The sequence below is a fragment of the Amaranthus tricolor genome, chromosome 17 (assembly GCF_026212465.1).
Source record: "Amaranthus tricolor cultivar Red isolate AtriRed21 chromosome 17, ASM2621246v1, whole genome shotgun sequence".
Taxonomy (NCBI): domain Eukaryota; kingdom Viridiplantae; phylum Streptophyta; class Magnoliopsida; order Caryophyllales; family Amaranthaceae; genus Amaranthus; species Amaranthus tricolor.
In genome coordinates, this window is record NC_080063.1 from 17201946 (window position 1) to 17266824 (window position 64879).

At 29.8% G+C, this 64879-nt stretch overlaps 6 protein-coding genes across 7 annotated transcripts; 2 read left to right on the forward strand and 4 right to left on the reverse strand.

Annotated features, from left to right (window-relative positions):
- Window positions 1–931: 931 nt before the first annotated feature.
- LOC130804273 (ethylene-responsive transcription factor ABI4-like) lies at window positions 932–2462 on the reverse strand. Its single transcript, XM_057668660.1, has one exon. The coding sequence runs from the start codon at window positions 2310–2312 to the stop codon at window positions 1206–1208; it is 1107 nt and encodes a 368-aa protein (XP_057524643.1). The 5' UTR covers window positions 2313–2462; the 3' UTR covers window positions 932–1205.
- A 9759-nt stretch (window positions 2463–12221) lies between these two features.
- LOC130804219 (26S proteasome non-ATPase regulatory subunit 7 homolog A-like) lies at window positions 12222–18952 on the reverse strand. Its single transcript, XM_057668586.1, has 10 exons — window positions 18565–18952; window positions 17056–17148; window positions 16881–16962; window positions 15057–15153; window positions 14822–14897; window positions 14649–14707; window positions 14400–14522; window positions 13603–13660; window positions 13428–13513; window positions 12222–12571 (listed from the first exon to the last, which is right to left on the reverse strand). Exons 1-10 carry the CDS (start codon window positions 18749–18751, stop codon window positions 12500–12502), a joined length of 933 nt encoding a protein of 310 aa, XP_057524569.1. The 5' UTR covers window positions 18752–18952; the 3' UTR covers window positions 12222–12499.
- Window positions 18953–26585: 7633 nt separating this feature from the next.
- On the reverse strand, window positions 26586–29176 carry LOC130804295 (WUSCHEL-related homeobox 5-like). Its single transcript, XM_057668683.1, has 2 exons — window positions 28641–29176; window positions 26586–26819 (listed from the first exon to the last, which is right to left on the reverse strand). Exons 1-2 carry the CDS (start codon window positions 29026–29028, stop codon window positions 26602–26604), a joined length of 606 nt encoding a protein of 201 aa, XP_057524666.1. The 5' UTR covers window positions 29029–29176; the 3' UTR covers window positions 26586–26601.
- Window positions 29177–40293: 11117 nt separating this feature from the next.
- On the reverse strand, window positions 40294–46961 carry LOC130804210 (PHD finger protein ING1). Of its 2 annotated transcripts, XM_057668573.1 has the most exons (8): window positions 46351–46824; window positions 45456–45789; window positions 44208–44279; window positions 43885–44072; window positions 41949–42012; window positions 41758–41857; window positions 41367–41526; window positions 40294–41276 (listed from the first exon to the last, which is right to left on the reverse strand). In XM_057668573.1, the coding sequence occupies exons 4-8, from the start codon at window positions 44065–44067 to the stop codon at window positions 41166–41168; spliced, it is 618 nt and encodes a 205-aa protein (XP_057524556.1). In that variant the 5' UTR covers window positions 44068–44072; window positions 44208–44279; window positions 45456–45789; window positions 46351–46824; the 3' UTR covers window positions 40294–41165. The 2 variants fall into 2 exon arrangements, with proteins under 2 accessions (XP_057524556.1, XP_057524555.1); XM_057668572.1 differs by lacking the exon at window positions 45456–45789 and having other exon boundaries at window positions 40296–41276; window positions 46351–46961.
- A 6999-nt stretch (window positions 46962–53960) lies between these two features.
- LOC130803812 (3,7-dimethylxanthine N-methyltransferase CkTbS-like) lies at window positions 53961–59990 on the forward strand. The gene is made up of 4 exons (XM_057668014.1): window positions 53961–54035; window positions 55109–55513; window positions 58824–59096; window positions 59649–59990. The coding sequence occupies exons 1-4, from the start codon at window positions 53961–53963 to the stop codon at window positions 59988–59990; spliced, it is 1095 nt and encodes a 364-aa protein (XP_057523997.1).
- Window positions 59991–61535: 1545 nt separating this feature from the next.
- On the forward strand, window positions 61536–62339 carry LOC130804000 (oleosin Ara h 10.0102-like). Its single transcript, XM_057668272.1, has one exon. It carries the CDS (start codon window positions 61603–61605, stop codon window positions 62197–62199), a length of 597 nt encoding a protein of 198 aa, XP_057524255.1. The 5' UTR covers window positions 61536–61602; the 3' UTR covers window positions 62200–62339.
- The last annotated feature ends 2540 nt before the right edge of the window (window positions 62340–64879 follow it).

The following is a 64879-nucleotide window of genomic DNA, read 5'->3' on the forward strand; positions in this document are numbered from 1 at the left end:
TATTATGTTGAATATTGTAAGTAAGTATTTTAAGTACTTTTTCAGTGGTCATTAAGTATACTGTAAATAAGCATTAAGGATAATATAAATAAGCATTAAGAATACAATAAGCGAATATTAAGGTTTAATGGGTTAGGCTTGAAAGACGTCTTTCAAAGAGACGGTCTCTCAGAAACCTGACTGAATTGGTTTATGGGCCGGTCTCAAGAGAATTACCTTGAAACCGGCCCCATGCCTTAGAAATGATGTTTGCTTCAGAGATGGTCTATACAAAGGTTCAAACTTCAAACCCACTGTAATGGGTTATGTATGTTAAAGTAGCAAGTAGCAAGTAGCAAGTAGCAAGTGATATTGATAACTAAGCTAATCAAACAATCCTTATAATCAATAACAATTCTTAAAAAAATAGATTCCAAAAAATTAAAAAATGAAAATATAAAAGGTAATGTACACAATATCCCCAAACATTAAATTAAAAATAAAAATAATTAAATATTTTATTAAGAAAATACTGCTTCCTCTTTGCAGACCAACATAATCTCCAACTTATCAAACCCTTAACCCTAATCTATATTTTAGAACACCAATACAAAAATAATTAAAATAAATAATAATTCTAACAATATAAACAAAAATATAGAGTAACTAAATTATATTACTACTAATAATTCATACCTCTCCGATTTCATATTGTTTATTACACTTTGTCCAAAAATATGCAAAGCTTTAATTTTTGATCAAAATTAACAAACAATACAAATTAGAGCAAGAATATAATAATAATAATGATAATAATAATAATAATAATAATAATAATAATAATAATAATAATAATAATTACTATTACTATTACTAAGCTAATACTATACCTTATGAAAATATAATTACTAGAAAACAATTTCCAAAAGCCAAATTAAATTAAAAACCCTTTTATAATTTTCTTTCATAAAATTCTTCTATCAACCCTAATAATTTAATTGCAATTAAAAAAGTCATTAATTGCAATACTTAATCAACCACCTTTGGGAATTCACAAATAAAGACTACCTTTTGGGAGAAGGTGCAATTTTGCATGTAGTTTCTTTTTTTTGAGCAAATATATCTTGAAAAATCCCACTAATTAACTTTCCAATGAAAATTAATTAGCCCCTTAATTGCAATTACATGAATAATTAGCGAACTAATTAATTGCACCAAAACCCTAATCAAATTTGATGATCATCAGTGAAGAACAAGAAAGGATCAGTACTATAATCCCAAATACTATGATGATACTCATCCAAATCACCACCCAATGGTGTGGGCCAAACTAATGGTGATTCGGGTAGGTTTACCAGACCCGGATCCGAATGCCCAATGGGTTGTGACCCTAATGATAAACTTGAATCCACTGACCCAACAAGTGAACTTATCTCATCACAAAAACTTCTATGACGAAACTCAGCTTCTTGATAACAATTTTTTTGTTGTTGTTGATAAAGGATTTGATCCTCTGGTTGATGTTCCACCCCCTTATCCTGTATCTGCACCATTTGATAATGATCATCATGATGATGATTATAATGATCATTATCAATATTTATCAAACTAATTGTATTAATATTTGTATTATTAGTGTTATTGGTATTATTGATTAATCCAATAGTATTACTATTGAAATTCTCAGTAGAAGTTGTGGGTATATTTGTGGGCCATTGAACGGGCCCATGTACGATATTCGGGTAAAACGGGTATTGCAAAACGGATGTAGTAGATGGTGAGGTGGTGGATCCTACCCCAGACCCGAACCCTAACCCACTACCGTAAGGGAAGCTGAACCCAAACCCGGCAGTGGGCTTAGGAAGAATGGGCCGGAGGGAATGGGTCGGTCCAGAAGATGATGACCCGCGAGAGGAGGAAGAAGCGGTAGTGGGCCCAGAAGTAGTAGGAAGAAGAGGAGGAGAAGGTTGTAAATTAAGTTGTGCCCTAGACCCATATAAAATTATAGCTGCTCGGTCGTAAGCCCGAGCAGCATCTTCAGCAGTAGCAAATGTACCCAACCATTTACGGGTACGTTTGCGGGGTTCTCGGATCTCCGCGACCCATTTACCCCAGCTCCGTTGCCGGACACCCCGGTAACGGAACTTATTATTATCAGGCCCACCTTTTCCCCTACCCCTCTTACTACTACTACCATTAGTATTACTATTATTAGTAATAGTATTAGAAATGTTATTACTATTATTAGTAATAGAAGAAGAAGAGCTATTGTTGCTAGTTGGAGAGTCAATGGAAATTTGTTGTTGGGAAGATTTAATCTGTTGTTGTTGCATGATAATAATCTTGGGAAATAAAATTTAAAAAAAAAAAAGAAAATGAAAATAAATGGAGAGAGAAAAGGAAAGAAAGGTGGTGAAAAGAGAAGGTGCCTCGAAGGATGGTGCAGCAGCATGCAGAAGAGAAGGTCTGAATGTGGGTGGTGAAACTGTGTGAAGAAAATATGAATCGTGGACTGTTTGTAAATGGTTGGAAGAGGCGGTGAGATGCTTTATTTTCTTTCTTTCTTCTTTATATGTATGTATTTATATGTATATACAAGTATTAATATAAAAATATATTATATTAGGAGTATTATAATATAGTTACTCCATTTTGAAGTACTAGTTAAATTACGGTTTTTGACACAGTTATCGTTCTAGTTTATTTTATATATTATGGTTAATGAGTAATAAAAATTATAGTCAAATGAAATCTTATTTCAATCGTTTAATCAAATACTTTGATAAGATAATAATTTTTTATAGGTTTTAGATTTGTGTAATTCAAATATAAATAATTAAAATAATACATTGGATTGCATAAAAAGTTAAATGTAATAATTACAGTGGAATAGTGAAAGTATGAAGTAGAAAATACTCTCTCCGTTACAAAATACTTGTAACGTTTGTTTTTTGACGGAGTTTAATGCATTAATTCAATTTTCAATATCTCTAATTATGTATAATAAAAAATTATATAAATTTAATATTAATAATATTTGCATTAAGACAAATCAAATAAGATTCTACTTGAATATATTTTAGCTTATACATTAAACATTGATCATAAGTTAAAGCAGGGAGTGAATAGTGTAATATTTTCGATTTAATTTGTAAGCAATTTGAAACAAAGGAAGTAAAGAGTATAATTTATAATTGTATTGTTTTTTGTATATATATTGAATGAGATTGCTGCACTGTGAAGAAAAGTAGTAATGCAAATGCAATAAGAGGATGACTGATGACTGAACTTCTGTTTATAAGTTATTACTCATTGGGTCGAGGGGACTTTTTTTTGGGACTCTTAAAATCCATAGCTTTGGTCAATATTTTCTTGATTCCTGTACTAGTATTTTTTTAGTGAATTTTCGTCTTTTTATTTTTTATTTTATCTTTTCTCTCTTTGAATTTGTTTCCCGTAATGGAAGAAATTTTATATTAACAATTAGTTTCTTCGTATCAATTATTATACTTGTTATATTTCACTTTTTACGCAATTTAATGTGTTATTATATATATATATATATAATTATACACATCTAAAAATTATAAAAAGTTAATATATGAAAGTTTGTCATTAGAAATTCAAATAAAATCTCACTTAATCATAATTTTTTCTTACACGTTAGTCGTATTAATATGTAAAATAAGTATGAACAATAAAGCATATCAATAATTGTAATATAGGAAATATTTTAGAACGAAGAAAGTATAATTTTGAAAATTAAAAAAAAAAAAACAATTCTTTTTAGGTGGCTAAAGTGATTTTTAGTATGATCTTAGAGGATTATATATGTAAGTTTAAGAGAAAATAAAATTAAATTGAAAAAGTCATAAATGTATGCAAGAGATGAAATTAAAATAGTCATTCTATGTATATAAGAATAGGAAGATAGGATAAAATTAAAATGACATTTATTACAGGAATGACCAAAGAATCAAAGGGTTGCTTGATAAATAACATTTTCAATAATTTTGGCTTATTTTGACAATAATTAATGGTTGGATAGTCAAACAATTAAATGCTACCGTTTGTAAATTAGCTAGTTGAAATTACTTGTTCTAATAATCAATTATTTTGAACAATTTGTTTCAAGTAGTAATGTAGTATGTATAGAATCAGCTGGTCAAATCAATTGATTAATCAACAGTTCAAATTTATCTCCGAAAAATTTTTAAAAAATTAGAAAATTTATTTACTTTTGTTAATGGCTATGAATATATTTAACTGATTAGTGTTTGATAAAAAAGTAAAATAAATCCAAACATTAAAAAATATTAGCTAAAATCGATATAATCCCCACGAACTCGCCTCTTCCCTTGCTTGAAACAACCCTTATTTTTAAGTATGAATGTGTATATGTCTATTTTTTTTAAATGACAACAATAAATCACAAATTTATTTCATTAATCTAATTAACAAATAAAAAACAATAAATTAAGAATAAAACTACGTAGTTACTTATATTCAATTAACATCAATGAAACCTTATTTGATATTCTTCAAAACTCATTCTAAAAACCAACCCTTTCCCTCTTATCTCTTCTCTTAATTGGTTTGGGCTATCATGGTAAGCCTCTAAATTTTTCCATTTAAAACTTTTTTAATATGATTAGAATAAATATTTATCCTCTTTCTACAGGAGAGTTGTTCTACCCATTTATTGGGTTAATTCTACCCATATATTAGGGTTGATTTCTCTTTTCGTGAGAGTTTGGAGCTATGAAGTTTGGTTTGTAGTTGATTTGTTGGTAGAGATTAATGCGATAATGCAGCAAACAACAAAATTGCAATTACCATCAACTATATCAAATTCAATTCTATCTCAAGACTACAACAGATCGAAAGACCCCCTCGTAAAAGGCTGTGTCAAACAACAATGTGGAAGACGATATTCAGAATTGCCTAATTTAATATACAACGATCGTAGTTTTGTTAATTTTGAATTATCTTTGATTAAAGTTGTTATGTATTTGTTAATTTTTATCTAATGTCGTATGACTCTTTATTAATAAATCAGGTATTATTAAAAAAAAATTCAAACAATATACCCACTCACTAAAAATCAATAATTAAAAATAGAAGTACTTATTATCAAGGTAATGAATCGTTATTAATTATGAAATAATTGACATAAATTATATGAAAATTTGCACATATTGCTCTTTTAGGTAAAAACATTGCTTTTTAAATTTTTAATCAAAAAATCGAATATATTTGAAAAATTAAGCCCTCAAAGTAACGAAGCCTTGAGAAGCCTTGAGCTGTCGCTCATGCTCTGCTCATGCGATTGAGTCGGACTTGTAGAGTTTAGAGTATGGGAGATTGAGATTAATCTCAATGGTTTCTCTTAGCCAAATTAAGCAAATGTTTTAGAAATCATAATTAAAGAAAAGAGTTTTATGAGGTGATTATATAGCTTGGGAAGGTTATGCATGGAGGGGGCGTACTATGGAGAATATAAGTTTTCATTTCGGTACAAGCATAAGTACGCCATGGAAAAAAGAGCAACGACTTTGATTTTGTTTATCCTGTGTCTCTTGCTCGACCGAAATTTGAATTGATCATACCTTATTACTAAAAACCATGAAAAATTATCAAGTGCTACAACTAAAATTAATTATATCATTGGTTAAAAAATGATTGATATTTGATCTTGATCAATATCTCTATCATTAAACTATGTTAATTAGTATATATTTATAGTTAAATTCAGTAAATTGGAGAATATAACATACTGTATAATATATTATCAGCAAATCTCTTGTGAGACGGTCGCATATGTGCGACCATTTACAGGTCCAACCCATAATTTTAAAGCTACTATTTTAAAGCTTGAAATGGAATTTTGGACCTTGAAATAGTATTTTAAGTCTTGAATTTGAAAAATTTTAAACCATTGGAATAAACATTATAACTCTTAAAATGGATATTTTACAGTTAGAATAAATAAGTAAAATATAAAATCAAGGGTTGGAGTAAGGGTTTTAAGAGTTAGAATTGACATTTTAAGTGGTGGAATGGATATTTTAAGGGGGTTAAAGTTGATAGCTAAAAAATTAAGTTAAGCATCTGGAGAAGAAAGATCAAAGGTTGAAATAGGGGTTTTAAGTGTTACATTTTGGCTTTTTAAGTCTTCAAATGGGTATTTTTAAGGCTTTAACATAACAAGTATAAAGTTTTTTGGATGCACGCGTGAGGTGACCGCATATAAGTTTTTGTGATATAATGTTGACAATTTTCAAAATTACAGAATTAATTTATATATATAATTGTCAAAATTAAGCATTTCTACTGCATAATATCTTTATTTTTATTCTTTTAATATCATATACTTATATATATATTGACTAAAAAATCATATATTATACGAATGTCTATACTAGTTATCTCGGATTGATACAATACTCTATCCAAAAGTATCAAGTGTAATAGGAATATAAAAGAGTCTGGACCATGTATGAAAAGCGGTTGCATCATTGTAGGCTACTTGCACTTCCTGCAGTTACTCCTACTACATGATTATTGATTAGCTTTTGTATCAGGTCAGAAAATAGTTGCAAGTGGGCTGCTTCTTTCAACTAGATTTTTTAAGGAACTCTATTTATGTTTATCCGTTCGCTATATTTGCTACACCTTATAATCTAATGAATTTGTCCAATTTCAATTTTATTGTCTTCAATAATTTTTTTTTCATTTTATTTTTAAGCATTATTTCATCATTTTTACTTTTAATTTTTTCTTTAATTTTTAAATACCACACTATTTGAACATATTGTTTCCAATTTATTAATCTTGGACGCCATTAATAAATGGGACAAACTAACTGAAATGAAGGAAATATATATCTTTTAAAAGGCTTTCATATAAACTGAAATGTTACAAATAAAATAGAGGAATCATACCTTACTAATATCTGTTAGAGTAATAAACAAAAAAATTATCAAATATGTTTCAGTTGAAAGTTGAAACATATACAACTTTTACTATATAAGGTCTTGGGTTCGATTTCGCTACTCTCATTCTCTTCCTTTGGCCTACCTTGTACTCTCTAAAATAAATGATGTACTCTCTAAGATAAAATAAAAATGGATGAATGATAACATAAAAATAAATGAATTTAAAAATAAAACAAGAAGAAAAAACATTAGAGAGTTTGGCAAAATAGCGTGTAAAAAATTATAGCTTATTTAGGTATAGATATATAGTTGACTGGTTAAACCATCTAATGCTATTGTATGGTAAATTTTCTAGTTGAAACAATATGTTAAGAATCAACTAATTAAATATTTTACAATAAAAATAGCTATATTTTGGGTCTAATAGAGGAGATTGAAAGACAACAAACCATACTCTTATCCAGGGATGTAAGTAATTTGGTGAAAAACCAAATACCGAACCGAATCAAATCGAATAAGTAATTTGATTTGACTATATTTTAAATTTGGTTTGGTTTGGACTCGGTTTAGGGTCCAACAAAACCGAATAATCGAAAAAACCAAAATGTTAAAGACATGTTATATCTTCCATTTGATTTGTTTGAATTTTTGCCCTTATTTTTAGAATTTTGTTAAAAGTTTTTTACTTGTTCAAATTAAAAACCCTAAAATTATTAATATTGATTTAGGAGCTTTAGAAAGAATAAATTTGAAACAATACCTGCAAATTTGATTTTCGGTGCAAAATATACAAATCGGTGCAATTCGGTCTATTCGGTTCAATTTGGATTGATATTTTAAAATTCGATTCGGTTCACGTTGGATTATAAATATTATGATTTGGATTTGGACTGAAAATATCAAAACCGAATTTTATTCGATTTGATTTGGATTTGTATAGAATCCAAACCAAAAACCAAACTTTCACCCCTACTCTTATCAAAGAAAATAAAGATGTTGCTCCCATTAACGTGTTTATAATTAGCTGGTCAAATTAGTTGATAAAATTAAATGTTCAAATTTGTCACTCCAATTAACTATCACTATAGCAAGTATAATGAAATGTAGAAAGTATAATGCTACTTTTATGGCGGTATATGGCCATTGTATAAGAGGTTTAGCATCAATTATCAAACTCAATAAGCAAAAGTGAGATTGAATTTTAGTAATTTCTCTGTTTCTATTTAATGTTTTCATAAGTTTATTTAGAGTTATTTAAAATTAACCTAATTAATTAAAATTAAACATAACTTATTCTTACATGATATTAACCCATATATAATAATCAAATAAGCTTAATTCAATATATCATTCAAAAAATCTAATTAAACACCCAAACAAACACCTCAAATAGTCAATACTAATATGGTAGTAGCTAGTATAGAAAAATTAATTGAATGGATAATTTTTGCTGATTTTGATGCATGTGGTGGCCAGTCAGTGTCTTGTAACTCACAATTTACGAAGGAGAGAATATAAGACATAAATTAGGGGACAACTTAGGGAGCTTGCAACATGTAAAATGGGCTGGTTCAACTAAACCCGACCATAAACATCAACAATCATATATAAAACGGTTTGGTTTGATTTCGATCATGTATTGAACATTTGATTTGATTTGGTCTAAAATTATGTAGTAATTTTAAATAAATCTAACTAGTTTTTGTGAATGAGTTTTCAATAATATCTTACACTGATCCCGTTAAACTTCTATGTTCTATACATCGAGAAGTAAGGGTCATCCTTGTCATCTTCGTCCACCTTTTGTCCTTAATGTTCAGTTATTGATGTTCTATACACTGATCCTTTTGTCCTTTTGGTGCAATTTGTGATGGTGGTGGGTTATCTTCATTACCAGCCATTTCTAAAGAAAGGAGAAACAGAGAAAAAAAAATCGAGAGGAGAGAGAACGAGGAAGGTGTAAAAAAAAGAGGAAGGTGAAAAGACTTCGTTAAATTGGAAGAAGCAAGAAAAAAAAATTAAAAAAAAATAATGATAATAATAATTAACCTGCTCTTATACCATGAAAGAGAGATACATGAAAAACTTTTCTCTGTATTTTCTTCAATGAAGGCCAATGGATTTTATGTGTTTATATCCTAGTAATCAAGATCTTGGCTAATTATGGAAAACCCACTAATCTACCCAAAATACAAGATATTGAAGTGTTGAAAATATCCTAATCAAATCACCTAAGGATACTAACAAAGATTTACATATATTTCCATAATATTTCCCGTAATTTCCGCAATAATAATTTTAATCTTTCTTACGGTCTTAAACTTTGACACTTTCGGGTGCAAGTTAAATCTTTTTACTTCGAACAATACTCTTCAACTTGTATTAAAAGCAGTCTCTAAAAAGTGACTAAGGGTAAAAATTTAAGGATATATATAACCAATGTAATTTTTACCAAATTAGGAAATTATTCTACCTTAACTCTCAAACTTGCCCTTACGCTTGATATGCACACCTTAATCATATAATATCTCAGTTACGACTCTTCATTCTTTCCATCCCCTTAATCCTATGATCACATTTTATTGGATATTCACCTAAAACCATTTTTTATAATATCTCTACTCGATCATGTTATATGTACAAAATTGACATTTAATATACTCTGTCTTAATCCTACTTGATTTAATCTCATGTGACTTCATCTCTTATTTACATCATTCTATCTTTTATACTTTACCTCCTTTTGAGTCTCATCTAGTACTTCCTCAATTCTAAAATACTTGTAACATTTGTTGTTTCAAGCAGTCTAATATACTAATTCAATCTTTAATATCTCTAATTACGTATATTAAAAATTATAAAATTTTGATAATAATAACCTTTGCATTAAAACGAATCAAACAAGATCTCACTTAGCTATATTTTAACTTATAAATTAAAATTAATTACAATTTAAAAGTAATAAATAAATAGTATCATATTTTCTAATATTACAACTAATATAAAACGGGAAGTGCATTATCAATAAAGTTTAATACCCTCACTTGAGGAAGTGGCTTGTACATTTAGTAACTAGTATATTGTATACGAGTTGTACAAGTTGAGAAGATAAGTATAATTGTAGTATTGTACATAGTAGGCGTCACGTGTGCATCTATCTTAATTTACCAGCTCTATTATTTCTGTTATAGTGATACAGTTGGAAGCAAGTAAACCATGCTTTTATAAGAAACCCATGTAAATATTGAGTCTATCATAGTTAGCTCAGAATACATGATAACATGTAATCCTTTCTTGAACTTAACTATTTATTTTAATTTTTTTATTTTAATCGTCCTAATAAATTTAATTCATTTTAATTTTTAAATTTGACTCACTACTTCTTATTTTCTATATAGTCTCTTTTATTTTTATATATTCTACAACTTAAATTTATATTACTCAAATTAATCTTTGTGCTAAAATTAAATAGAGCTAAATGGTTTGGATGTGAAGAGTATAGTTTTATATTTCTTCCGTTTCATTATACTTGCTATATTTAATTTTTTATGCATTTTAATACGTTATTTTGTTTATTTATATGTAATTATACAATTATAAAAATTATAAAAAGTTAATATTATGAAAGTATGCGATTAGAGAATTCAGACAATATCTTACTTGACTATATTTTTATTTACATATTAATCGCAATATATAATATAAACTTGAATGATAATAGTGCACATAATCAAAATGTAGCAAGTATTTCGGAACGAAGGAAGTATTTGATAAATATCAATGATTTATAAAATTTATTAGGTGAAAGATTCACATGGGAAATAAGCAATAATGCTGGCTATTGAATGGAACAATCCTTTTACTATTGCTCTAGAAAAGATTCACGATCAAAATAAAATCTTTAAAGATTCCAATCACTTTATTAATAATACGGAGTAAAAGTCTTGTAGGTACATATTTGGTCGATATTATTTTAATATGAATCAACTTAATAATATCAGTATTTTTTAAATATAATACTTGATTATATTTATCAAGTAAAACTACATATTCTTTTTGTTCTTTTTAATATTCATCACTTTTTATATTAGTTTGTCCCACTTATTTTGCATATATTTTTTTTGTTAATCGTCTCATTTTTTTCATTTTAATCTCATTCAAAAACTTATTTATCTTTTTCTCCATCTTAACCACTCATTTTTATTATTCACTTGTTTTTTTGTTTTATTTTCCAACATAATTTTCTTTTCTACTAAATTTCACCCAAAAAGTTTTGGGTGCATTCTCATAGAGACAAAAAGAATATTATTTTAATATCTTTTAAGGTCAGTCCACGCTTAAAGTACTAACTAATTAAAATTTTACTCCTACCATAAAGGTAGCTAGTACAACGATTATGAAACCTTAATCATAAAAAACTACAATCGGATTGAGCTGATTCATGTGCAAGATTACTATTGGCGATCACTCAAGTTTGGTGTTTATATATGTGGTCATTTTTATTTCTCAGTTGTCAATAATACAAAAAAGTTTTATTTCTTGTATTGATTATTTGTATAAGATTGTTGGTTAACATTTTTAATCAATGGAGAAACACAACGATCAAAAAGAAACTTGCGATAGTGTAAGAGAGTAAAATCTTGTGAGTATATTGAGTACATAGATATTACTCAAAAATAAAAATCAAATTCTCTTTTTTTTTTGATGAAGTATATTTCCTTTAAATAAGAAAATTCTTACAATATGGTTATGACTTTATGACAAGGTAAAGAACTAGGAATATTACCCACCCGTACAAAATAATTGCTACTACTTTCATTTCCTTTTGTAAGTTTTTTTTTTTTTTTTAATGACGGTTATGATGCGAATTAAAAATATTAATGATCAAAATTTACTTAAAAAAGTTGTGCCAAAAATAATATGTCTTCAATTTTTCAGTTGAGGGAGATTGGAGAATCATAAATTGGTCTAATAATTGAAAATTTTATATTTCTATCTTAACGATAAGAGTTTAATTTTCGCCAGCTACGAAAATGATTGATTTCGCTTTATCCTTAGCTATAGGGTTTTAAAAACAAGTCCAGAGTACCATAAACCGCCACTTAAGAAATGAAGAAATTTGTTACCCAGAAGTTTTGATTTATGATTAAAACAGTAGCTAATTTTTTGCAGGCAAAAATCAATCTTTTCAACTCAGGCTACTTCCACCATATCATATTCACACCTCAATCATCTCAGATTCGCCTTCCTGTCTGAAATAATTCAAAACACCGAGAAAATAAGCCATGAATAACAAGCAAACACTGATGAAACGTAGTGATATTCAGGGTGAGTGGTATAGAATCAAATGAATTGAAAACTAATGACATTCTTGGAATATTTGGTTAATCTTTTCTACATCCTCCTATGCAATTGGGTTAATCAAACTGCCTTTCAAAACCCCAACTGTGCCAGGCAAATGATCGATGCTTTAAAGCAAATATTAGTTTCAAATCTGATATAGAAATGAACGCAAAAGATAATATTACGAAAACAACACACAATCTGTACTCTCCCTGAAGCTCATCCAATCAACCAAGAGTCTAGCTTCCAGAGGCAGCAGGTACAGCTACTGGTTTCGAGTCTTCTTCCTTCTCGTGCTCTTTGTTGAGCATCTAAAATAGCACAATAAACCTCATTAACAGCCATCAAGTAAAATCCATTTCATTAAAAAAAAAAAATACAATGTTGTAGGCGTTTCTATCAATTAACTCTTAACATTTCATTGCATTTCTTCAAATACATGATGAATTCAAATGGAGCACACAAACAAATAATTCCCTAATAACATTCAAGCATAGTTGAAATGAAACAAAATTCCCACAAGAGTGAGAGACCCCTACAGAACAGCATCAGCTTTACCCTTGAACTAACATAACTGCTACATGTACAATTAATCAGGCAATCAACTCTTTTGATTTTCCCCTCTTCTCTCTCAGCTCCTCACTCTATTTCCCGTCCAGTGTAGAAACTTATGCTTATGCACGTTATCAGCCACCAAATAACCAACACATGCACACTTCAACACCAAAGGGGGGTTAAAAGAACTGACAAAAACAGACATAAATAACATAGATGCATGACAAAGAAGCAGCAAGAATAAGGCCCAGGAGAAGAATCATGATAAAGCCCCCAACAAATAAGGCATCTAGACCCAGTGTCTGCGCCCAGATGAGACCATACACAATCACAGAGTATTCTAGATGGGGGAGCCCGCACATGTATCCCCCAGCCACCAAAGTATAGCATACACTGTACACAACAAGAGTTAACCAAGGGGAACCCCACTTGGAACACGTCTCTAAATGCACCATTGCATGTACATGACAGTATTATTTGGACTTTGGATAGAGTTAAACTTGGTATCACAAACATTTAAAAGGACCATACTAGATGAATATATAAATATATGTAGATCACCCTCACTTGGCCATTTTTTTAACTTCATCCATAAATTAAGGAAAGTCTCACCTTGTTATTGATCAGGTTGTGGAGTGCAATAATACTGCGGATGATAGAAGACACATATATGACCAGCATCATGTCATTTGTTTTGACTGTGATAAAACAGAATAAAAGCAGCACACAGTTACAAAACAGTAATAGCAACAATCTAGAGAAGACAGAGAATGGATTTCCTTCATACTTGCAAAAGCCTTGACTAAATTAGGCACACTAAGATTTGGAAGAAGGTTGAACGCATCCTACACATAAAATAATAGTAGGATTAGTATGTAAGCTTATAATGAAAAATCAATAGTGAAGGAGTAAATAACACTAAATAATATAAGATTCCTAGCAAAAGGGCTTATTACCATGAGAGAACATGTTCAATTCTTTTCTTTGAACATTCAAATTAATGAATATCTATATTTTAATGCAACGTAATCAAAAACTAACAAGTGACTAATCCAAAAGTAGTACTAGAAAAAAGCTTCATTTCAAGGACATGGATACAAAACCAAATAGAACACATTCGTGAAATCAGATAGTGGTGTCACAGAAAAAAAAATAAAACCTATGCTTAACAATTTGCTTTCACAATCCGTTTACACTTAATGCGCGTTGAAAAGCCAGCCATGGGCCCATGGGAGATATGTGCCCCAACATTTTAAAATTAACATTAGATACATAGTTGGTTCCCTGTGTCAAAGGAAATCACCCAATAGCAATCATAGTTGATGTAAAATTCTTGGTAGAGGTAAACAAACTTTAACAAACCCCATAGTAAAAGCAATTATTAGTTGATTCTCATAAGTAATCATGCAAACCCCACCCCGACCTCCACTCCTCCACTTCCATCCACCATATACCTAAACTTAATTTAGACCAGTAGGCCACAACCGGATTCCTGAAAAGAAGTATGATAGAAGAGCTACATAAAGAGTTAAAGAAAACAACAGCACCAGGAATGCAAAAAGATAAATGAGAATGAACAAAAACCTGCAAATGGTATAGTATTTCATGATTGAGGGGGAGCTTTCCCTCAATTACAAGATCAAGATAACTTCGGATCTCTTTGAGACGAGCATCTAACCCCTTAAGAGCTGCAAGTTTCCCGGTAACCTGTAACATTAGAAAAAAGACCTTTTATTTATCTAAAAGAAACATCATAACAAACCAATATAAAGCAAGTGAATAAAGAATTAATCCCTTTAGAGAAGTTTGAGAGCCAAAATATAGAAAACTTACTTCAGTCGCCAGAGTACTGATAGTTGTATCCTTCACATCTCTGAGCAAGTGTTCCACTCCTATAGGTATAAACCACACATCATTAGTCACACTCAACAGACATAGGTTCTAATATGGGTCAAAAAAGATATTTGGATGAAAAATAACCAAAGATTTTCACCAGGATAACCTACCAATTTCCTCCACTTCATGGGCAGCAATTTCAGATGGAACATGAACAAATACCTTCTGGCTTTTCTGTGTTGCATTCTGCAAATTTTATTCAAGTACCTATACATTAGCTACAGAAGGCCCCAACTCTGTCCTAAAAATAGAAATGACCAACAAATTTGTACAATTTAAAGCTAAACAGCAAGACAAAAAAAGATCCAAACAATCATTACACAGCAAGAACAATTTAAATGTTACCTCTTTCACTTCTTCAACAGCATAGTAAGCCTTTGTGGGTATTCCCAGCTCTTCTGGTTGAACGTCAATTATAACTAAGACAGGATTTGGAACATAGCTACAGCATCACAAAAAGGTATAGCTAGGGTCAGTTTAAGCGAACAACAAACTAGCTTAACGAATTAGAAAAAAGTTCAACAAAATTGGCGACCACCAAATCTAAAATGCTAAACATCCCAAAGATTAAGATTAGTACAGCAGCAAGCCAATATTTGAAACATCAAAATTCATATCTCCTTTGATGTAGCAGGTAGCACCAGACACAAAGATACTTAATGTACCTTGTCCATGATACTCAATGTATACACGTTGACAGATCAAACACAGCAGAGTTCAATCAATTGTCACAAGACCGGGCAGTCGGCGCATGCCATTCATCAAAGCCATCACCAGGTTTAAAGCTTCATGTCTTTTCAACTTTTCCATTAAAATATTCACATAGATATATTTTAATTTCTTATAGTAGTCGGTTCTCAATACAATATTATAACAAGCTCATTCTTATAAAATGTCTCGCATGAATTTCTCTTTGCTTTCCCACTGTTTTCTAAAAATGTCATTTTCAACAAGAGGATCAAGATACTAGAAGGTTCAAAGTGAAGATTGAAATATCAGGTATTACCCTTGCGCGATTCAGAATGTTGATGGTAGGACATGGTTACTAAAGATAGACATCAAATTGAATCAGCACAGCTCCTCATAATTCAAATGATCAGATTCTCCAGACTTCTCCAGCCTCTTTCTGAAATTATAAGTACCCAGGCTATGATGGCACCTTATACTCTAAACTGTGCCTGGCTCATGATTTATTAAAAGGATTCTTTATGTACTAAAAACATCTTATAACAATATTATTTTAAAAAAACACTATGTCTGGCTTCAGAAGAAGCACTAGGCTTTTGAAGGATATCTAAGCAAAGCGTATAGAACAGCACAGAACATATATCAAGATGTCGGAATCACATCAGGTGCTTGTGATAGCTCAATGACAAAAGAGGAAACAAATACAAGACACCTTTTCAGATTTGGTGAAAAAATCTTTGGAAAAACAACCCACAAGTGGCAATACCACCTTAGTCACACTGGACTGTTCTAAATTATGGCAACTCTAAACCTTCTAAACATGGTGCAAAAGTTTAGTCTCGGTCATGGTCACAAAATAGTTTTTGCGGTCAATGCAAATGGTTTAGCGGTTGTCTAGCATATATTTCACTTGATGCAACACGGTGATATTTTGCACTACACTCCAAACTTAAATACATGGTCAGATCTTCTATAAATATCAAACACTTACATTAATACTCTTCACATTTTTGTTTGATGCATTGATGGAGGATAGCTAGTTTAAGAGACATAGAAAATAAATTTTGGAGACAATAGGCAAGGAAGGAAATAATGTGTGCTAAAAGGAAACCCAAGACAAGGGATGCGGAGAAGAAAAGGTATTATTAGCATCAAAATAAAACTAAAGAAGGGTATGAAGTGTATTAATGAGACGAAAATCAAGGATTGAAGGGAGATTTCACATTGACAGCTTTGAATAACTCGGACTCAGTCCCCGTAGTCATCTACAAATGCTGCAATGCATCCGCTTTAAGATCCTTACAAAAAAGTGATAATTATATTTGAGGGAATGCAGTAGTACCACATGCATCTTTGCTAAACTACCAAATAATGATGAAGAGATAACATTAAGTGATTCAGTGGAAGGACTATATGAAGAGAAAACCCTATAATACAAATGCAACATTGTTAGATGCTTCAAGAAAGAAACAGGTCTCTTACTCATTAAACAATCTATGAATATCCAAATCATTCTCCCGAAGCTTAGGACCGGTACTGTACCAGCCTACAACATGCTCCTTAGCTGCAAATAAAAAACATCAAAACTTCAGAACGAGTGCAAACTGAAGACACATACAAGATAATAGTAACTAGTAAGATTTCAGAGATTATAAACCATTAATCCTCCTGTACATGGAATACATAGATTCATGGTAATTGTGATCAAGAAACCATATTCCTGGGTCTTTGTCTTCTTCCTCAAAAGGAACTGCAATTATCACAGTTACATGTCAGAGTACGACCATAGACCAAAAAAAAAGGGAAGGGATATGAATTAGTTCCTCAACTAGCAAGTAGCAAACTTGCAATCACTTTTGCTAAGTTAACATTACATGATTTAACAGCTAAAAGAACTAGAACGTAATCTTAGTACGTGAGATTGATGTGACTTACACACATACATGATGGAATCAGAAACAAAAAATCATGTAATGGTAACTTAATATAAGTGTTGGTTGTGCAAAAGGAAAAGCAGTATTAAAACCAAACATCAGACAATGATGCAACGAAACTAATCCCACACCAAAAGGGTCCAAGAAAATCAAGATACTTGACATTACCACTGGATTACACACAGATTGTACACAACCTAACCTTTTCAACTAAAAACAAACATTTCCACTAACACAAATTTAACTTTTGAGCGATGAAAACATGCTAGAACTGGGTTGTCACAAAAGCCAATGCATTAAGGGATTCACAACTCTTAGCTCTAGCTAATTCATGTAGGACATACATAACCAACCGTTTCACAGTTATTGTTGCTTGGCAATACCCAAAATTAAAAAACATGGTTAGAATTCTGACTATACCAAGCACAATCTGATCATAGTGCAAAAATACGATTTTGGTTGGTTAGGGTAACAATTACAAAACGGATTTTGCGGTTGTCTCAGCCAAGCTCAAAAACCTTCAAGATACGATTGCAACCAGTGATGCAGCCTTCTTTTGGCACCATGTATCCAGCAATTTTCACTGCATGTTACTAGGTGCCATATTATATCCTTTAAAATCAATTTCTAGAAACAGAACAGTTATATCCAAACTAAAAGTCATAGGTTTATGAATATAAACTATGAACAACCATCTCATTTGATCAAATTGAAATTCACATCTTCCATGAGTGTACAGATTAAACAAGTGTTCCGCCTAATGGAGTCCCACTAATAGCATTTAACAAATAAAATTCAAATAAAAAGAATAAAACCACGCCCTCGGTCAGCTTCTTGTCTAGTTTCAGCATCTAAAATATGGCAAGATACAAGTTGTATGATGAACTTAATTTTTCCCATAACATACATATTATTATTCAGGTCCATAATGAAAATTGACTTCCCAGTCACTAAAATGCCAGATAATGATTAGCAAGCAACCAAACAATGTCTAGGTTAATAACTGTTATTGATTCCTGAATTGCAAACTCAATATCCTCACCAGAATGGTGAAACAATGCGAACCTTAACAAAAATACCGCTATAAATTAATCGAAAACCCTAGCCAAAAAAATACAGAAATTAGGCTATCAAATGTGAACCCTAAACCCTAAATCTAAATACCATATGATCAAACGAAAATCAAAATTAAAAATTGAAACAATTTTGATAAGTTTAGATCCAGAAATTACCGGCATAGCTGTTTGTAATATCAACAGTACCCTTGGCGGAACTTCCAAGCAAAACACCGACAACACGCTTCTTTGTGTCGCGCGCAACACGATTGAAGTGATCGACGATGCTAAGAAGCACTAATGGATGAACCACCACTTTTTGGATTGCCCTAGATGATATCTGTTGAGATTTTATGACGTCCATACTCGAATTTTTCAACTCTAAACAAGAACCCTAATAATTTTATGAATTTGGGACTGAAATGAGACCTAAATTTAGCAATAACAAATGTAAAGTAGTTTCTTTTCTAGGTGTTTGAGAGGGGTTTCTTGTGCGGTACTCCGGTGTTTATTTTCTTGTTCGGTACTTCGTTCTATGGTGGAACTAAGCAAGTCTTGTACGATCATTTTGAGACGGCTCATATAAGCATTTTATTATTGAAAAATAATAAAATTTAAATTTTGCACTTGTATAAAAGTGTTTTTTTAAAATAGTTTAGACTGATTTATTGAGATTGTATTACGGTGAAACAGCATCAATAAAAAATAAGTGGCCAATTAAGCTTGCATTTCAAAGTACATTGTAAGTATATACTTTTAATTTAATTTAATTTATTTATTTATTAATAGGAAATAAAATGACTATTACAATATAATTGATAATTATAATTATATGAATAGATATGTACATACTCGATATTAAATGCATTGTACTATATGTCATTTTCTAACTGAATATATTGTAGATGATTACACATGACAATTTAATAGAATAATATATAATTCTATTTAGTTATCATGTGTAATGTTGAAATATTTATTTAATTTTCTTATATTAATTAATTAATTGAATATATTATAAATTGTATGAAATTGATTATCATTCATATAATCATAAAAAAGATATTTGTTTCTTTATGGAAAATATATAAATATTCCTTAATCTTTTTAGATTCTTATCTAAGTTTTAAGAATTGATGTAAAAATTAATTCATTTGGCAAGTCTTAAACAAATTACATTTGTCATTTGTCATTTTTCAACTCTTTTATTATATAAGTATTAAACCTCGTGCAATGCATGAATTTCTTAATAAGAAAATGTTTATGTAAATATAACTTTTAAAAATATGTAATAAAAATCAATACTCACTACAATTTGGGCCATGGAGCCATTCATCAACTCCAGCCTTTTAACATTTGGGCCTCTAGCCACTTTGAACACAAGTGCCGTGGCCTAATTATTGAACTTCGAATCGATGCAAATCTGCAAGACAAGAAATAATGATGATTAGCCGATTAGTCACCCTAAATTAGTTACAAAATTTGTAACAAAAATTTAGATACTATGAAAACAAATACTTCATTTACCATAAATACCTACTTTACATATCATAAGAACACCTACTTTATATATAATAAATACCTATTATAAATATTATAAACACCTACTAAAACTACTGTAAACATAGACTTTATGTGAAGTAAATGTTTACAAAAATTTTGAGTGGGACGACAATCTCATAATGAGACGCGACTCATATATGAAATTTAGCCCAATAAAACAAATTACACAAAATCTCATGAAAGACTGTCTCTCTTTCATGGGTTGGCCCATTTTTTTAAAAAAAAAAATTCAAAATTTGGTCTTATCAAAAAACTAAAATTGTGAATTTTCAAAAATTAAACTCTCTTATTAATTGTCCAACATCTATGTCATTTTTTATTTTTCCTTTATTAACTTCTTCACCTTCCTTCTTCTCATGCTTTTCTTTCTCAAGCTTTCTTTTCTCAAACTTTCTCCATTTTTCAGGGCATTACTTGTTGAATCAACACGTTTGATTAATTTTTTCATCTTTTCATCTTCTTTATTTTTCTTTGTTCATAGGTAAACAAGTTGGATTCATTTATTTGTTAATTCTTTTTTTTTTTTCGTTTTTTAGGGTATTTTTGACAGATTTATTTTTCTCAAACTTTCTCCATTTTTCAGACCATAACCTGTTGAATCAACAAGTTTGATAAATTTTTCATCTTTTCGTCTTCTTTATTTTTCTTTGTTCATAAGTAAACAAGTTTGATTCATTTATTTGTTAATATAATTTTTTTTAAGGGTTTGTTTAATAATATGAATTTCGCGCGGATAATATGTACTTTTTTTGTGTGAACAATATGTAATTCTTTTGCTACATTTATGGAAACCTATAAGAAGAAAGCAAGCTTGATAAAGGATTATTAATCCCAAATACAAGAACACAAAGTTGTATTATGTCAAATTGGAAACAAAAGAAAGGATGTGAATGAAATTAGCATCAAACATACTGTAAGTAGGCATTAAATATATTGTAAGTAAATTGGCATCAAACATACTGTAAGTAGGCATTAAGCATACTGTAAATAGTCATTAAGCATACTGTAAGTAAGTATTAAGAATGTTGTAAATAGGCATTAGGCATACTGTAAGTATGCATTAAGCATATTGTACATAGGCATTAGGCATACTGTAAGTATAAATTAAACATATTATAAGTAGGCATTAAGAATGATGTAAATAGGCATTAAGGATACTATAAGTAGGCATTAAGGATGATGTAAGTAGGCATTAAGCATATTGTACGTAGACATTAGGCATACTGTAAGTTGACATCAAGCATATTATAAGTAGGCATTGAGAATGATATAAATAGGCATTAAGGATACTATAAGTAGACATTAAGGATGATGTAAGTAGGCATTAAGCATACTGTAAGTTGGCATTAAGTATACTGTAAGTAGGCATTAAGCATACTATAAGTTGGCATTAAGTATACTGTAAATAGACATTAAGCATTTTGTAAGTTGGGCATTACGAATGATGTAAGTTGGCATTAAGGATTTTGTATGTATTAAATCCTTTACATTTTAAGGATTTTGTGTTTTAATGCCTACTTACATTATTGTTAATGTCTACTTATAATATACTTAATGCCTACTTACATCAGACTTAATGTTAACTTACATCATACTTTAATGCAACCTTACATCAGACTTAATGCCAACTTACATCAGACTTAATGTCAAATTACAACACACTTAATGTCTACTTGTAACACCCTCAGAATAGGTCGAACTTTTGAAAACACCTTTAATGAAAAACATGAGCCAAAACCTACTCATGGGAGTGTTACCGCCACATTTATTTCTAATAAAATAAATGTAAGGCATAACGACTAAGAAATAACTTAATAACTTTAAATCCAACAAAGGGTCTTACAACATAAGAAAAGACTGAAACGCAATCTATGTCCATATAAAATTTAAACAACTTAAGGTAAAATTTAAACTGAAATACGACTCTAATGAAAGCTATGTTTCTAGGTGATCCTCACTCCACGATGCCCACGCAATCAATAACCTGCAACATAAGAATGCAAGAAAAACAAGGGAAAAACTCCCAAAATCAGGAAATTGAGTAATTTCAACTCCATCCCATAAAACGATTAAGTTTGAAAATGATTTAAGAAAATAAAATATAATCAAATTGAAATAATTTTAGAAAATAATATATAGTTGAGTTTTTTAAAAAAAAACAATTTGTGAAAATATATATAATATCACATAAACCAATTTATTTATTTGATATTTAATAATGACAAACACATAATCAATTTTTAATTTGAGGGAACGAGAACGCCAGTAGGCCGAGGCTTTACCCCTATACCTACTTCATCAAGAGGTCGTCACCCCAAATAATTCAAGGCCAACAGAGTAGTTTCAGGGACAAGGAACCCTAGTGTACACACCCCTTCTACTTGGATCACAACAAATAGAAGGAAGACCAAACATCGTATCAAGTATCAAAAATAATAATACCTATCAGCAGCTATACTAACCAAACAGGGCAACCTATTCATCACTCTTATACTTGGATCAGAACAAATATAAGAGCTTCATTTCCTTCATGTAACACTTTACGTGATTTAATATATTTTAATAATTAGTCGCGAGCACATAAACATATAATCAAACATACATTATTTATTTTATTTTAGGATCATAAGTTTTCCCAACAAAAATATATCTCAATAATATTCAATTGCAATATTAATATCATAACATTTTTCTCCCAAATTCAATCTCATTTAAAATCATTATTAAAATAATAATATAACTTTCATTAAAATAATAATATTATAAGTATTTCTCTTTCAAATTAAACTGTATCTAATTTCGTTATCAAAATAATAATATAAATTTTATCAAAATAGTAATTATAAATTCAAGTTTGACAAGAATAATAGTAGATATAATTTGAGAATATATAAAACATAATATCATACAAAATAATGTCATATAAAATCATGCATTCTATTTAAACACATTAATTATCACTTAGCAGTCCTAATTAGATGGACATTGAGAATTACCTTGTTACGCGATTCTAAACAAATGTACGCTCCTAATAATCTTTGTCTACGAATCCGCTGTCTACACGATAAAATAATATATCTCAAATTAATACCCCAATCAACCAATAATAAATTAAAAGACTCTCGTTTTATATATATTTAAAATGGCAGTTTCAAAAAAAGTAATTAGAAATTTTAAGAGTAGTATATAAAGAAAAGGAGAAAGGTTAACACAATAATATGATTAAAAGGATTTAAAAAGAAAAGAAGAAAAATAAGAAAAGAAAAGTAAAAGAAAAGTTAAACTTAGGAAAAATAGAATTGGGTTATACCCAACCCACAAAAAAAAAGGGAAAGAAGAGAGAGGAGGAAGGAAGAAGGGCTGGCTACCAGCCGGCGGTGGCTTCGGTGGCCGCCGTCGCACGTTGGTGGTATACGGTGACCGGCGTATCGCTGAAAAATTAAGGTCAGAAAAAATTATATATATATATATATATATATATATATATATATATATATATATATATATATATATATATATATATATATATATGTATATATTATATATATTATATATATATATATATATATATATATATATATATATATATATATATATATATTTCATTCTTCAAATAAAAAAAGATGGGTGTTTTTCAATTAATAGCATAATTTTTTTTTTGGGATTTTGAATAAAAAAAATTTCTAACAAATAGATGACATTCATACCTTTAATATCAAAATCTTGCCTTTTCTTGATTAAATTTTAAGCAATTGGAAGATGGAGGAAATAGTTTGTAGGAGAAAAAAGAAGTGTGAGTAATAATGTGAATGAATTAAGGTTAATTGATTTAATTTATAGTGGGTAAATGAGGTTAATTATAAGATTTAGAGGAAGAAGTGGGAAGTTATTTCTTAATGGGGAGTTAATTTTTTTTTTTAAATTTCTGAAATTTTTTTTTTATAGATCTATTATTACTATTTTATTTATTATTATTATTTTTTTATTTTTATTTTTTTAAAAAAGCGGATGTTACACTACTTACATCAGACTTAACGCCAACTTATATCAGACATAATGTTAACTTACATCATACTTAATGCAACCTTATATAAAGACTTAATGTCAATTTAGAACACACTTATTGCCTACTTACATCAAATTTAATGCCAACCTATTTAAGATTTAATGTCAACATACAACACGTTTAATGCCTACTTACATCAGACTTAATTTCGAAAAATTACAAAACAACAATTGGGAGTTTAATTCCATAAAATTTAAGAACCAAATTTGAGCCTTTCTTCTTCTTTCTCAAAAATATTGCAAAATTTAGAGACGATTAGCAAAATAATCATATCAATGGCGAAAGATTTGGTGTAAGACACAACAATGGCAGAAGAGAAAAGAAGATGGATGAATATAACATTAAATGCATCGCTTTTTTTCGAGGAGAATTACTTATGCTGTGCTTGGGAAGTTGAAACGACTTCTTTTTGAAACTCACAAAACTTAAATGAGCATTATTGTTTTTAATTTTTTTTAATAATTAATGAAAGGTATATATATATTCTTTTGAACAATAAAATTATAAAATGATGTATTCAAATCCTAGGCATAAATGAGAAAAGCACTATAATGTTATTTTTATGAGTAACAAAGACATCACAAGATTAACTTATACCACCTATTTTTTTCTCCAATGTATAATATAATTTTTTACCTTTTAATTTTTAAAATAGATTTTGCAAGAACGACCCATATTTTAATGAGTATAATAAATTATTATATTATGTAGATTCATGTCTTTTACATATCATTCTTTTACTCGTTTATCTAGTTATTTTATTTATCTATATGTATTTTATTATTTCCACTTAGTTATGTTTAAGGGTCAAGCTTATATGGTAAGATACAAGTTGGCAATATAAGTTTCATTAATCCTTCTTCGTTGCAAAGACCTATTATTCTGTGGATCAATCTCGAGCTGGGGGATTCTTTGGCCACATCCTCCTTTATGGGTAAAGGTTGCCGCACTTCTTTCCTCCCCAGACCCTGACCATAGTATTTCTATGGGCGGAATATACTGGGTATGATGAAATGATGTAGAATCATGCCTTAATTGTCTGGACTTATTCAACTACTACTCCCCTATACATTCTTATGAGTTTGTCAAATTTTCTATTTTGATCAGTCTTATTTACAATGTAATAATTAATTTCTGTTTGCCTATTTTTATTTACAATTGTTTCAGTTTTATAGGAACGGGAGGATTCTATAAATCTCATAGTCATACATGAAATGAAATTCAAAGTCCAAACTTTAATAAAACCAACATCTCTTCTTGAAGGGAACAAATTTAGCATTCCCAACCAGCATAGAAACAATCCAAACAACAGAGTAAACACAGAGAACAATGAACAAAAATACTCATTTAAGCATAGGATCAAAGAAAGGATAAAATATCCATGCTTTTTCACCTATTTCCATAGCTTTAACCATTGGTTCTTACAATTATCTTCTCTAAGCCATGCATGCATGCATTCTAATCCCAACTTCTACAGCTAATTGCTAATTAAATACTCCCAACATTCAGATTGGGAGTAGTAATTAATAGGGAAATTGTCAATAATAATAATAATAATAATTCAATCTTTTCTTAATCCGTTGAAAATAAATTTATTTATTGTTTATTTTTAAATAAATCAACCTATTATGTATATTTGCTAAAAATAAACTCACCTATCATCATATCATATCATACAATCATACAATACTATAAAAAAACTGGAAAATTCTACATGGCAATTTCATAGATTTTTGCATTATATGATTTTAAGTATTAAAGATAAGTTTTCAAAAAGATTTTTATTAGAATCATACAATCATACAATACTATAAGAGAATAGAAAAATTGCAAAGAACCATTTTATAGAACTTTACCAAATGAAATCATTTTCACAGCCTTACAGGTTAAAATGTGATTGTAGGACATTCAGATTATGTTCACTATAATATGCAATTTCATCTTTCTTTAACATTTTCATTTATATATATTTCTATACGAACAAACTTTATGCATTGCACGAATTTATATACTAGTTGTTTATAAAAAATCTTGAAAGCTTGTTTTTAAGTCAAGAAATTAATAATAAATAATATTTGAGTATATTTTTAGTATTTATACCAAATTTTTGGATTTAACTAAAAATAAATTGTAGTTAAATTTATTTTTAACGGATAAAAAAATTTTAATTTATTTGGACAATTTCTCCAAACTAATAAGTGTGTAACATTATTTGCAATTGTCCATACTCGGTTCATGGCAGAATCCATAACATTAATACACGGTTGGCTGAAATCTCATTTCTACATTATACATAACCAACTACGGAAATCATTGTTTGTTTTACATGTCATTACACAATAAAATCATATCATGATCTAAACAGACTCGAATCTTTCTGTTTTAATTAATAATGTTTGATACTATTACTCCTCCACAAATGAAACTTGGGAAAAAACATAATTGATAAAACACTTTTAAAAAGAAAATTTTTATGTTTCTATCTATTTTTTTTATATATTGAATATTGAGATTGATTAAATAATCTAGCTAGTACGTTAGTATGGTTCTAACAACATATAATTAATGACCTAATTATTAATTAATTAAAAGAAACTTAAGCGCAAATCCAAAGGAGGGTGATCCAATTCTTTAGTAATAGTGTAAGCAGCAAATGTTGCGTTATTCTCCTTGCAGCATTCATTTGAAAACATCCTTAGCTTATCCGATTCTTGATTATGATATGAGTTCAATGGAAAGAGTTGTAGTGTTTCTATGGCTCTATCTGCTGGCTCACATGAAATCTGATTTATCTCACCAAAATCTGCATAATTAATATCTATTAAGAGATGCATGAGACCTAATATTAAAGACAACATACCGTAAAAGATTGAAGTCGACTATAAAATAATATATATATATATATATATATATATATATATATATATATATATATATATATATATATATATATATGTAATTATTTGATTTCGAATGATAATGGATAGCGTCTTAAATTATATGTACTTTTATATGATATTGTAAATGATATTTGTCTTTTGTAATCATTAGGGTGACTTTTGTTATTAATATGATTTAGGTGGATGATTAGATGATGAAAATCACTTTTAATGTCATTAAGTGCATATCATTGATTCAAAATTTTTATTTTGATTGGATGGTAATTAGTTAGAGATTATCCATAGATTAGAGAAAAGATAAATAATTTTTTTCTGTAGATGATAATAATTAAATTCTTATCATAAAGGTGAAAGGAAAAGTATTCAAGTATTAGACTAATAACCCACGAATTTCATTGTTGCAGGCTCTTATCCATTGCTAAATTCTTCAAAATTTAACCAAAGTCAGCGAGTCTTGTATGAGACTGTCTCACTGTGAGATGGGCCCATACAAGCAGCCTAAAGTTAAACATATATAGTAGTTAACTAAATAAAAACAATTTTGTTCATTAAAATTTAAGAAATTTAAAATAAGGTCAGTCTATATTAAACCGTCTCATGGTAAGACGGTCTTTACAAAAAATTTGTCCTAATATATATGTATGTCAATGCATATTTTAGTGATTAATATCTGTAATTATAAATAGTTAAAGTTTGTAAAAATTTACTTTATTGAAATTATATATTAAAAATGTCAAAGCAATACAAATTTTTTGGGCCATCTTGTTTATTTTTGACCCCTGAGGACCAAGCGAAAGATAAAAAATATCTCAAAAAACTTAAAAGTGAAATAAATAATAATATAATATAATACTTTTTTTATTTTGTATTATTGATATTTTAACAATTTCATAGAAAAACCCTAATAAGTCATATTAAATGTCAAAAAATGTAAATTATATCTATATATAATTCAAATTAATATCAACCTTGTACATGAAAAAATATATTTTAGGCTCTAAAAAAATAAGGCCTTATAATATAGTCCATTTTGCCTTTACTAATTGACGACTATTACAAAAAATACTACATTGCGTTGTAAATCTTACGCAGTTATTTAAAAAATAAGGAAGGTTTTAATAACTTAACTACAAAGAAAATACAACTCAAAATTTTCATCAAAATTTACTTTATTAGAGATAGAGTATTAGAAGCTAACTTGACAATTTCATACCTAGTAGAATATTTAGCATTATAAGATAACTTATGTAACATATCCTAAACTATTTGAGCTATGCACGCACCTTGTTCAAGAAATATGTTGTTTATGAAGTTACTTTAAGACTATACAAAGACTTGATAATTCATCTTATACTAATTATTAAAGATAATAAATGAAGAAGTGCATGAACTTAGAACATGTTTTTTTCTCACCGATTGATTATAGTAAGAACAAAATATATTGAGTAGCCGACTTGGTGTGAACACTAATTTTGTTGTAACTAATAACTATCACTCATAGAATTCATCTTTATGCTTGTTCATAAAATTCATAAATAGGGTCTAAAAGATTTAAAAAAAAATTATTTATACCATAAAAAAGTACGATATTATATTTTAATATGTACTAACTCTATATTATCACAGTTTCTCTAAAAATAATAGACAAAATCATAGTGGAAAAGAAAGATCAAATAAAAGAATAAATAATAAGGCAAATAAAAAGCAAAGGATAGAAAACATACATTTAGTAGGAGGTGCAAAGGGTTTAAGATGATCATCAAGTTGAAAGCACGGAGAATCAAATTGATCCTTAGAAACACGACGTCGTTTTTGTCTTTCTCTAGCCTTGTGATTTTGAAACCAATAAAAAACATTCTTACTTTCAATCTTACCATAAAAACTCAACTGAGTTGATATCTTTTGAATCTGATCAGTACTTGGTGTTCTAAGTCCTGCCCTAAACAAATCTGTTAAAACCTTTACTTGTTCTGCCGTGGGGTTCCACCGACCACATTTGGTTCCACTATTCGGAGCCCCACCCGGACCACCACCATAACAACCAACCCTACTTTTTGTTCCTTGTGTTTGGATACAAAAACCTGATATCCCATGATTATTATTATCTTCCATTTCTTGTGATTTTTAAGGTTTTAATTAGAGGAAAGGTTTTATTTTTTTGATTATTATCTAATAAATTTCTAAGCTTTTAGTAGATTTTTCTGACTATGATCTGTTTTGGTTTTAGCTGTTAGCTAGGGCTTTTTTTTTTTGTGATAATTGATGAAGTGATCTTATAATGGGGAAAAGGAGAAGTGGGGGTTTCTTTTATAGTGCAAATCTAGAACGACTTTATGTCAATGCAACTAGTATATTGTCTTTCTTAATTGTTTTTTGTCCCCCCTTAAAATCTGCTACTAATGACATTATAAGGGTTGAGCAAATTATTTATTAGTATCATTGTAGGCCCACTTACCATATTATTCTATGATACAATTGAAATAGCTTCATTGATATGAGTAGGGGGTTAATTTCGTTTCAAAATACTTGTAATATTAGATTTTTTTAAAAGTGTAATGTATTAATTTAATCCTTAATATTTTTGATTATATATAATAAAAAATATAAAAATTTAATATTAATAATATTTGCATTGAAACGAATCAAATAAGATCTCAATTGACTATATTTTAACTTATAAATTTAAAACTAATCATAAATTAAGGATATTGAATGAATAGTGCAATATTTTAAATATGCAAGTAATTTAGAGGAAGTATGATGAAGTATTAGGTTTGTATGAAAAATGACTTTTTTATTAGTGTTTTATTCATTTTTGATTTTTGATTTGTCAAAAAGTTAAATAAGTGTTTACTAAACAATGTTTAAGTTAGTTGAAAGGTTGAATTTTAAGTAATAACCAACAAATTACTTTGATTAGCTTTGTATTTAACCATCTTATTTTAATTAACAATTAATAAGAAATAATTAATTTTATCAAATATCTCTATAACAATTGATTTAAGCATTCGATATATAACTAGCAAATCAATCGAGACTTTCGATTTGTTCAAATCAGCTAACAATTTAATCCAACATCCAGACATACCCATACCATAATCCATTATATTAGTCAAAAGTCAATTTCTAGGACGTTTGTATACTCCTTACTCAGGCATGTTTAAATTGATCTAAACTGATTTTGATGATGTTTTTATTATGATTATGATAGTAAACAATGCCTATGTGAACAAAACGATTTTTACAAAAAAAAAAAAAAGTAGACATGATCCACCTTACTTAGAAATATCACATTATAAGAATACATCATCAAAATTTTAATATACCGTTGATCATACTTAAGTTGACCCTATTCTTTAGTACTAATCCATTTCTATGATTATTAATTTCAATTGTGGTTCACATATATTCTATTCCTTTATTTATTTATAAAGTTTGTAACATCTTCATTTTCATTATAAATACAATCATATAGATTATTATTATACCGGACGCATGTATTAGTTGGAGGTTTCTTGACTGTGCGTATTTTTTTTTACTTCCTTCTTAAGGCTACCGGGTACACTTTGTCCGTCTCTTTCAGGAAAAACAACTCCACCAGAATCCTACCTTATGCAAGATATCGGGATCGTCCTTTGTCTTTTTATATAGATTATTATGTATACTAATTATTCATTCATTTATATATATATATATATAATATATATATATATATATATATATATATATATATATATATATATATATATATATTATATATATATATATATATATATATATATATATATATATATATATATAAGGTTTTATTTTTAAATTATTTGTTTATATTAATTAAACAATTGTTGCAATAACAATAGAAGTAAAAAGACTCCACTAAGAACAAAAAGGGGATGACAAGACAGGATTATGAGTCTAGTCTAGTATAAAATTAGGGAAGAGTTAAGAAGAGTGTGAGTCTGTGAGTGATTTAATGGGGATTTGATCATGGATCTTACTTCTTTAATCATTTTTATGCATCTTGGTTTTTCGTGTCATTTTTTTTTTTTTCTATGAAGAAGTGCGTTCGGCGACATGAACAAAAGCTAGTTGACGCTGTTCAACGCTTTGGTCTGTGACCAGACAAAACTAGGAGGTTATTCACTTCCTACTTCCTCCATTTTGGCTTTTTTTATTAACTTTTATTTTGTACTAATAAATTAATATCTATACATAATTATTATACTTTATATAGCTACCTTAGGGTACAATATACATGATACTAGTATTGTGTATATCCTCTTGTTTTCCTACACCCCCACTGTCTCGGGTCTACCCAATTCAAGAGATTTCATTGATCAACGTGGTTACAGGGTATTTTGAATAATCACATATAGTTTATTAGAATAACTGATTTAATTAATTAATTAATTTGTAGGTCTTTTTATCTTTTCCTTGTAGCTACGTCTCCGTATCTTTCTCGAGTCGGGGGACTCCTTTGGCCGCGCTTTTCTCTATGGGTATGAATTGCCGCCGTTCTTCCCTCCCCAAACCCTGTCCATAGTTTTTTTCTATGAGCGGAATATACTGGGTTGGATGAATGGTGATGATGATGTAAGCTGCGTGCTTCAGCCGGCTAATTTATCAAGCATTAAAATTTAGTGATTTGACTACCTAACTATTTATTTATGTCAAAACAAATTAAAATTGTCTAACAAACTTTTTTATCAAATACCTTTGATAATTTTTAATTTTGAGATAAGGATAGTCTCCTACATGTAAAAGAGAGAGGAAATTTGTTCATTTTATATATGGAGAGAATCGAATTCATGTTAAAAAGGCTGAGGGGTAGTATTTTAAGTTAACGTGGTGGTGATATCTTACTTGCCAACTTCCATTATTTCTGATTCTTTTTTTTTTTTTTTGATAAAAGGCATAAACAATAAATAAATAAATAAACAATTAGTAAATGCATAACCTATTTTTTTTAGAAAATACATAATATATTGTATGGATTATTAATTTACGTGGATAATTCACTAATAATGTGTTATTGACCGAATAATACTGAAACCATATTTTATTGAACTTTTGAAGAGGGCAATTCAAAATAGAGACGTGAACATACTAAGCACAAACAAAAAAAAATTTAGAAAACTAATAATAATAATCAGTTATATTTAGAACTCATCATCAGTCATCTATTTCTACTGCTAATCTACTATAATTTTTTAGTATAAAAAACATCAAGCCATTCCAATTCATACTTCTTTTTGTATTAATTATTTTTTCTAATAAAAGTAAAATGATTTAGGAATAGTAAATTAATTGGTATTATAGCTAAATTTGTACTTGATCCCTCCCTCCCATCTATCTCTCAGCATTTGCTATATTTTCTACTTTAGTCTATTATATGTGATTTGCTATAATTTTATTTTAGGTATGATTTACACTATTTTTTTAATTTCATCCATACTATTTTTTTATATTTCAAATTTGTAATTTGCTCGAATTTTATCCGGTACCAATTATAATATGAGACAAAGAGATAATTATGGGTAAAAGTAATCATAAATCATGCAAATGGGTAAGACATTATTTGGTTGTCAGCGCCCTTCGTGACAATTTTTGGGTTCTAGGCGAAAATTAAAAAAGGACCCTTGTATAAGTAAAGTTTCAGTTTTTTTTTTCAATTATGTAATATATAATTTCTCTTTTTTCCATCACATTAATGTTAAATAAATATACAAATTTAAGATCATATAATAATAAGGTACAAAAATATAATTAAATAACTAATTTTTAATAATAAGAATTAACTCAATTTAGACCCTTCATGAGTTAGGCCATGAACAATTACACCGTAAAACTACCCCAGAAACGACCATATTGGTTGGTATTTTTATTTATGTCATCATGTTAAGTTGAGTATCATAGTCTTACATTCACACCTTAATTTCATTTCACAAGAAGTTGGATCTGAAAGCAAGAATAATGCTACTAGTTACTGTCCAGTTATATATACACGATGTCTTGAAACATTTTAGCATGATTTAAATGGTATGTGGTTAATTCTTATGTATCATATTATTTTAATTATAGGGTATCGACTATGAGAAAATGAGAGTTATGTAAAAATTAAAACAAATCTTATTCGAAAAAGTGGTAGTTATTTTCTAAATTGACACATTCTAAAAAGAAATTTATGTGTCAGATTATACATTTCTAGTGTGTAATAGTCTACATGCATAGTGTGTATTAATAGTCTAAAAGCAATCTGAAGGGTCGCCAAATAACTATATACACATTACCTTAATTAGAGTGTTTATTAGGAAGTAGATAATTAAATATTAGTCCTTTATTTAAGTTGGTTTTTATGAGAATCATAATTTGTTCTAATGATTCAATATTTTATCGAAGAGGAATTATTCTTATTCTAAAATAATAAAATAGGAATAGATGAATACAAATACGTAAATATGATATTTAAATTTTTTGTGTTAAATGTATTGAACATTTAATATCTTCCAAACGATATACTAGATAGGGAAATTATCAATGGTAGAGTTTTGACACTTTATCAATGGTATACTCGTATTATTATCTTACAATCTTAACCTTTTTTAACCTTTTTCGTCCAAAATCGTCAAAACCCGTTAACTTTTTCTTTTTCTATTATTTTTCAATTTAAAACATAAAAGAAAGTTAACGGTTTTGGACAATTTCAGACGGAAAAAGTTAAAAAGGTTATAGTTTAAAGACGCTCAATAATACGAGGGTACCATTGATAATAACAAATTTAGGGGTACTATTGATAAAGTGTCAAAACTTAGAAGTACTATTGATATTTTCCTACTAAATATTATGAAAAAGTCAAAGCATACTCTTAAAAGAGGTTGCAGTCAAAGAGTCTTCCAACTCGAGAAAGATAAAGAAACAAAAGCATGTAATCAACTATATACAAATTGTATTAGTTAATACAAAAATTAAAAAGATTGTGTGGACATGCATGTAATCCAAGATTGTTTGATAAACTAGAAAAGCATGTCTGCCAAGATCATGACTCGTGAGCTTAATTAGTTTAACTTTCAAGAAAAGTGCACCCAAGAAGGATGATTATTGATTGGCATAAACAAATTCATTATTCTATAAAAAAGAAAATAATAATTAAAGGGTGATCAAAATTGTACTTAAATTATTTTTATTTGAAAGTCAAAAATTTCAGTGTCTGATCTAAATTGGACGGTTGTGATCTTATGATCCCATTACTGACATGGATCTGGATCGGGTTGACTGTCAGTGAAACAACAAAGAAATGGGTTAAGGGTTGTTTGTTTTTTCATAGTCAAAAATTGTGGGGATTTTATCTTCTTTTAAGGTTATGAGAATGCAAAAAGAGAAGACAATAGAGCCACCAAACTAAGATTTTGAGGGAGCAACTCATGAATTAATTACCCAAAAAAAAAAAATTGTTGAAAAAAATACTTCTTATTGGAGTTTCTTATATCATGTGGCTCATTTAAGATTGAAAACGTGAATTGGTAAATGTGTCAAAATCAAATGAGACAAATAAAGAAATTAGAGGGAATACTACCTTATATTCAATTCATTAGTCCCATTTGATTTTTTACACTTGCTGAGGACACTTGCTGAGGCAATGTTTTAATTCTTAATATCTCTGATTCTTCTTAACTAAAAATTATAAAAAGTTGGTATTAATAATCCTTGTACTGAGGTGAATCAAATAAAATCTCTTATGACTATATTTTAACTTATAAATTAAGAATAAAATGCAAATTAAAAGTGATAAGTGAACAGTGATAAAAAATAAATGGGACTAATAGATAGAATAGGAGAGAGTAACATATTTGATTAATTAATGATTAATAATTGCATGCTTGATCTCTTTTAAATAGTTAATTAATTAATTGTTAGGAGTTTATGAAAAGCCAACACTTTTTTGAATAAATTGTAATTGGAGGCCATACTAGCTATGTTTAGTTACTAGCTAGGGGATGATACAAAAAGCATGTTTGTGGTTGAATTCATTTGGATTTATGGATGTGTCTTTTTGTTTATGATGATAAGTACTCTTTTATGATAAATGCTTCTAGTTTTTGGTTTTCTAAACATAATTGTGCTCCTATTATATGCAAATAAAATATATTTTGATCATTTAAAACATAAATTAGAGTTTATACTCCTTAATTTACTCGATAATGTTCAGTTATGCTTATATTTTCACTCATATTATAATTTCAAAACACTTAAATTAATTTTGTACAATTTAATATTTTCAATTAGTTGGAAAGAGTATATTTTTCTATAGAAAAATAGATGAGAAAACCACAAATTATTTAGAGCAAGAAATTTTGTTTTAGAAAATAGCTCAAACTCGTTTTAGATAAATGGAGGAGTATTTAGTACAAATACAATTGAGCATAAGAAAGTCTTGAATGTGATTATTATATATAATGTGTCATCTTGTCATTTCTTATTATATGATACTCGATATTTTACTCTATGTTCAGAGTTAGTTAAAAGTAGTTATTCTCAAGATAATACTATATTTTGGCCGGAAACAAAATTTAATTTATAAAAAACTAAAATAAAACAATAATATTGTCGAAATACATAAATTGTAAGTAAAAATTATAACCATAACGCTAATCATAGGATTATTGTAGTGGGAAAACATTGGATCAACTATCATGAAGTGTACGTTGAATTATGAATGTGTTTTAATTACAAACTCAAGAGTCCAGAGTATGGTCAAATAGTAGAGTGTGAAACAACACAATTCCCACCGTTATGTTTTGTTTTGAGTTTAGTGTTTGCATTAATACAATAACAATTACCGACTAATTCATACGATAATTTTGTCACGAACCACTTGGAAATACGTTTCATCACTATCTCTTCCAACTACTAGGCTTCATACTGTTATTATTTTTTTGTATTAATTATATTATGTGTGATTAGCAGAGTTTTAGATGATAAGTCACAATATATCGCGTCCTTGTGTTTATTATTTATGTTAAGAAATTAATAAGTCAAAAGTTTAATTAAGTTGATGGTTGAATCTGTTAGATATATTATATACTATAACATGTTTTCTCACGCAAGAGATTTTTGGACTAGAAGTTTGAATGCAGCACATATTATCTTTATATTTGGTGTTGAATATTAATCTATTTTTAAATAAGGGGCGGATGAGATTCAAACATGTGACCTCTTGTCATGCTGGTTTGAAACCATGTCAAAAAACTAACTTAATTAAAAACTTAAGCTAATGATTAATGTCAAAAATATTATAATACTCTTACAACAATTTCATGATAACTAGTAACCACTTTATATATTGTAAAATCACAAATTCTTGTGAGAGACCATCTCTAATTGGGCTGGCCTATTATATATTTTTAAAAATATTGTAAGTAGCCATTAAGAATGAAGTAAGTAGACATTTAAGATATTGAAAATAGGCCTTAAGGATACGATAAATAAGCATTAAGGATAATATAAATAGGCATTAAAAATACAGTAAGTAGACATTAATCTTTAATGAATTGGACTTGTGATACGTCTCTCAAAGAGACAAACTCTCAAGAGACTAGCTGTTGTAGAATAGCGTAATTAAGCAACTATTGGATCACGAGGAAGACTAACTTTGCAAGAGTATTATTATTATTATTATTATTAAACTAGGTGATTTTTATTTAGTTTTGACCGAGTCAAATACCACATGAATGAAGTTACAATGAATTTTCAGAAGCATGTTCAATAATAATTATTGTAAGAATAACAATAACAACAACAACATCAATAATAATAATAATAATTATTATTATTATTATTATTATTATATTTCGAGATATTATTTTATTGATGATCACCATATCATCATAATTAATATATACCGCTCATAGAAGATATATAATACAAAACAGCCGGTCTCATGAGAGATGTTACTTATGCCCAACCTACTAAAGCTGAATGCATACTCTTACTTATTTTTTACGGCCCGACCCAATTAGAGATTGTCTCTTAAAAGAACCGTCTCTCACAAAAATTTGTGATTAAAAAAAAGTTGCTTTGTTGTAATATACATGCATGAATAATATAATATTTTCATATTAAAAATTAATTACTTCGATTTGTAAGACGATCATGATAATGATCAATTAATTTTGATTTTCTTAATTTTGAAAAATATAAACCCTAACTAATAAAATGAAATTAATAGGTAAAAGTGCCAAAGTGTTGTCTTCTTCATTGTCCTTAAGCATTTGTAAATGCATAAAATGAAACCTTCAAAAAATAACAAGGAAAACCATCCAAAGCCAATAGAAATCTATAGTTCCAAGGTAGTCGATTATTCCAAAGACAAAAAAATAGTAGTAGTAATACTTTATAAACAAGTACTATACTCCTTCTTTTAGTACTATATATATATATATAAATATACAACTAATTAAACAATTAATGCTAAAAATATTACTACAATTACATAAGTCGCCTCTTTTCTTTAAGGGCTTAGGAAGCCAACAAGACATATAAATTAAGTTTAGAATAAATTAAGTCCATCCTTAGCTTATTGTTTATACCTTAGCTTTTTACATATTTCAATACCTTTTTACTTTATTATTCTTAATTTTCTACTAATTAATTTGATTTTAATCATAAAATAAAATTTCAAATTCCATGTAAAATCATCAAAAAATAAAGTTGAAAAGATATCACTACAAGTAACAAATTAAATTCTTTGTTGAGTGGGTTTTAGACATTGTAGCAAAGCCAACGTGATCAAAAATTAAAAGTTCTTATCTCATTCACTCGTTATTTTCATGAAATATGAATGTCAGTTCATATGAAAATGGTCGGTAAGATATTTTAGGGCTTTAATTATCGTCTCATCATCATCATTATCATACCTAATATACCCCGCTCAATCGCTTATAAGAGATACGACCATAGTCTTCTTGAAGTTTAATACTATTCATTATTCTCCATTTTTATAGTTTTATTCATTATTCTCCATTTTTATAGTTATATTTCTCTCAAAAAGTTCTCATTTATAATTGCGATCATTGACATACTACTATAAGCGAGAGAATGAAAATCACTAAAGTGGTGCGAAAGGTGACAACACATATTTATGTAAGGACTACATGTAGTTTCCAAATTCTAGAATATTTACCTTGATTTTTTATTTTCACCACTTAAACATGATTTTCGATTTTTGACGTTATTTATTTTCTACTACATACACCATAAGATAAATGCAAATTAAATTTCTGTATGAGACAATTTAACCATAAAAAGCGTCTCAAATATGAGTTGAATTAAAAAGCTCAAGTAATACAAGTTATTAAAATATGAGCTTTTTATTTTAAAGTCGTTTTATAAATGACGGTTTCTTAAAGATGACTGTAGTAACGTTAAGGGGCACGCGTGAAATCAAGGCCGGCCCTAAAATTCCGTCAGCTTATATGTTGTCGGCACTAATATTGTCGGTTCATGGGAAATAAACTCTTAGATTAGCTTAAAAAGTTATTAGTAGGAGGATTAGAATTTAGAAGGCCTAAAAAAGCTGAAAATAATTAAGTGGAATAGAAGAAGAACCGCAATTGATGGAACAAGAATACTAGAATACTCCATCAATACATGCATTTCCACTACAAATGGTTTAGTGATGAAGAAACTTCATTTAGTGGGATCCTGAATTTTTGGGGGACCCTCTTAAAGTTTCTGGCTATAAACCTCAATTTGGGAGGTCTTTCCACCTTAATGGCATGTATAATTTGGTTAATTAGTGCCTAATTATTGATTTTGTTTATTGTATCACCTTTTGGGTGAATTTTGGTTTTAGTTGAAGGGTATCTGTCCTTTAAGATTTTCATATAAATGGGATGAAGTGCAATTTTTATTTTAAAATAAAAGTAAATCTCTTGAGAGATGGTCGAATACGTGTGACCATTTATATGTCTAATTTATAATTATGAAGTATTCATTTTAAAGTTTGAAATAGACATTTTGAACTTTGGAATAGGCATTTTAAGTATTGGACTTGACAAACTTTAAATTATTGGAATAAACATTCTAAGTCTTGAAATAGATATTTTACAATTGAAATTGGTAAGTAAAATATAAAATTAAGGGTTAGAATAGGATTTTAAGAGTTATAACTAACATTTAAAGTGGTGGAATGGGTATTTGAAGAGTTCAAGTCGATAGCTAAAAAATTAAATTAAGTGTTCGATTTAGAGTAGGGGTTTTTAGTGTTAGATTTGGCTTTTTAAATCTTGAAATGGGTGTTTCAAGGCTTGAATTCGGCAAGTATAAATTTTTTTAGTCGCACGCGTGAGACGGCCGCATACAAGTTTTTGTGTTAAAATAAATGGTTTTATAAAAAAAATTTACAAACAAACATAAAATAAGTAAAAATAGATACTTGTATGTACTTACCATTTAGAAATTCCGAGTGTAAATAATTATTTTCAATCGAATTGTTATAAAATCGGGTTCTAATCCTATCCATCAAAATATTATTCCTATTTGAACCTAGTATCATCCTATCCAATACCAACATTATGATCATACTTATAATTGGATAGTTCGCTTATTTTTTAATCGTAGATTCATAAAATGGTGAACAGAATTGAATTTTTAATCTCATATTCTAATCAATCCAAGATAAAAATAGACTATGATTTTCATAACTCATTATTCTAACCATTTTAAACCAAATAAGTTAAAATTTGATTTCATTCTATTTATCCTCAATAATAATTAGGTAATTGATTAATGATTCAAATAAAGAAAATAATATTGGTGAAGAAAAGAGAAATCTATACTAAAGCAATGAAAAGTTTGAAAGCAACCAAAGAGGCCACATGTTCAAACTTATATGCCTTTTCTCCCAATTTGTGCTTTCGTTTGACAAAATGATTCACTTCACATTATTATAAGTTAACATGACAGAATTTGCACCTAACAACGTATACCATCCGTCCATCCCCACCACCAAATGTGCAGATTGTGCAGTCTCTACAACTATCAATTACTTAATGGCACCACCTATTGAGAACTAGCCTCCCCATAATTTACTCGTCCGTCCCTTCGAAGCTTTGAGTTTGCTACATAATTATCAAAAAGTTCCCACACACAAAAAATATTATGTAGTAATCTTAAAGAGATACAAAAGTAGTTTTCTATTATTATAATATTTGGTTAGGTGGTCGTTTTGTCGAGTTATTCCAATCCTGTCTAATATATCAGTAAAACAGATTTGATCGACTTTCGACTTGGTTCAACTCCCATACTTTGTTAATTAGTAGCGAAGCCACATGGAGGCCTAAAAGAGGCGAACCCTGTTGCTCACTCGGCTCACTCTAAGAATTAACTTTTGCGGCATTTATTTTTTAGCTCGGGACACAGATGTTGCAAGGCACCCGAAACTTAGTATTAACAGCAGATTTTGATTCGTCTATGGTAGCCAATTGTACTCAAATGCCATCATATTTGCTCGTTGCAGTCTTCTTGATGGTTTAAGAAGTCACCATCATGCTACCATATTCTTGTATCAGATTCTGATACATCCATCAAAAAAAAAACTCCATCGCATCTGTTGAAGCCACAAAATCCCCACAATCTATCGGCTATAGGAATAACCAATTAGCTCTAAATTATTTTGACCCATTAAAAGCCAGACCACTTTCTGTTTTTCAAAATTGGGCAACCTTATAAAGACCAGACTCATGTCTAAAAATAAACCCTGTTGAAACAACTCTACATGAGAACTTCAGGGATAAAGGCGGAAGGAAAAACATCTAGTCCCAATCGTTTGTGCCACTTTATCATTAGTGGATCAATGAGATTAAGTGGCACCAAAATAATCCAGCAAAATGTTTGAACTCGCAATAGAAAAGCTTCAAAATTCACAATCCAACATGTAATACAGTATGCACTGACAGAGTTTTACTATTGAATTCATAGTAGATTAACAATTGCAAAAAAATTACAATCAAATTCGAACTACATAAAAGTAAAACATCCAGCAGGTGCAGATAGATGAAAGCACGTATACACTGAAAGTAGGGGCAGTACTAAAATACCTATTTTGCATCCTACCATAGGCTATGGAGGGAATCTCCATGGTATCTGATCTATAAGCTAAGAAAGTAATCAGCGAGTAGGACTGTTAAAGATCTTATACATGACATGTATGCTTGCCTTCGAAGATGATGTCAACATCCCCAATTTTGCAATCACTTGCCTTTACGACGTTTCTGTGTTCCAGCACAATCCGTACAGTACCATTTTCCCTTTGGCTTCTCTTTTAAACCAACGCACCCAAAATGGAACCACTCGATCCTGCACTGCAAGAGGAGCAAGATAGCCTCGATCAGATTCAGATCACGGTGACTAATACAATAGGAAAAACCATAATCAATACAGGAAAAACTCACATCGGAATTATCACATGCAACCATCTCTCCGTAGCTCACTTGATTACAGATACAATAAGTGGGCTCATTAGGATCAACTGGTATATCCAAGTCCATGCTCGGTGGGTTTGCAGGTACCGAGGCAGCGGCGGCTGCTGCTGCTGCTGCCGCATGACGTGTTCTACAAGGATAAATTGTTTTCAATGGGAATACTGCTCAATGCTCATGAACAACAAAACAAAGATATCCCATAAACCAATAAAAGTGAGTTTCTTAAGGGGTCTAAAACTGTTTCCAGATGATGTCAAGTTTAACAATCAAAATAAGGGATTTGAAGACTGATTGCTATTTAACTTAGAGACAACCAAATTAAGATAAATTAACCATTCAATAGTAAGTGTTAGATGTATACTTTTTACGTCCACCTCTTCCACCTTCAATGCCACGACCAGATTTCGAGCTACCCTCAGCAGTTGCATCAGATGAAGCAGGAGCAGATGCAAGCTCTTTCTCTGCGAAGAGTAAGTTCGTGTATTTAAGTGAGTGAATCAGCTCACTAAATGCCAGAGTTGCAGAACAACTTATTGAAAAACTGAGAAGTACCACGACGGATCTCCTCTTCAGATTGCTTAAGATATTGGTCCAGCTGTTGAATGTGCGCATCAACCTGTATAAAACGGTCCAAAGTAATCAACTAGCCCTAAGAGAGAGGAGGCGGAGAAGTGAACAGTTTACAAAATTAGAGACTAAAACGATGAGGACTTTCTAGCATGATACCAGAGTGCTTAAATAGAAGTATGACAAACAAAGAGCATTTCAGTTTCCATATCCTGCTTTCATTCAGTTGCACACCTTTTGATACCCTACTTCCATTCTCAGTTGCATGACAGTCGCTTTAATTTTCAGTTGCATCATATGGGTGAAAACAAGATTTGATCCATACTCTTAATTAAGGAATAATCAACTAGCCCTAAGAGGAAAATGGTGAAGATTAAACCGTACAAGCATGTCAGAAGATGACAGATCATATTAGGGTACTGAAAGATAGTAGGCTAAAAGAACTAAATAAAGACAAACAAGATCGACAAATCATAAACAATTTCATTTTATGTAGTAGTATACCTAGCATACTTGTTTAGCCGAGTCTTTACAATGACAAATTTTCTTTTCCCTTCAACTCCATCCTCATATGCTTATTTATTTATACAGCCTACCTCCTAATATATATTCTACTAGCAATTTATTAGTAATACCTACTCTCCACTTTCCATTTTGTCATCACTGATTTTAGACATTACCCGCAAAAGGAAAGCATGCTGGATGATTCTTGCCTGTATCAATTTTATTTTTCAAGTAACGTATTACATAAATTACCCATCATCCACTCTTCCAATTTTATTAATAATTGCTTGTTGTATTGTGTTTTGTAGCTCATTGTTGGTATGAACTTTGGTTATGTATATTTATTGTTTTATCATTTGTACGTGTTTTTATATTGAAGGGAAGATTTTTGAAAAGAGAAAGTCCAACTAAGTTGAAAACCCAAAAGGGCAAATCAGGCAAAAGGGCGGCATTGAGTGGGTGAGCAAGTGAGCTTTGGAAAAATTAATAAGTGGCTAGGAAGAAAACCCAAGATAAGTTACTAAGCAAAATGAGAGATAAAGATAGAAATTTTTTATTTTTTGCATCTTATATTGCTTGGAGTTGGTGACATAAGAAGACTATGGGAGTAAGGTAAGAAATTGGATAGGCCATCGATGGAAGCATAAGTGTCGAGTTTTTACTTTTCATTATCTCTAGGTGTTATAAGAGGCTTGAAGTGAAGGGTTATAAGGTACTCTCTTGATTATGTACCTAGTTGTTGTGTAGTGTTTAAGTGTTAGTTGCATGGGGGAAAGTAGTTTGGTTGCTTGGATCCATAGCTACACTTGGGGTGGCGATTAGAGGAATCTAGAAAAGGAATCATAAGTAGTTTATGATACTTGGAGACCATGTCTTAACTTTCTCTATCATTGTTCACTTTAAGTTTGCTCGCGAACGAGCAAAGGTTAAGCATAGAGAACTTTGATAAGTGCAAATTATTACACTTACCGGTATACATAGTGCAGAAACAAGGCCGTGATGTTATCGTATTGGTAGCATCGTAAAAGTTTTTAATTAACCGAGCCAATATTACCCGTATTGTAATTTGTAAAGGAGTAAAGAAAAGCTACATTTTAGGCTGCAAGGGTTATTTCATTGTTTAAGGACCTTCGACTAATATTGACAACCGCATCTCCACCGTTACCACATTGTTGAATTTGTTTCTGCAATTAATGCATTTTTGCGCTTAGGTGGTATAAAACATATTCTTTTTTAAGAACCAAAGCAGCAAAATTTCCACTTCATAAATACATCGAATCAAATGAATGCAGACTGGATTGTTAATTTCTTATAGAGAAGCCAGAATCATCAATTATGTTGAATATGATAATGGCAAGTTGGCAACATGTACGGCTCAAGTCATTTGAGGAAAAGAGTGAAATATTATAAGACATACCAAATCATATGCTTGGACAGCTAAAGCAACTTTTTCATCAGCAATCCTGATGCTGTGCTTCTGTTCATCAAGTGCTTCATCTGAGAGTCGGACCCGAGATGGCTCTGGTGGAATAGCACCAGACAACATTCCCTGCTTGAAACCTTCTATTTCCTGCTCACATCGGCGTTCATTCTGCCGCATGATTTCTGTGAAACATGAGTAAACAGTTCAGGTTGGTAATAAAAGCTAGACGCATAGACTCTAACCAACCCTATGTGTTTTCTTCAGATATACAGAAAAAGAGAAAGTGTATATCAAGATTGTAAATAAAGGAAAAGTACCTTGTAAACTTTTGTCAAGATCCCGTAGCAATGCATACTTCTTTTGCAAAATATTTGGAAGCAATTCCAGATCTGTGAAAATCAAAATGTCATGTGAAGGAAGTTTAAATCCATAAAGGAAGCTCAATCAACCATAGAAGGTCAATGGTCCAAAGTGTGTGTATCCCATTAGCAAGGTGCACCTTTTCTACAGAAAAACTTATCATTGATGAAGCATATTTTGTAATCAAACCAGCATACAACACAATCACATTACAAAATAGTTTGAGATAAAAATATGTGTACCTTACCACGGTACAGCACAACGAAATCATAGACTATTACTGAATGAAGACAAGTACCAAGTAGGCATGAGGACACATCATAAATAAGACACGGGACGATATAGCAAAGAGCATAGTTCTTCAAGCTCCGTGAATAGCCCACTAAATCACAATTACTCCATAACATTAGCATCTCCTATATAATATCCATCTTCGCCAATGTCCGCTTCCATCTCATCATCGTCATCCACTAAGACTCTAAAAGATACTTTGGTCGCAGAACTACAAGAACGCTTTCTTTTACAAGTTATAAAGGAGGATCCACAGCCATCTCTTACTTTCCATAAAGATCTACCAGCATATCTAGACCATGGGCTTCAAAAGCTCTAGCACTTGCACCCCATGTCAAATCACCATCATCAAACACACCATCAGCTTAATCATCAGAATAGTTTCCATCCATTTTCCCAAGTGCCACTTATTACTTTCATCAATCTTTTCAAAGAGAATGGAGTGTTACCTGATTTTCTTGCCAGAGTAAAAAGAAGTTCCTAAGCATTGTAATGGGAATGGGCTATGATATTTGATGAAGAACAATAAACAAACTAATGCAAAGTAAACACCCAAAAACAGAGCAAGCAACAACAATGGCAAAATAAAAGAATATATGAGGTATCTAATGATACCTCCCCCTCAAACAAAGTACCTTATCATTAATATAAACTCATTTACACTAATGACTCACCTTACAAAGCTGTTAGAACAATCCCCCAAAGCAAAGATTGAACCTTTAAATATGCAAATACAAAGAGGAAAAACTCTTATGGTGTGAACCCTAACTCTCTTGTATATGCCTCTCACTTTTCCCCTAATGATGTTCTAAGACTCCTTATATAGCCCTAAAACATATTAAAATAACCTAGGACAAAAGGGCTTAAAGCCCACAAAAAACCGCATATGAAACAGAAACTGTCGAATGACGAACCTGTTGGTCGCTCGGGTCGAGCACTATTGCTCGCCTGGTCGAGCCACTGACCAGAACTCACTGGGTGCTTGCTGCTTGTTGGCTCGATCGAGCGCTATACGCTCGGCCAGTCGAGCCATCTTCAAGAACCTCCAATCTTCGTTCCTTCTCATCATTTAGGAACTCTAATCCACCCTCATCAATCACTTCATTGATTGATCCAAAGCATAAGCTCTCGTACTTCCTTGCACTCACCACTTCGCTCTTAAACGTGCAAACCAAGGAGTACGCTGCGAGGTGATCAAACTCACCTCCATCATATTGAGATTTGAGGCTTGACTCAACACATTGTTACCTATTTTGTTACATGAATTTGCACTTCATCTAAAATGGTCAAAATGGCTATGAGGTAGTGAAATCATTAATACTGGTTTTATTCATTTCTTCTAGAAATCAATGCACATAAGCTGATAAAGGTGTTCAATCGGCAATCAATACATCAATTAGTACTATGTTCATTTTCCCCTAGTAAGCAACCAGTGAAATTTTCATATCAACTTCGAATACAGAGGAATTGTTCACAATATTTCTACGCTTCTTGAAAAAAGTAGGAGTCATTACTATGAACCTAAAAATCCCAAACAGAAAAAACGAAGAAACCCGATAACACCCAAATCACATAAAAAGCTTTCTAGGTTTTGGGTCCATTATTCTTCCAACTCTCTCAAATTCGAGTATAGTGAGGAATTTAAGAAATTAAACAGAAAACTGATAAAATTCGCAACAAAGTAGAATTAAAGATACGAATCACATGACTTTCGGAATTAATCAGACACAATCGAAAAAAAAATTACGGTTTAATACAGGAGACAGAAACGTTTCAATTGAAATAAGTAGACAAGAGTTAGAGACTTACTTGCTTGAAATTCATCAAGAAAAGACGACATCTTAAAAATTGGGAAAAAAAAAAGGAGGCAATCCTGGGAAGAAAAAGGGAATTAAGAGCTTTTGTTCTCTTTAAGAACGGGTTTCAATTTTTTTAGTTAGTTCTCTCTTGGCCAATAACTGTTCAACCCACATTTTAGAAACTGGAATCTGATTTTTGAGTGATCTTGAAAGAGAAAGTTAAAACAAATGTCTTCGTACAACAGCAGTTGAAGAATGGGGAAGGAAAGGAAGAAACAGATTCATTTTCCTTTAATAGGATATGGATTGGGGAACATCAAGGGGATTGGAAAGGATCCAAGTAAGCACAAGCACTTTTTCAACACCCAAATCACATAAAAAGCTTTCTAGGTTTTGGGTCCATTATTCTTCCAACTCTCAAATTCGAGTATAGTGAGGAATTTAAGAAATTAAACAGAAAACTGATAAAATTCGCAACAACGTTGAATTAAAGATATGAATTACATGACTTTCGGAATTAATTAGACAAATCGAAAAAAATTTAGGTTTTAATACAAGAGACAAAAACGTTTCAATTGAAATAAGTAGACAAGAGATAGAGACTTGCTTGAAATTCATCAAAAAAAGACAACATCTTAAAAATTAGGATTTCCTCCCACCAAAAATTGTTCATCCCCAAAGTTACGAACTAAAGTTCTTTTTCTTTTTCTTTTTGTAATAAAGTTACGAGCAATTAGTTACGATGTCCTCTACAAGAACACTACAATGTGTTATTTAAACAATATATATTTAATGATTTGGTTTTGATTTAATTTTGATTTTGATTTGGTTTTCATTTTTACAAGAACGCTACAAAGAGTCAATTTTTTTGTTTGTCAATTTATACAAATATAATTAAGCAAATATAGCAATTGTATACATATATTTTAGGGAAAATTAAAAAAAAAAAAAACTACATAATCTATACCACCTTTTGCATAAAACTACCTATTCTAATTTTTTTGCAAAAAACTACCTTATATGGACCCGAATGTATGCAAAATACTACCAGATGACGGAATTTCATTTGTTGGCCGTTAAATTTTTTTGACCAAGCACGTTTTTTTTCACGTGATGTTACTAAATGTACCTTTTTCCTCCATATATGTTCTATTTTTCCCTCCAATTTCCTGTTCTTCCCTTTTTTCCCTTCCCTTATTAATTGAGTCTATTTCCCATATTTTAAAGTAGATTTTAGCGCCTGTTACTACCTAACTCTCACATCTTCTTTATTTGCTACTTTCAAATCATACTTTCATCTTCTTCAAGAGGAAAATCGAAGGTTGATAAGTGTGGTTTTGGTGCTCCCTTTTGTGGACCAAGGAGAATCCTAGAAGGAGGTTCAAGACATACAAGTTTTTTGTAACACCCCTGAATATCCAACCTCTTATACAAAACTAAAATCGCAAAGGATGGGAGGAAATTCGAGTTACATTAAAATAAAATAAATCAAATAATATTAAACTTTAAAAATTATGAGTAGAAATTTCGGCAGATGTGGTAGAGCAATTAGCACAATAAAAACCTTAAACTAATCTAAGGCATCATTGCCTTTAAAATCCCACACCAGCGGAATGATTCATCGTCGACTTCTTAAATCAACATGCCAAGCATGGATCGTGGTTCGAGTGTTAACGCTTGCATTTTAAAAAGACTTAACTCTTTAAAACCATACAAAGTTATAAACTACGCAGCAGAAATACAAATATACAAAGGAGAATACAAGGTCTCATAACAAAACGTATACAACCAAAATTTACAAAAGATAAACAAGAGCTACAAAATCGAAATATAACGGTATGACATAGGTTATGCTTCGCCCTCATCACTCTCCCCCAATGCAATGCAATGCAAAAGAACCTCCAATGCCTGCAACGCCTGTCTATGATTCTCCTGTTACTCGACATCAGACTAAAGGTCAATGTGTCATAGTAGGACAATCATAGAAAGTCATCAAACTATCAAACATAAACATAAACATGTACACGTCAGTAACTAACATCAAATATAATAAGGCAAACCTTCTAGATAACATTATGTTATACAACAACATAAGATGATTTCATAGGACACAAGCACAAATAGTAACCGTTTATTGTCCACCTATACTTCTTAATCTCATTAAGTCATTTCCGACCCAAACCATGTGTTCTTGGGTAGAATGCAGGTCTTCACACTCCTCTTCTCAAAACATAAACTCTTGTAAAATACGTGTACTATCAACTCAACCAAGGAATTAACAGACTACCAACATCTGACCGTACATTGCTTTTCTATCCTAAAGTAAGTATGATCATAGTCTATCTTTGGGATTGGTAACTCCCTTGCGGTAACTTAACTTAGGCGCACTTCTCACGAGCATAAACTATTCTATCAATAAGTAAATTTTCTATCAATGAGTAAACGTTCTATCAATATGTAACCTTTCTATCAATAAATAAACTTTCTATCATTAAATAACTTTCGATCAATGAATAAACTTTCTATCATTGAATAACTTTCGATCAATGAATAAACTTTCTATCATTGAATAACTTTCTATTAGTGGATCTTTTCTCTACTTCATGGCATAGTGACACGGCCATGGGCGTTATGAGCTCATACCCTCTCCAGCTGACCCTCTCGGATCCTACCTTCGGGAAAAAGACACACTGGAGTACCAATCCAATGAAGAGGCCACCATATTGGGGTTTGCAAAGCCCGCATGGTAACACCTCGGTCAAGGGGCGATATCGACCACCCGGCTCCCAATGACAATAGTATGCTCATACCCCTCATACGGTGATCCCTTCGGATCTCACCTAGGGGACTACTAAATCAATCGGATATAATCCAGTTGAGTCACGCCAACTAATTGTAATCTAATGTTTAATCAAACGGGAATAACTCCCGCTTTCTATTATTAATGAGTGCCTTGGGATAGCAGAATGCCAAAACCCATTGAACAACTCAACGAAATGAAATCCACCTATAAAGGAGTCATTCTAACTCCATGTAAGACATAATCCAATTCTTAAATAGATAAGAGGATGGTCCTCGCCTTCTACTAAAACTCTTATTCTCTAACTATTCTAAGCTCAAGAATTTCATAACCGATAGCTCTTCGTATAAAGGTTACTCACTAGCATCTCATGGTTTCGATACAATGCATATTATCACAATAAACAATGATATCTTAAGAGTAAATTGCATATAAGGGTTAGTTACTGCGTGTACGTACCTGTAAGCGTCACTGCACGACAAAAAAGTCACAAAAGTCACCAAACTAGAGTTCTACCTTCTTCTAATGAAGTGGGCACATATATGAGTTAGGAGTAGAACTAATAAGTCCACTTATCTACTTTGTCATACCAACTAAATGTCAAAATAATCACTATCATCCGTTTAAAATAAGTTTCCAATTACTCTAGCACGTATACATCTCATTCAACTTCAATCATAATCGATAATTCAACAATAACATAAGTCTTTCCATTATTTTAAGAATAAAAGGATTATGCGAATTTTTCCTTTACATCAACTAAATTTGAATTATATCAATTCACGTTGTCTTAAAATAAAATAACAATTCACTCTTAATTCTTACAATGTTAATATTACACTAATATGACAATAATGACAAATGTTAAAGTTATTGAGTTGCCATATAATTCGCTACACTCTCCAAAGCGAGAAAAACTACAATTAAAATATCACAACTTTAGCAACCATCAATGATAAGTTGAGACTATACTCATGACCTTATTTATAACTTCAATATCAACCTAACAAGAGTACTTGTAATTAACAATAGTCGAACAGCAATAATTAACAACTATTACTCCCGATTAACAACCAAAACCATAACCATAGTCAACTATAATCAAAATCATTACTAATTATCATAATAATAATAATCAATCAAGTCTTAAACAACTTATAAGGTTATTCAATTAATCACCACACCACCAAAGTAGCATACAACACACACTACTAGTAATCTCATCTCTATATCAAACCCTAGTTCAAAGATAACACCATTTCTATTACCCATGATAAGATTAAACCAAATAAATACACAATCAACACACAACCCATAATTTCTAATCACACTTCAAACCCTAAATAATAAATATGTTCAATTCATCGATCAAAACAAAATAATTCATTGAAAATAACACAAAACCAACATCAAACTCATAAACTTAATATAAAACTAGAAAATTAATAAGAGAAAAGAGGAGATGGCTCACAATAGGGGGAACTAGAAAAGGGTGAGAGTATAGGTGGTTTTTGTAGTGGTGGTGGAGCACGAAGGTGGATAGCCGGTGGTGTGCCAGACACGGCTGCTGCTGTGGGAACCTCCAAGAAACGCAGCTGCTGCCGCCTGCTGCTTGGGTGAGTCACGGTCGCTCCCAGCTGCTTGGGGTGAGTCACGGCTGCTGCAGGGAGAGGGAAGGTGCTGCCGGCTGCTGTCCTTGGTGGCTGTGGTGGCTCAGCAGTGAGGGAAAGGGGAGTGAAGAGAAGAGACGAAGAGGGAAATGTCGTGTGAGGTTTTGAGTGAGCCAAGGAGTGATTTCCACTTTAAAACCCTAATTCATCTTTTATTAGGATAATCTTCTAGTAAGGCCCAGCTTAGAAAGAAAATTTGAAAAACATCAGAGAAAAAATTAAAAAAATTAACAAAATAAACTAAGAATCAAACTTATTCCAAAAGTAAGCGTGAAATTTCTAAACTTGAGGTTTGGGTTTGTTCGCAGTTACTAACTGCGAACAGGTCAAAAAAGACAAAATAGTTGTTCGCACTTACTAACTGCGAACAGCTATTTGACCTGTTTTGACCTGTTCGCAGTTAGTAACTGCGAACAGCAACAGGACAAAATAGTTGTTCCCAGTTACTAAGTGGGAACAACTATTTTTGTCTTTTTTGACTTGTTCGCAGTTAGTAACTGCGAACAAACCCAAACCTCAGGTTTGAGATTTTCACGCTTATTTTTGGAATAAATTTAGAACTTAGTTTATTTAATTATTATTATTTTTTTGCTTACGTATTTCAAAAATTCACTTAGAAAATCCACTTTTATTGAGCCCATAAATTTTAATATGATAATAATTTTAATTAGAATATTTTTATTTAGAAATCACAAATTTATTTTTAATATAAATGTATTAGCCTTTTAAATTTATATATATGAGTAATCGATTAAAATTAATTTCAAGTAATTTAATATAATAATAAAATCTCCAAGAATTATTATAATAACAAAATGATGACTTTATAAAATGACGGGGTGTTATATTTTTTGACTCGTATTCCAAATTGAGGGGCTGAGTAGGTTCATTTGGCTAGATGAACCTAATTGTCTATATTCTGTCGTGTAATTCGTAGTCACGAAAAAAATCCCCAAAACCATCTAATTTTGATTGGCTTCATTATCTCATAGGTTAAATAATAGTACCAAAGTTTCTACAATTAAACACACAAAAGAAGCAAAAATCAAAAAATCAAGATTAAAGACAAGGTCAATCAATCAGTGAATTTCAAGGTGTAACAAACAAACAGGAAATGTATGGAAAAAAATACCCTTATTTAGTTGCCCATTTGAAATCAACTGTAATTTGCTTCACCACTCTCATCTTTTTAGTCATTATTAACAAATTAAAGAAGAAATTGTGCTGAAAATCTTCGTTATATGATTATATTGATAAAATCAGAGAATTTCAAGGTGTAAGAAAATGTGAGAAGCATATTATTATGAAAATACATGCAGCAGAGAGAAGAAGAAATTATAGGTTTTTGGTTTAATGCCATCATTAAAGAACAATTAACTTATTAATAGATTAGAAGAGTAAATGCTAAATCTTCACCTTGAATGAATTGTTGCATGCATAGGTTAACTCCATTAACAGCGAAAAGCAAATAGAATGGAAGGAATAAGCTACGGATAGTAGAGCAATCGTCACTTAAGTGCAATTAATAACATCACGTCCAAAAAACGTGTTTGGTCAAACCAAAACTTGACGGTCAACAAACGGATTCCGTCACCAGGTAGTGTTTTGCATACATTTGGGTCTAAGGTATTTTTTCGCAAAAAATATATTAGAATAAGTAGTTTTTTGAAAAAAGTGGTATAGAATAGGTAGTTTTTTTTATAATTTTCCCTATATTTTAATACATTCATGTAAATAATATAGAAAATAAAAATAATTAGTTAAATGTTTTAAAACATGTTCAATAACTAAACAAATAAATCTAGCTAAATATATGTTACAAACTCAAACTGAATTATTCAATAACATGTTAGAGTGTAAGAATATTTTTTTGTATAAAACGACATTAGTTTCATTGAACTAATAATTAAAAAATATATATTCAATGAATTGAAATAAGATATTGTGATTGATATATTTTTATAAATTAAAATTTGAACAAGTAATACCCTCTCGCTAAGATAAACGAGCGGTTAATAGCAAAAATAAAATTTGCAAATGAAATTGTCCCTATAGTTCGATTACTTTGATAATCAATGTGGAGTTTTACATTTTTAATTTTACTGTATTATGCACCCCTTCTCCATCGTCAAGTGGCTTGTCTTTAAAGAATATTTTTGTATTTAGAGTACCTGAACAGTGCGTTGTACATTATTTTCATTAATGTTATTATTAAGACCAATCTTTAGACTTTGTATCGTGATTATATTTCTTGTGTGAAATATTTGATTTGATTTTTGAGATCTATTTTTTTTCATATTAATCATATTCGTTTACCTCCGGGTCCTGCCCGCTAAGAAAAATAATGGGTAGCCACAAAAAAATTAGGTCTAAAATGACAATTAAACTTTTAAAAAATTCAAACCTACTGATAAATTTTTATAAGCATGTTCTGTCCACTATCCGACCATAAATATTTCTAATTTCGATAGACTCAATACAAACAAGCAATGCATATGTTATTTTAATAATTTATAAAATATTCTAATTATAGATAGGGTCATAGCGATTAAAATTTAAATATCCATAGACACTATTTATGACTTTTTTTGTAAATCTATTAAGTAACTTTTGATAAACAAAACAATAAAGACAAAAGACAAGTGTTAAAAATTTAAATATCTATAGACACTATTTTATAACTTTTTTTTAAATCTATTAAGTAATTTTTCATAAACAAATCAATAAAGACAAAAGTCAAGTGTTTAAATTGAATGAATGAAAAAAGAGAAAAAGAAATTTATATATAATGATTTGTATTAAAATTTTCGTATCTATAATAATATTAAATTAATAATTTATTGTATTAAAGTATGTGTCAATCTTAATATTTATAAATCTGATTGTTACATTATAATTATTTTTTTTATATATACATCTTTCCTTGTATGACTCGCAATTAATTTTTCACATCTTCCCTGGTATTACTCATAAATCCATTTTGATTTCTTTTTTGGTATTACTCATAAATCCATTTAATTTTTGCTACCTTTCCTGCTTTCCATGTATATGACTCATGAATCATAAACTGCCTATATAAACCAAGGCAAAGTAGTAAATTTTTCATAATGCAATTGATCACCATTCACCATGATAGGTGGAGAAACAAAAATGAAGCTTCAAGATTTCCTTCATATGAATGAAGGTGATGGAGAATTCAGTTATTCTCAAAATTCTTGTATTCAGGTAAATACTCCCAAAAAAAAAAAAAAAAAAAATTCTACAGTTTAGACACGAACTTTTGCAAAAGTCTAGTGAAGTAGTGATAGCAAATCTTAAAAAAATTCCACAAAATAGCATTGTATTTTTGAAATTTAAGCTATCGTAACATTAATGCTCAAAAAGCATTAGATTATACGTAAAGTTGTGAAATTTTGTTCTTATCCTTGTCTTTTTTCATTAAAATACAATAGGCTTCTTTCCTTAAAATTCCACAAAATAGCATTGTACTTTTAGAATTTAAGCTGTCGTAACATTAATGCACAAAAAACATTAGATTATACGTTAAGTTGTGAAGTTTCAAAGGTACAATGCTATTTTGTGGAATTTTTTTAAAAATTTGCTACCACTGGCCTTTTGCAAAAGTTCATGTCTACTATGTAAAATATCTAAAAAAATACTTAAGTTATATTTTTTTTAATATTCATATGTTTATTTAAATTTTTTCTTTTTAATTGGGACATAAAAAGGTGTTTAATAATTGGTTAGTATTGGCTTTTTGATTGACATTCATCTTATTGATTCGTAAAATACTAAAACGTTTGGAAAAATGAATTTTAAACTAGCTAAAAAACTGTATTTTAAGGCCAAAATGAAAAGCTATTATAGCTAGTAAAAAAGTCAAAAGTCTTTGATAAATGACTTATAACTAGCTAAAAAGATATCTTTTATCCCAAAATGAAAAAGTTGATATAGTTAGTATAAAAAGAATAAATATTTGATAAATAACTTTTAAAATAGCTAAAAAAAAGAAAAAGTTGTTGTAAGCTTGTTCGCTACTTTTTTCTCTAATCAGTCAAAAATGGACATTTTATTATATCAAACATTTCCATAAAACGTATGCTTATTGTAGCTAGTTTAAATAAAAGCCAATAAAACAATACTCACATTTTGAGGAGGTCAATTAAGCCAACTAAAATAGTCAACAGTGAGCTACTATCTATAAAAATTCCAAAAATGTCTTACTCTTATTAATTTCCCTTATGAATTTATTTTCAAAAATTATTACAAAGGAGTTGATTATCTTGATATAATTATAGAAAGGGGCAAGTTTAATGAGCCAACCAATGGTAGAAAGAGCAATTGAAGGAGTACTATCAGATATTGGGATGGCAAAAAAGGATTTTAGAGTAGCAGATTTGGGTTGTGGAGTGGGCCCAGTTCCATTGGGCCTCTTAACAATGGTGATACAATATGTTGAAAGAAAGTGCAAGGAATTTGATGATGATATAGTACCAGATATTCTTGTATATTTCAATGATCTTCCTTCAAATGATTTCAATTTCTTGCTTAGAAATTTATTCAATTTGGAAGTGTTGAAAAGAAAAGATGGCAAAGCTTTGTGCTTTTTAATGGCTACTCCTGGCTCCTACTATGCTAGACTTTTCCCTGCTAATTCTTTGCATTTTGTTCATGCAAATTATAGTCTTCATTGGCTATCTCAGGTAATATTTTTTTTTTAAGTTTTATTCATATATGGTGTTTTTAAGTTTGCATTCTAATCTATTTTACTTTATCCGTTCTCTAATGTTTTTGCATTTGAAATATTTCACCTTAAAGAGAGAAAAATTTAATTAATGTTTTTGACACTTATTTAGCAGATAAAATATATCCACGTGAGATTTCGTTAGATTTGTCTTAATGTATACTTTTTTATTATGTATTTTTTATAAATTTTTATTATTTGTATTTAGAGTTATTTAGATTTAAAATTTGCTTTGAAAACCATTCAAAAAGTAAACGATAAAAACAAAAAAAACGGAGGGAGTAATAATAAGTTTGCTACATTTATCATTATTTATTTTGTTCTAATAGATCACAATAATAATCATCATCATAATCATAACATATACTAAAAAGAATGTAAAATGACACATGTCTCCATTCTAAGACTCATACCACATGAAACTATTTGATTGGATATCATTGCTTGAATATGATAATTATTTTAGGAACTTTGTCACATGTCTAATACATCAAAATGTTACCACTTATTTAAGAAATTTTTTGAATATAAAAAATATTGAATAAAATAATTGTAACTGAAAATCATAACATCATACATTATATTAATTTTACTGTATAATAGCAAAAAAGAAGTTTGATTGTGAGCATGTCATTTGTCTTTTTTTCATTGGTTAGTATTAATGGAAGTTGACTTATTTATATTGTTTACACTTACCATATTTACAAATTTATATTTTCGAAAAAACTCATACATAAATGGATGCAATAAATTACAATTATTTCAATTACACAGTTGTATATAAATGCACTATTTAAAAAATTATAATGGGAAATATATAGTTTACAGTGTAGAACATTATATATTGTCTGATAAAATTTTGGAATTACATCGCGTAGAAAATTATAGTACAGAATAAATTACATTTATTTTTAGTGTAATTAGAATTACACAATTTAGATATATATACTGCAAAATTACTCTATGTATAAAATTATATAGCAATAGAAAATTACTTGAAGTACATAATAGCCCATTTCAATTGTTATTTTAAAACTAAAATGGTATAAAATTCAATTAATTGATCATTAAAATCAGTTATTTATATTATTAGACTACCATAATTATAATTTTGAATTTTCACAAAAAATGTGAAGTATGATTTGCAATCTAAAATTTAATTAGACTATAAACATAGAGATTCTATCCTAATTTGCTATATTTTCATAGTTAAACATAGTTGATAGATATACAATTTATATTTTATTTATTTGTGTCACTTATTCTCTACTTATTGTTTGTCTTTTTCATCCATTTAATGACAATCAAACTATTAAAAATACCCACTAATACTCGTTGAATAGAAAATATGGCATTACTGTTTACTTTTTTATTCATAAAATACACTTTTTTTTATAGTCTTATATGTTACTTTATACTCCATTAGTTTATGTGTTTTTTTTATTTACTTTTTTTTAAATTTCAATGTAACTTTAAAAGTTATAGTATAATTTTATTGTAAATTTTTAAAAATTATAAAAAAAATTTACATGAATATGTGGTAGATTATTTCTCAGTCGCTTAAATTTTAACCAAAAATAAATTCACTTACTTTCCAAATACAACTTAATGTAGTAGGGTAGTAAGGTTCGTATCCACAGAGACATGGGATTTGAAAAGGTTTTAGTATAATATGTGCTTTGGAAGATGAAATTGAAAACAATCAATAACACAAAGAAAAAGGGGGTTTTTGATTTGTCTTTCTAAAATAAAATAACTTGAACAAGCAATGAACTAAGTGAAATCTATAACAATGGTGTTTTTTAAAAATCAATGGAAAGGATATCTTAAGTTAAATTGATTGTATACTTCTTGTTTCTCATTGATCATTGATCATTCATATTCTCCTTAAGTGTAGCTAAACATCAAAATCAGTTCGAATGTAAAGCTCTTATCATTAGTTAATTCATTCCAATCAGAGATAAAATTCAATCCAACAATAGCTTTAAGAAAAGAGAATCAATAGGTTTGCTAAAACTATTCAAGCAAATAATTTTCAATCAAAATGAAAAGTTCATTTAGGCTCTAATCATTCATAATCTGCATTCACAATTAGAACTAGTTGCTACCATTAATCCAAGTACAAGACTTACTGATTTTGCAAATAGATTTAGCATAAATGAATATTGCATTAATAAGAACAATAGTTGATTTCCAATTCAAATAATATTCATAAGATTATAATAAGAACTTTTCAATAATCAAAAGTATATTAAGTAGAGGAATTCTTACAATGAGTAATTAGAAGTTTCCAATCTACCTTTCTCAAGAAATGAAAATTTAAACTTGAAGCTCCATAACCATGGCAAAACAAAATTGAAGAAAAAGAAGTATTTTAATGAAAAATTACAAGATCCCCCCATTCCTAAGCTTTCTTGCCTATTTATAAAGATTTGATGAAGCTTCTTGCCATTGAATTTGCTCATCATTCCTCTCTGCAAGTCGCCTCCTAAACCCCTCTAAATATCCAATTCAAAATGAAAGCCGAAATGGGAAAAGTGAAATAGCCGCCCAGCGTAAAGACTGACGTGCGCGTGTCGCGTAAAACGCTGCATGCCGCGCACCGCGCGAGCCACATAAAACTCTGCGGGCCGCGCATCCTAGTCTGATCCGATTCTTTGCTTGCTTGCTTCTTCTTCTTTGCCTGAAATGATATATTTACATAATGACCTTCTAATAAAGCTAGAATTATCATCTAGAGAATTACATCAATAAAACTATTTTATAAAGTAATTTCTCTAATTGTTATATAGTTAAATCTAAATTCTACTTAATAAAACCAAAATTGAAATGAAAAAATACACAAAATAAGGTATTATCAATATGTTTTTTCATATAGATTAATAAAAATTCACCTTTAAAGTTCGATACTAAAATTCAAAGAATCTGTTTGAGTATAAAAAAGAAATGGAAAAAGTAATCCCTCCGTTCCACTTAATTAGTATTATTTGTTGTTTTAATTTGTTCAATTCATTTTGTATTATTTTTACATTTGGACAATTACCCACGACTTTTGTTTCATTTCGTCCACACATTTGTTGCAAAACATAAGTGGAGGTGTTGTGTTGGTGTTACCAAACTTCTTTGAGCATAAGTGATTTAATCTTTAATATTCTCCACTAAATTAAAAGTTTATATATGACTTTATTTATAAAATTATTGAATTATTTTTATATTGATTATACTCTTACTGAATTTGAATCTTGAATTTGCCATCTACTATTGTAAAGACACCAGAAGGGTTGTACAGTGCAGAAGGTGTAACCTTAAACAAGGGAAACATATACATATCTGAAACAAGTCCTGAAAATGTTGCAAAAGCTTACTTTTCTCAATTTCAACAAGATTTCACCAAATTCCTCAACAATCGTTCCAAAGAAGTGTTATCTAATGGTCGTATGCTTTTGACATTTCGTGGTAGGGACTCTTTATCAAATGTAACTAAATGGCAACCATGGGAACTTAAAATCCTTACTCAATCTATCACTACCCTTATTTCTCAGGTAATATAAACAATTTTATATAAACTTTTGATTGTGTTAAATTCTTGGTAAAGTTGTTCGGTTCATTTTGGGCTCTAGAGCTAAAAATAAAAAAGACCTCTAATAACTTATACTACATCTGAATTTAGTTCAAGTTGATACAACTTTGTACATAACAATACAATTTTAGACCCTAAAACATTTAGGACCTTGGGCAGTAGCCCACTTTGGCCTTGCTACTCAATGGTCATGTTCCTTGATATGGTATCAGAAATTTACCAACGTCACATAAGGGTCACATGTTTGAATCTCATGTATGCCTTGTTTGAAGTGGAATATTTAACACTATGTATGACGACTAACGAGGGCATGTGTAGCATTCAAAATTCTAGCCTAAATGGTTTTTTGCATACCGAGGAGGCATGATAGATCAATATATATCATATTTTAGATTTCAATCACTAGCTTAAGCTTCTGGTTGAGTGGATTCTTTGACATTATATTCTTAAAGCGGATGGATTTTTGTTTTTTTTAGGAATTTCTTTTTAAAAACTAACTATTGATGATTATTAGGGTTTGTTGAAGGAAGAGAAGCTAGACGCTTTCAATTTTCCATATTACGGTCCTTGTGAAGAGGAAATTCAATATATTGTGAAAGCGGATGGGTCATTTGAAATCGAGAATATTAATACAGTGACACAACAAGTTCATGGTGAAATTAAAAATGATTTAGAAAGAGCAAAAGCTATAAGTAAATTTGTGAGATCCTTTTCCGAATCCTTAATTTTAAGTCATTTTGGAGAAGACGTATTGGACTTAATTTACCATAATTTCACCAAACTCACAAATGAGCATCTAGCTAATGGAGAACTCTTAGAGCACTCTACCATCATTGTGCTTCTTAAAAAAGTTTAGATATTCAACAATTAATATGCCATCAAGATCAAAGAAAAACTTGGGCTAAATAAAGAGTGCCAATTGCCAATTCTAGTTACATTTGTAGGAGTCTTGATGTCATATATGGTATTATGAAACTAATTATTGTCAAGATGAATAATGTGTAGCCCTTATATATTAATCAGCAAGTTTGAAATTTTTGTTTAATAAAACTTCAATATATTAAAAATAGTGCAAAAAAGATGTTATAATTGATAAGAAGTCGTTTGACAATTACATGTTAGCTTGTCAAATCATATGTTACAAAACTGTTTACTAAAAATTAACTAATTATTGACTATTTATTCGAGAAAAAGTAAATCAAAAAATTATCATAATAGCTAATTAATTTGAATTAATGCCGATAAAACCATTTAAAAAAAATTAATTTACTATTTTACCAACTAAAAAAATAAATTAAAAAAGTATTTAGCAAACACACTAAATTTGAAATAGAACTAATGATTGATTTCTACTTCTTATATATTAGAGTTAATGAAATGAATAAATGGTGCAAATACTATGATTTTAGCCTATTTTCCTTGTTTAAACAATTAATCCAAAATTGAGTTTTATCTCATTAAAGGGTAAATATCACTAACAAAAAGATTTTAAATTTGATTTTTAATTAGGATTTCTCTTCTTTTAGCTTACACTGTTATATAAATTTATAACCATCCTAATTTTTGTTTAGTAAATTTTAATTTTAATTAATATAGAAAAAACAATTAATATAAATTACAAGAATATAAATTCATTATATTGAGGCCTTCTTTAAGAGACATTAAAAATTAGTAAATTTTAATTTTAATTCACAAAAACTTGTATGCGGCCGCCTCATGTGTGCAACCAAAAAAATTTTATACTTATCGAATTCAAGTCTTAAAACACTCATTTCAAGACTTAAAAAGTCAAATCTAACACTTAAAACCCTTATTTCATGTAATTTATTAGTTATCGGCTTCAACCTTTAAAACACCCATTCCACCACTTAAAATGCCAATTCTGATTCTTAAAACCCCTACTCCAACCCTTAATTTTATATTTTACTTACCTAATACAACTCTAAAATATTTATTTTAAAACTTAGAATGTCTATTCCAATGGTGTAAAGTTTGTCAAAAATTCAAGACTTAAAATGCTTATTTTAAGATTCAAAATGTCCAATTTAAATTTTAAAATGACAACTTTAAAATTATAGACTAGACGTCTAGACCCATGAGTGATCAGATATATCTGTCTCATAAGAAAATTGCTGATTTTAATTTAAGATCAAAAAGAAGCTGCATTATCTTGGGCTTGTTGGCCAAACACCAACGATTGTGAGAAAACAAAAATTACTCCATACAACAACAATGTGGCAATCCACTCTTAATGACAACAATACGAGGTGAAACACTGAAACCTGTTCTTCATGCAAACCCTAACGGAAACACGTGTACACTCACGTGGCATTATCAACCCTTCCTTTAAAACACAATCTTCCCCTCCATGTTTTCATACAAATTAATTTTTACTCTTTCTTCTATCTCAATCAACAAAACTAAATCCTCCATTGTTATTGAAATAATCTACTAAAGCTATTGCAACAATGGCAGACCGTGATCGCGATCGTGACCGTACTGATACTCGAGGTGATCCAAAGCAAGTTCAAGTCCATACTACAACAACCTATCCAGCTTATGTGGGTCAGAAGGGTTCATGGACGGGCTCATGGACGGGCTCATCGTATGGAAGTGGTGGCGGCCCAACAGCTTCTCAAGTTGTAGCTCTTATTACCCTTGTACCTCTTAGTGGGACTCTCCTTTTCTTGGCGGGTCTTACTCTTGTCGGGTCGATAATCGGGCTTGTTATCACCACCCCGGTTTTCCTCCTTTTCAGCCCAGTTCTAGTCCCTGCTGCCCTTTTATTGGGTCTAGCAGTAACCGGGATTCTATCTTCGGGTGCGTTTGGTCTTTCGGGCCTTTCATCGCTTTCGTGGGTAGCAAATTACCTTCGTCAGGCGGGTCATACAGTGCCGGATGATTTGGACTATGCAAAACGGCGTGTGGCGGATATGGCAGCTTATGCAGGCCAGAAAACCAAGGATGTGGGCCAGACTATTGAGAGTAAGGCCCGTGAAAGTGGAACTCACCCTTACGGCAGCACTCATTCTACTACTACAACAGGGGTGACAGCCAGAGCTTAAGTGATGGGTTTGGGCGGGCCTGGTGGGGTTAATGTGTAAATGAGCAAGTTTGTTTTGTTGTTTTTTGTATGTGTTATGTAATAATTTTAAGAGTTCAACGTATGTTTCTGGTTGATCTGCCTTGTTTATGGAATATGGACCAAATAGTTTGGCTTGTTTGTTCGATTAATTTTCTCATTGCATTTAACTCCTGAACATTTTAAATTTATATTATACTTTTAGATTTGGTCGTCTATTCTACCAAGAGACTATTTCTCGGGACGAAACAAGAATAACAAAATTATGTATACTAACAATAATTTGTATAAGTTTGCATTTTTAATAACAAACAATAAACCTATCATTTATTTTTAAATAAATCTGGCTATTTAATGTATTTGTTTAAAATTTTAAGTTAAGAATTAAAAATAAATAATAGTGAATTTATTTTTAATAAATAGTGAATTTATTTTCAATAATCATATTGAATAGGTTTATTTAAAAATAAAATAATAATTAGATTAAATTTGTCGGTATTTAATTGGCATATCTGACTTTGTGGACTACTTAAAATAGAAGAAACAATTCATTTCTCTCCAATATTAGGAGAAAATTGAAACAAAGCAATTTTTTTACAAAAAATAAAAAATAAAGCTTTGGCTTAATTTAATTCTAAAAATACGCGTCTTTGTGTCCGAGTCGTCTTTCGTGTCCAGTCTTAGGTTTGTCCGAGTCGTCTTTCGTGTCCGAGTCTTAGGTTAGGTATGAACAAAATGTCCGAGTTAGGTTAGGTATGAACAAAAAAGTTGACCTGAGTCGTTAGAAAAAATTTAGAAAAAAATGTAAATAATGGTAACTGAACAAAATATTTTTTTGTCCCTTCTACATAATGGTATTGTCTTTTTTTTTGTTTTTAGTTATTAACTGCGAATAAATAATTTTTATTTTTTTTGATTAATTTATTTGTTTGTTGTCAATAATTGTAGATATACCTGAAAAATACTTATTTGTTTCACATTTTTCATATTAGGATATTGTAATTAGGCCCATTAGCATGCCATGGTCTTTGGGAAAAATTTGAAATAGATAAAGTTAAATTATCAAAAAAAATATACGTTAAGCTATATTTCAACTTATTTTCAAATATAAGTGATTAAACGTCTAATTTTCAAACCCGAGGTATGGGTTTTGTTCGCACTTTCTAACTGCGAACAAAGTGTTTGATTCAAAAAAAACCAAAGTAGCTGTACGCACTTATTAATTGCGAATAGAGTTGTTGGCTTTTTTTGATCAAATATTATGTTCGCAGATAGTTTATGTGAACAGCTTGGTTGACTTTTTTTTTACCTGTTTACTTCTTTTCGCAGTTACTAACTGCGAATAGAATCGAATCTAAGCTCTGAGTTGGAGGCGCTTACATTTGAAAATAAATTAAAATATAGCTTAATGTATGTTTTTTTTTTTTGATAATTTTACTTATAAATTTTAAAAATTCGATCTTTGAGCCACTATAGAATAATTACAATGTCAATGACTCAATGTGGCTACTTTTTTAAAGAACCCATCAGACGCACAGGTGAATGTTATGGGAAATAAGCAATGCAAAAAAAAAAAAAAAAGTTTTGGCGACCCTGAGTTTGGTGACAAAATTAGTGACAAAAAGGTATTTTTTGTCGTCAATATTGTTGTTCAAAATTTTTAAATGGTTTATTTTTTAGAAATTGGGCGGGATAAGTTTGATTGAATAGTAAAAAATTTTTTGCGATAAACTCTTTGTCGCCATTTTATTTCTCTTAATTTTGGTGACAAAATATTTTGTTACCAAAACTTATTCATTTTCTTTATAAGCTAAGCATTGTGCCATATTTCTCTCCATTTTTCATATTTCTTCTCTGATCTCCATATTCTTACATTTCTTCTCATTCCTTAAACCCACATAAACCTATCTCTACAAAAAGTTTAATCACTTCATTAATGGAAATTACTACCCTTCTTTCTCTTTCCTTCAAAAATAACACTTATATTCTCTCTAATCTCAAACTTTTTGAAAAACCTTCCCAATATTGAGTTTTGAATGTTTCGATCTAGGTTGTATTATCTTAGTTTTTTTTCATGTGAATGCTTCGATCTGGGTTGTATTTTTGAATCTGAGTTGTATTTTTGTTCTTGTTCATGTGGATTCTAATTTTGCTTCTGTTCTTCGTTTTTTGGTTGTTGTTCGATTTTGTTTTTTAATTTTGTGTTGTTCTTCGTTTTTTTTCTTTGATTTAGTGTTGTTGTTCTTCGATTTTGTTCATTTTTTTTCAAGTTTTTGTTCTTCGTTTTTTTTTCATTTTTAAGTTGTTGGGTTTTTGTTTTTGTTTGTTTTTGTTGATCATGTTTTTGTTCTTCAATTTACCTTTTTGTTCTTCAATTTTTTTTCATGTTTTTTGTTCCTCATTTTTTTCCAGATTTTTTGTGTTGGGTCTTTGTTTTTGTTGGGTCTTCCATATTATTGGACCATTTATGAATTTTTAGAAATTTATCTATTTTCAGAAATTGGAAAAGATAATTAATTTTAATCATTAATCTAATAAAGAATCATTAATAATTTACTAATTATTTTTTAGTTAAAATTTAATTCACTAATTAAATTTCATTTAATTTAGTTTTGTTGTGTAAATATTACTTTAATAATATATATTTGTTAAAAAAATTGAAT

Excerpts from the sequence above, each read along its gene's own strand:
- LOC130804210 (XM_057668572.1), bottom strand. The coding sequence starts at position 46,381 with ATGTCGTCTTTTCTTGATGAATTTCAAGCAA. Across the intron at positions 44,073-44,207 it reads TCTTGACAAAAGTTTACAAG|AAATCATGCGGCAGAATGAA; the intron begins GTACTTTTCCTT and ends CATGTTTCACAG. Across the intron at positions 42,013-43,884 it reads CTGTCCAAGCATATGATTTG|GTTGATGCGCACATTCAACA; the intron begins GTATGTCTTATA and ends CGTTTTATACAG.
- LOC130803812 (XM_057668014.1), top strand. The coding sequence starts at position 53,961 with ATGAAGCTTCAAGATTTCCTTCATATGAATGAAGGTGATGGAGAATTC. Across the intron at positions 55,514-58,823 it reads GTCTTCATTGGCTATCTCAG|ACACCAGAAGGGTTGTACAG; the intron begins GTAATATTTTTT and ends ACTATTGTAAAG. Across the intron at positions 59,097-59,648 it reads TCACTACCCTTATTTCTCAG|GGTTTGTTGAAGGAAGAGAA; the intron begins GTAATATAAACA and ends GATGATTATTAG.
- LOC130804219 (XM_057668586.1), bottom strand. The coding sequence starts at position 18,751 with ATGGACGTCATAAAATCTCAACAGATATCATCTAGGGCAATCCAAAAA. Across the intron at positions 17,149-18,564 it reads TATTACAAACAGCTATGCCG|TTCCTTTTGAGGAAGAAGAC; the intron begins GTAATTTCTGGA and ends TGATAATTGCAG. Across the intron at positions 16,963-17,055 it reads CATGTACAGGAGGATTAATG|CTAAGGAGCATGTTGTAGGC; the intron begins GTTTATAATCTC and ends TTTTATTTGCAG.
- LOC130804295 (XM_057668683.1), bottom strand. The coding sequence starts at position 29,028 with ATGGAAGATAATAATAATCATGGGATATCAGGTTTTTGTATCCAAACA. Across the intron at positions 26,820-28,640 it reads CTTTGCACCTCCTACTAAAT|ATTTTGGTGAGATAAATCAG; the intron begins GTATGTTTTCTA and ends TTAATTATGCAG.
- LOC130804000 (XM_057668272.1), top strand. The coding sequence starts at position 61,603 with ATGGCAGACCGTGATCGCGATCGTGACCGTACTGATACTCGAGGTGAT.
- LOC130804273 (XM_057668660.1), bottom strand. The coding sequence starts at position 2,312 with ATGCAACAACAACAGATTAAATCTTCCCAACAACAAATTTCCATTGAC.